The 72,089-nt window shown below is 37.1% G+C and overlaps 1 protein-coding gene across 1 annotated transcript; it reads left to right on the plus strand.

Moving 5' to 3' along the window:
* The first annotated feature begins 8,166 nt into the window (after positions 1 to 8,166).
* Positions 8,167 to 59,515, plus strand: LOC135073234 (LIM domain only protein 3-like). The gene is made up of 7 exons (XM_063967340.1): positions 8,167 to 8,470; positions 45,396 to 45,485; positions 55,048 to 55,285; positions 55,565 to 55,690; positions 55,835 to 55,976; positions 57,184 to 57,366; positions 58,118 to 59,515. Exons 2-6 carry the CDS (start codon positions 45,440 to 45,442, stop codon positions 57,334 to 57,336), a joined length of 705 nt encoding a protein of 234 aa, XP_063823410.1. The 5' UTR covers positions 8,167 to 8,470; positions 45,396 to 45,439; the 3' UTR covers positions 57,337 to 57,366; positions 58,118 to 59,515.
* The last annotated feature ends 12,574 nt before the right edge of the window (positions 59,516 to 72,089 follow it).

Genomic DNA, 72,089 nt, shown 5'->3' on the forward strand with positions numbered 1-72,089 from the left:
AAAAGTAGGTGAAGTCGCCGGCGGGGACAGCGCCGCTAATTGCGCCGCCTTTATTGCTTAAATAAAGTTTTAGTAGGGGAACACAAGTTTTAATTAAAAATGTGAGAATAGTTTTTAATAAAGGACGAGCTCGGTGCGCGTATATTGCGAAACTTTGAGCGATACGCTTTAGCTTACAGGAAGTCCGGTGATATTGCGCCTTGCGCCGAGCACAGCGCCGCCCCGTCGCAGTGGTCACCTGCATTCTGTCTCGGCGTGACCAGCAATACCTTTTGTTTGGTGAACCAATATGGGTGCTTCAATCTTCAATTTCGACGCTAGCCGGCCGTTTGATATTCGAACTGTACGTAACTTACATCAATAATATCTAGGGATGGGCAATTAATTTCAATTAGCTAACTATAATTGTGTTCCACAAAATGAAAATCTGATTTTATTTATAACATTAACTTCTTAAACGCGCCGTTTTTCGATTTTAATTAATTTCATTTCGTTCACCAAAACCGAGCAAAAGCAATTATCACCGCAATACTTTCTAGGTGTCAGTTTCTGCATCAATACAAAGTGACAAATGGCACGAGTAACAAGAGAAACTAATAATGCTCGTGATTTACGCCCGCCCTTGTTATTACGACTCATGTGAAATGTAATTTCGGCATACTGCGTGTAGTCGGCACGCACACAGCGAGCGGAGTGTGTGCAATACGTTTAATAAAGGAGGGACGCGGAGTAAATCCTTCAATTTTGCCGGCACACAACGGCGTATTCTCGTTAACCGTGGCAATAAGTTAAACGGGCGCGGGCGGGCCGGCCCGCGGGCCGCTGCCTTGCCCGCTCCATCCGATGCAGGAAATTAAAAAACCTCTTCAGCCATTACCGAGAACCGCGAACTTTCACCTGTTATCTGCGGAGATAACTCGCGACGTAATTATAATCGCATTACAGCGAGACACAATCGAAGTAACATAGCAAACCAGCCTCTGCGCTGGAACGCAGCGCCCACGTCCCACCGACCATCATTGAAATTGATCAAACGTTACTCGTTTTTAGATGGATTTTATTATATTAATATGTTATTTTTTATCTCTTTAAACAATTAGAAAGAATATTACTAAGGTAATTACCTACCTTTTATCCATAATTACATCGGCTATAATAGGGACTCTACATAATACTCCTGAGGATTCTGTAACAGTAGACTACTTTTTCATTGTTTAAAAGTTTTTCAATTTAAGCGCAATTTAAATGATACTTTATTACAATGCTCAGTTTTAATTTAACGTGATATTAAGAGCCATTTTACATTTTCGTGCGAATTTCTAAGATTTTGGAAGCATGAATTACTATCTTAAGCAACACCCAGAGATTATTTAATAACTGCGAAAGATAGGTCAATCCTTGGTGTTGACCATTAATGAAACGGATTTACTAAAACTCTTTTGCTTAATTCACAGTGCCCCATGTCCCACAACCATTTTACGGAAAAATTGCCGCAGACTCATTTTCAAAGTCCTGTATCTATTATTTATGCTAATATAATAAGCTTAAAAATATATAGTAATCATCGGACATATATTCTTGTAGTCCATTAATGAAATAGATTCTTGAATTTCATTACCATTATTGAGTAAAATCTAAAAATAATTTGGTAAATTTGAAGATTAACGTCACATTTTGATCGTGGTTTTTGGTTTAAAAACACAGCAATAACTGCAATAAAAGTATCCCAAAATAAAGAATATTCATTGTAGAATTGATTTCTACAGTTATTGTTTAAATATTAGTAACCACTTTGTCTAAATATTGATGTGAATATCAGTATAAATTACAATGCGCAAGCCGACATCGATTAGTATGGCGCGAGCGCCCGTCAAGGCAGGACCTGTGTCATTTTTCCCGCCGTGACGTTTACGTGCGTTCGTGTCGTAAAGCGGTGATTTGTACGGCGACCAAATACATTTGATACTATGCCGAGAGGCTGTTTAGAGTCGGCCGGCCGAGCAGAAATTGAAATGATGAATTTTAATTTCTTTGACGGATCTGGGTGTAACTATGTATAATATGTAGGTACCATGTATTTAATTTAATAAATAAATTATAAAAAAGTATATCCATTATGCTAGCACCCTTAACACAAGCATATTGGTGGCCTACTTTTGGACTAGATGGCGCTGTGAAATTGTTCAAAGATTTGTTTATTTAATATCCGCTTTGAGTTTTGTTTCGTGAAGAAGAAAAAGAAGCGTTTTGTTTCGAGAGGGAAGCTTTGTTGTTAAATCTATACTAATGAAAGAGGAAAGATTTAATTGTTTGTTTGTTTGGAGGCAATAGGTTCCGAAAAAAAATTCTCTCACGATTTAGAATCCTAATTTTTTTCTATGTAGGCTATAAAATTTTTTCAAAAACTTTAGTACAAAATCTTTGATAAAATTCGACGTTTAATAAATAAATTAGATAACATATTAATACTTTTTTTTCAGTACGATTTTAGTACTTGTTTTTCAGAAATTCTACGATTTAACTAAACTTCTAGTGTTTATATTTTATGCATAATTTATTAACTTCTAAAATATACATATATCCTACTGATAGATGACGTGCTTCGTATTTTATTAAAATTATTACCTGACTATGTTAAAAAGGTGTGGAATGTTATTTTGGAGATAACTTGGTTCCATAGAAATATAGAGAGATGCTAAGTAATGCGCTGAGTTCGAAACTCAGTGTCGTATTAGAAATTCACACACACAAAGAAATCAAATTATGTGCTCATTATCCACTGCGGTATCAGTATTCAACGTTCGAATAATCTTTAGTACTATGCAAGCAATATAAACTGTTTACATAATGACGTCGCTACTGTCATCATTGCTTTCACAAGCAATATGTTCCAATTTGTCCCTTGTCACATTTCCCTTTAGTTTCTGTGATCTGTGCTTGTTTCTAAGTTGATATCAATGAAATATTCCTTAGTACTTTTGAATTAAATTATTTTTTTTATTTTGACACGTGTTTGGAAAATCAAAGTCAGAGTACAATAAAATAACAAGTGAAAACGTAACATTGCATTGCAACTCGCAATTTCGCAATATTGATGAGGAGATTCCATTGGAAAGTCTGTATTCATTCCTAGGATTCCCCTAACACCATCAAATTAAAGAGAATTCAAGAGAGTACAGTTTCCCATCTCATGCTTAGGGACCACGGTTTAAAATAGTGTGGTTGCATAGAGCCTGCAACGGGCAACCGCGTGCGCAGCTGCTCATACAAATTTTCGATAAAAAGCAAGTGTTGGCGCCCTCACGAGTTTTAGCGGAGTTCCATATGGTAGCGGGAGTAGACTTAATGGAAATCTATGCTTCTCCGACGACCAGTTGTATGTGGAATACTCCAGAGTATGCGCACACAATAGCCTGGTGATTTTAGCACCTGAAGGAAAAACAAAAAAACATTGTTTACAAAGAAATCTGCGGCAGGTGTAGTGTTTTAATTTTGTTTTAGAAAGATCTCATAATTTTTTAAGTATTCAAATATTTAAACATAATAATTTGTAGATTTTTATATCAAAAATCATAATAATTTATTTTAACAAAATTAATTTTCTTAGAATATTTTAATTCTATTAGAACCATTTTCCACTTCATCGCAGAAGAAGTCGCGGGCAAAAAGCTAGTATGAAATATGTAGTATTGCCCGCGGCTTCACCCGCTTGAAATTTAGTTTGTCACAGATCGTCATAAATTATAGCCTATACATTGTTATTCTGGTCGACGCCAGGGATGGATGAGCGTCGCTGTCGCTGGCGACAAGTTCTTCTGGTTCAGGGTTCATGGCGTAGATCTCAGGCAAAATGAAATCCACTCGTAGAAATTAATAAACTCAGTGTATTCACGAAAATAATTACACACAGCACTAGAGTCATATCGGAACTGAGTGAACCAAAGGTCTTGCGATAGGAACTTCCGACCCGAGTGATAGTTGAACACAGACTGCCTAGTACTGCTGTACTGTACTGTAAAGTTTCATCAAAATCTGTTCAGTAGTTTTTGCGTGAAAGTGTAACAAACATCCAGACATCCACACAAACTTTCGTATTTATAATATTAGTAAGACTAGTAAGAAGTAAGATAGTATGATGAATTATTTTAGTTATTTGTTTACTTATAATAATATTTATTTATTTATTTCTTAGCTCTGTCTGATAATGGATCTGGAGGAGATGCAATGGCCACCTCCGTAACAAAACAATAGAACCCTATGGAGTTTGGGCTTGTGTGATTCGCCTTGACGAATATTTCGTATCCAGGGTCCGATGATGGAGCTGTAAGGGGGCAGATTTTTTTTTCACTATGTGACTGTCTTTATTTTGTACTTAATATATATTTTACAAATTATACCTTTTCGTGTTTCATTATGAATCGAAATATAAAAGACTTATTAAACTCTATTAAAAATTTAAATTAATTTATCAAGTTTGAATACCTCATTCTATCTTAAAATTAATAACTTAAATTAAGTCTTAATACAGTCACGGCTCAAGATTTTTTTGTCCATTTCAGCGTTCTTTTTACTCTTTTGACGTTGCGTTGACAGCTTTTACCTAAATTCGCGCGGAATATTTTTGTGAAATGGCTCTTAAAGCGTATACTAAAGCGGTGCAAGCGGTCGATTTTAATCAAAGTTTGTTCATTTCGAACTTAGCTACGGAGCAGCGTCGCGGTGTAATATAGGCCGAGTGTAATATCTCTCGAACAAAGAATACACACGTTCCCACCCGGCCCGACTGCACTCCTAATTAGATGTTCGATGAAAGTGTAATCAGACGATGGCCGGATCCGGGGCGTAATTAAACGGCGCAGGCGAAGAGTGATTTATTAATAGAAAAGCTGGAGCCGTAATGAAATACTGGGCGGACAATGGCGGCGAGGGCGGGCGGCCCGTGGAAATTAAATTCTCAGCGACGGTGCACGGACACACACTTGCCGTTTCTTTGCGGTCGCCGGTTGCTTAATAATTTACGCAGCGACGCACAGTAGTTTGATTTTAAAAATAGGTGGACATACGATCGAAAGTCATAATTTCACCGAAACAAAAATTGTTTTCGATAGCATTTTGAATGCTGATCAACATTTGTCATTATGAATTTTTCGATAAAACGAGCCTTTCATGCTTAAAAAAAATATGACAAGAAAATATGTATGGAGAAAAATCTTTTTTATTTTTTTTCTGGCTACTGTTGCAAACTGTAGCGGTCAAACCTTATGTAGTCGTAAGTACCTATGGTGCCTAACATTACTACATAAATACTTTTTGCGGGCACGCGCGGCCAAGCGAGTAATGGACATGCAAAATTTTAAATATTTTTATTTATTCATTATTGATTTTAATGCACTTAAAGTAATTATTAATAGATAAATATACTTAGTCTAACTTACTACAGCCCCCTATTACCTCATTTCACGCTCAAACCTTTCAAACAAGAACCTAAGTTTGTAGGTACTAGGTAGCCTAAGTCGATTATTGTCATTATAATATTCACTACTGGTCTACTGGTTGTCGTGTAAGATAGATTAGGTAGATATCAACCCTTTACCGAGGTATATACCTACTTCTTGGCACTTATAATACCGACATACATGATTAAAAAAAGTTTTCAAGCAAGAACCCTTGACTTCAATGGTTATGAAAGATTTTTTAACTTTCTAGAGTAGCCCTGAATAAATCCTTAAATCATTTTGACTGTCATAATTGATTACAGTAGGTAGTGGGATAGTTTCAATTTTGATAGAACTGTAATTTCCAGTTCTTCTGTTGAATAGTCTTATACTTTCGCAAAAATATTCTTTTTTTTGGCTCCTTTAAAGAGGTGTAAGTTTCTTTCCCTTCGTCTAAAAAGATAACTTACATAACACCTTTATAAGTAGCCTCAAACATAAAGCATAAAGCATACCTTTACCCAATCATCGAACTGAGAAAAATCTGAAATCCGTCATTTATCACCTTCTTCCATTCATGTCTTCAATTAATATTATCTTCGTTCGAAAAACAATCAAAAAAAGATATTTTAGCCTATTCACTTATCTTGATCAGAGTGTTCAAAATAATCAAAGTCACTCACATACATACTTACTTTTTCCGAAAGAATCCAATAGGCAGGTTTGCAGTACACCAAAATGTTATCACATTATCTGCACCATGTATCAGCCGTTTTTGTGTACGTTAGCTGGCATATAAAACTATAGGTAGAGGTGTACATAATGGATCTGCAATAATGTGTGGCATTACGGCTCGGAAACGTGGCCTCTCAATATAGGCCTTATAAATAAGCTCAAAATTGCACAACGTGCTATGGAGAGGGCTATGCTCGGTGTTTCTTTACAAGATCGATTCAGAAATGAGGAGGAGATCCGTAAACGAACCAAAGTCGTTGACATAGCCCAACGGATTAGCAAGCTAAAGTGACAATGGGCAGGGCACATAGTACGCAGAACTAATGGTCGATGGGGCAGCAAGGTTCTGGAGTGGAGGCCACGTACCGGAAAGCGCAGCATAGGACGTCCACCCACAAGGTGGACCGACGACCGAAAGGTAGCAGGAAGGCGGTGGATGCAGGGCACCACCAAGCGGCCATTGTGGAAATCATTGGGGGAGGCCTATGTTCAGCAGTGGACGTTCTATGGTTGAAATGATGATGGATGATGAATAATGTGTAGAAGAGGGTTACGGATATTTCCATTTATGATGGAATTATTTGACTAACTGAATGGAGAGCCATAAAAATGTATTGTTTACCATATGGGTTGAAACCCTTACTGAACCCACTACCTACTGTAATCGATTATGACAGTCAAAATGATTTAAGGATCTATTCAGGACTACTCTAGAAAGTTAAAAAATCTTTCATAACCATTGAAGTCAAGGGTTCTTGCTTGAAGACTTTTTTTAATCATGTATGTCGGTATTATACTAAGTGCCAAGAAGTAGGTATATACCTCGGTAAAGGGTTGATATCTACCTAATCTATCTTACACGACAACCAGTAGCCCAGTAGTGAATATTATAATGACAATAATCGACTTAGGCTACCTAGTACCTACAAACTTAGGTTCTAGTTTGGAAGGTTTTAGCGTGAAATGAGGTAATAGGGGGCTGTAGTAAGTTAGACTAAGTATATTTATCTATTAATAATTACTTTAAGTGCATTAAAATCAATAATGAATAAATAAAAATATTTAAAATTTTGCATGTCCATTACTCGCTTGGCCGCGCGTGCCCGCAAAAAGTATTTATGTAGTAATGTTAGGCACCATAGGTACTTACGACTACATAAGGTTTGACCGCTACAGTTTGCAACAGTAGCCAGAAAAAAAATAAAAAAGATTTTTCTCCATACAAATTTTCTTGTCATATTTTTTTTAAGCACGAAAGGCTCGTTTTATCGAAAAATTCATAATGACAAATGTTGATCAGCATTCAAAATGCTATCCAAAACAATTTTTGTTTCGGTGAAATTATGACTTTCGATCGTATGTCCACCTTTTTTTAAAATCAAACTACTGTGCGACGGCGACCGGCGACCGAACGGCGACCAGCTCCGACCGCGCTCACGGCCGGTTCCTATTAGGAAGGACGTATGGAGGAGTATAAATTTGTCGGCGAGGGAATGTAAAGAAGATTGGTTTCCTACCGGGCGCGGGGGAAAGGGGTGGAATTGAATTTAGGCCGGAATCCACTATCGAGGTAGTATTTGTGATATTTCTTACCTATGTAGCGCGGTGGGACGTGACGATCCTGCCGATTAGTTTTATCGACTGCAACCTGTATTTTTATTACAAATCTGCCAATATATTTTACCGAAATAAAATATTGATCTCAAACAAATCGTACTGTGATAGTAATACATAGTAACCAGACTCTACAATTTCAATAAGATATTGTTTACATTTCATAATTGTAAATGTATTATCAAAGCAATTTTATCAGTTCACGTGAAGACGTAGCCTTAATTACACTTAAAAGCTGTTGTCAGAGTATACTTTTTCAATTAGAGTATTAAAGTGTTCCGACCCCGTCATTATATTAGAGTGTTGATCCATCCACCCCAAGGCGCCCGCCCCGGCTCGCCCGCCGCCGCCGGCCGCCGGCACAGCACACTTCGCCGCGAGTGCTCCGCCGGGTTGCACGCGCCGACCCGCCGTCTCCGACTCGCAAACTTTACTCGAGCTCCGACTCGGCCGGTCAGCGGTCCGCGCCAACCGGAACATTTCTACCCGCGAACACCAAAACAATTACATCGCGTCCCCATAACGTCAAAAACTCTACACGCAAGTGACAATTGGAGTGGACGAAATCCAAAGTGATCCATTGTCGTGACTGTGGTATTGTTTCTGTGGATTGAAAGGACTAGCTTGGAAAAACTGGCTCTATCTTTATTGTGTTTACAATTGCGAAGAGGAGATTGATTTAACCGGTAAGTCCTTTGTTTAGTTTTTTACACATGTGTATCAGACACACTTTTTACTACAAAATACTTTTTGTATGTAAAATTACTGAACTTCTTTTATTTACTGTAACAAAAACTTCGTTAAATACTTAATTATAAATAAACGCCATTTCATGCGGCACCTGGAGTGAAAATTGTTTGTTTACTGAATACAATTATATTAAACAAACTAACGCGATTACCAGTTGCTTTCCACTATTATTTTCCTCATTTGTTGCAAAGAAAATAAATGTTTACTAACAAAAAACACGGCATTGTCTTGTGTGCGCCCCACAAAGATTAGCCTGTTGATTGCCGGCCGACTTCCTCCTGCTAACTGAATTATCGCAGTGGGTCAATAATTGTGTTTACTTTCACTGTTAATTAGTTCGGACGTAAACAACATTTAACGGCTCATTGGACAATATCAAATATGGCAACTTTATTGCAGCCAGGAAGTCGTAGTTAACTTCGAGCGAGAATAATCAATTACAGTTTGATAGCAATTAAGTCATCCGCTGTTAACTCTATCACGGTGACTGATTGGAATATGATCCATGGGGTTATCGGCGTTATCTTATGGGATTGGGGTGACCAAAAATACTTAATTGTTTTTAATACAAATCATTTAAAAGTCAGAAACAAGTATGTAATCAAAATTAATTTTCTTAATTACAAGGCACGTTTAATTAAATTATTATTAATTAGTAAAATATTGCAAGAAATCAAGTAAACGTTATTGGATTGTGTGAAAAAAATTGACGTAGAGTTTCAATCAGCGTTCACTTTTACGGCCCTCTACGTACGTTACGGTTCCGTAGCAATTGATTTGTGGTTCAATACGTCCGGTTGTAAGCGTGTTAGCAGTCAATTAAGTGATGGTTTGGCCATTCAGCTGCGTCTGCTTAATCGCGGTTCATTTGGCTGCGCCCGCGCCGGTACCGGGAATATCGGTTACATCGCACATACAAACATTCACTTACGGTAAACAAAGGAAGTTCATTTTAAAGGTCATGATAATAAATCTCCGTAATCTCCTAAAAAATAATAAGAGAAAGAGACAAATAATGTTATTTTGTGTGAAGATTTTTAATTTTATTCTGAATTTGCAACGTTTAAATAATTTTATGTACTGGAAAGTTATCTGCAAATGTAATTTGTACCAACTTTTCAATACTAAATACACAGTTTAATTTCATTATTAATCTTTAAATAACCATTCAGAATCTGACATTAAGATTCTGGTAAGAAGAAGCACTCTTTCTGAGAAATTCAAAGATTCAACCCTCGACGCAAGTGGTTTGTCAATCCGCGCTTACCAGGAAGTTCCCGCCAAAGAGATTACAGCTTTTATGAAGCCCACTTTAAGGGAGAGTCACTTACATTACATTATTATTTGTGACATACAAAAAGACCCGCTATGTGCGTGTATTTAAAGAAAAAATAAAACTTATTAAGATGCGTTACTTATTTCTTTGCAGTTTTAAAATAGTTAATCAATGGTAGAATTGAACACCAGATAAGTACCTACCTAAGTCTTTAATAAAAAAAAATATCAACTTGAAAATATTATTGAATTCACGCAAGAGAACATTAATTTGTGCTAACCAAATAATAAATAAATATGTAGGTAGGCACTTACTCTTAATGGAGCAAGGAAGTTGTATATTAACTGAACTCTATAAAAGATAAGGCATAAAATTTTCAAAAGAGATCTTTGATGATCGATTACTTCTGCGGTTACTATTAAAAAAACGCTTAGGCGGGAAGCGGAACCCCTGAAACTTCCCTAATGGACTGGTGGTTTCCTTATCTACCACTACGCAAGCTGCGATTGTGGGTTCTTAACCAGCTGGGAATAAAATTAGTACTTCATGTAAAAAGTGCAACAAACAGTTCCCCAGTACTTCCTACATTTCTTGGCTCTAAATTTAAATCTGTATAACTACGAACTGTAAAATAATTAATTAAAAATAAATACTACACTGATGTGGCATAGCAGCAGTGGTTGCGAGTACGCAATTATAAAAAAAAAAACAAATTGACAGATCTCTTTGCGCGCCAAACTAGGCAGTATGGTTTTCCCCCTTAGCTTTACGGAACGAATATAAAAAAAACTTAAGGAATGTTATGTTGTTTTGTAGAGCCGAGTGTTAGGACATGGCTGGGTATAATGCGCCGACGGATTAGTGACGTGTCGTATGCAACCCCACGACCTCGCATACTGATGCGCCCGCCAGCTGCTTGTTATTTTAATTATTGTGTCTTAATTAAAGTTGGCTCGGGTCTCTTAGACCTCGCCTGTCTAACACAACTATGGAACCAGCTCATTTATGAAATACAATGGTGTTGCTTTGTTTTATGACTAAAGTAATATAATAACTTTATTTTTAATAACTTTATAGTCGTGCACTCTTATAGCACTAATTAATGCTTGATAAGCACTAGAAGACAGGCAAAAAGCGATTGAGATGTAAGGTAGCTTAGATAAAACAAGATTATACAAAATTGCGTACATGTTTAGTATTTTTATAAGGACTTAGAGACTCATTAAAATGTCATCGTTTTAAGATAAGCGACTCTACATTGTCTATTTACATATTTAGTAGGTACATATTTATTTATTAATAAAAAATAAAAACTAATGCCCGTTACTGGTGTGCTTAGTTTTCCATCAAGCAGAAAGTTGGAATAAGTCTCAGCTTTCAACGTTCGTTAAAAAGCGGCAGTGTCAGTAATGATTAGGAGTATTAGGCACCAAAGTTGCTCATTAGAGGGCTCCGTAATGATCAGCCGAGCACCTAATGGTGAACTCTAATGAACGGAGGTAGGGTTACCACCCGTACGAATTAGTCAGGATTTATCTGGTATTCCGGCTACTTTATTATCCTTTAACCGTCTTTAAACATCAGAACTTCTAAGTTATATGAAAAGGATACCGAACCCTAGCTATATCCGGTGCGCGTGAGACCGCTTACTTCATCCCGTGCATTGTTCAGGCTTTTTTGAAATTTCCCGGAATATTTGAAAGGTTTTTCCATCAACTGGTAACCCTAAACGTGTCCGCTGAACACCCCGCCGAATGTTTTCAGCCGCACATACTAGTTAAACACCAGCGCCACGACGAGAATACAAATAATTAACCCATTGTTGATCATTATTGGCATTCAAATAGGCTTATTGTGTCCCAATTATAATTGATTTCATTAACAAAGCTACGCCCATAATTGAAAGTAGACAGTTTCAGCAAAAGGGAGGGTAAGGTAATTACAAGATCCAATTTAGAATTGCCAAGTCTACACTTTGCTGTTAGTTTCAAACAAAAGCTTAATTAATTAAGTCGAGAACAATTAAGTTCACTGCCGTAATATTCTCAGCAATTACGAGGTATTCGACGTATTTTGTAGTCGTTCGTAATTGCCGACGAGTCTCGAATCAGATTGTATCCAACGCTAATTCTGCACACATCCATTATTATGTTCCCAGAACTAATTGGAAAATCTATTAATTAAATTATTAATACGATGCAAAATATGAGATTAGTTACGGAGCTATTGAATTTCCTCGGATCTAATTTAAATTTTAGCACCTAACAGAACTCTACACAGTCTGAAAGCCACATGATCGTTTGGAATAATTAGAGAAACATTCATTTCGCTTAATTAGTTCGTAGCTATTTATACCTACCAGAATATTATGTTAATGTGGCCGTTTAATTTGAATACGTCGTACGCGATAAAATTGTGTTAATTGGATTGAGTTATTTAAATATGTGAGCTTTAATATAAAAACTGGGGCTTGTTTTGGTCAAGTAAGCGCGTACATACCATGAGTGCCAATCAGGAACGGAGCGAGCGTTTTCGTGACATAAACCAAGCATTAGGTTTCGGTTGTCAATTTGGTGGTGTGGTGTAATAAATCAGGGTTGTCGTTAGGTGCAAGCGACTATCGGCAGCAGGTAGGCTGGCGGCAGCGGGCGGCGCGTGTAACGAGACACATTGCGAGCGTATCCTCCCAATTAGCGCCAGGCGAGCGAGCGAGCGAGCGCGGGCCGCCCGCTGGTCACCGCCCGCCCGCGCTCGTTACGCTCCCGCCTCGTTAGGGGAATTGTTTGTTCGAGTATGTAAAAATGTGTTTATTTGCACGTACGCTCCCGGGTAAAAAATATATGAAAAGACCCTTTTAAGACTTTTAATGATTTCCCGGCAAAGGGAAATTGGGTTAGTTATTTTCCCCGGGGTTGCCCCTCGTTAAGTTTTAATGGGGTAGCTAGCTACGACGTAATCAAACGTACTTATTTAAGTTAACGACGTTTACCAGGTCTGTGTACTTTGTTGTCAATAGAAGTTGTTCGATGGAGCGATTCCTCCTCTATTTTGTTGGAGATGAAATAGCAAAGGCGTCCAAACTCATTAACTGTGATTAGAAGTCGATTTTCAGTATTTATAATTGCACGTTCTGAGAAACGCATGGAGTTTGGCGTAACGAGTTAGAAAAGGAGAGTTTCCGGCGAGTCCAGGACTACTCAGATCCCGGTATAGGTAGAACACCTAATTAATTTCCAGTAAAATGTCGACATCGCTTGTTTTTGCCAGGAACTCGGCTCATTAGAGCGACGAGGCATGTTGATTACATTTTGCAGCGCTTATTAGCGCAAACTCTCATTAGGGGCCACTATTGTTGTAATTAAACAAGAAACAACATCAGTGCCGACCGCCGAGCTCGGACCGTGCTGAAATCGCTTTTACGTTGCGGCGATAGAGTCTATGACGCGGGGATTTGCGAGCGGTGGTAATTTTGTGCGAATTTAATTAACAACTCAATAGTTACATAGAAGAGGCACAGAACGTAAGGGAGTTCTTGTGGTGTCTGACATGAATCTATTGTTAGTGGGCCGTGCAAAAAAGCCGAGGTTTGTTTAGAAGTGGTTTACGCAATTACGGAGCTGGTAGTGTGTCGGCGCCCGGCGTCGCCGGCACATCGGGGAGTTTAATTGGACAACCGAGAGGCGGGGGCTCCTCCGCCGCCTAACACTTCTAATTGGCTCGCCAACACTAACAGGAGCTTTCTTCTAAATTGTACAGTCATCGTCATTACTTATAATGGCTGCGACTCTCTAACAACACCTGCCGCTATTCCAATTTCTTTACATAAATAGCAGCGAAATATCGGCGTTGTTAGGAAGGCTCACGTGAATGCGACACTTTTTCCGAAAGCTTATTTAAGAGGTCTAAAGGCCCCGGCTTCAAAGCTCGGTAAAATATGAGATAAAAGCTCACTAAATTGGCTTGAACATTCAAAACAATGATTTTCCACTTTGAATTATCTTTATTGGTTTTATAACAGTCTGATATCATCTTTATAATGAATGATGTAGCGTTTTGTCGGACAAGTAATATTCATATTCTAATTATCCATAGCATCGTCCATTAATGATAACATTGCCCATAAAGATAGCATCCGTATAATCTTCATAATTAATACTGAGTGGATATTATGTAAAAATATTAATAAATAAAAACTCAAGCGGACGTATAATTATGGAAAATATCGCGACGATTTCGTTGCATTATACTCGTACATAAATAAATTAATAAGTAAAAAGTATTAATTATTTAGTAACCGCAGATAACCTTAATTGACGTTAGGTAATAGGGTGTCATCAGATCATCTCATTTGCAGGATCATTTCGGGTTAACGAACGTCACCGCGTTATCATTGTTTATGTATTATGCTTGACTCATTAGACTGTAATTGGGAGCAGCATTAATTAGTCCAATTAAGAAAAAAAATATCGTATTTGCGTCGGTGTTTGATTTGAATTGATTGCTATAATGCGTCCGATTGGCATCTCACGCTCGCGGCGCGTGCGTCAGCGCTACGCCAATATGCACGTCCGTAAGCCGAAGTTGTCTAACCGCTTATTAAGATAACAATCCCTAATTAAAATTGCTGATTGCTGTTATTTCTTACTTAGAACAACACATGTCACATAAAGTGGACAAGATTGTTTATTTTATTTACGTTAGTAATAACGACTTGAGTTTTTTTGTTTTATATCAATCGTATTAAATTGTAATAATGAATCATTGGTTAAAAACAACCGAGGTTAGCCACAGGCCAGTGAGTGGAGTAAATGCATACCAGTTAGGGGTACCTATTGTTTCGATACAACAAGCGACTAAATAGCTACACAGCTAAGAGCTTTTTAAGCTTTTACATTAAGCACCTTGATGACGGAATATAAAATCAAACACCGTGGCATCTTAAGTAAAGTTGTAATGGGTGCAATTTCAGCAACAGAAACGATCCTGAAATCAACTTTTACCTACATAGTACCTACTATCGTGTATCGTGTAAGCGCTCCTAGGCACTTTGCACCCGCGATCATGCGCGCGAAAGCGACGCAGACGTCACCCACCCTTCACCGGCCGGATATGAGCGGCTATTTAATTTCCGCGTTTTCAATGATCGTTTCATATTCACTATAAACTAACTCATCAGCTTCTGCACTGGAAATCTCCCGTCTGAAATACGTGCAGCAATTATTGCGCTGGTTTTCACTTGAAAAGAAATCTTTTGATTCCTATACCATTTATCCTTTCAGAATTTCAGTATTTAGGTAATCTGTGAAAAATTTTAACTTTATTTACAATTTAAAGATTTTTACAAATAATTTACTAACTTAATATAATAACAAAATAGCATTATTTCATACAAACGAAATCTTGCTTACTTAAGCAACTTAATCATTATTATTTAAATAAGTTTGGGATCTAGACATCATAATACATAGTACTAATAATAATAATAATATGCAAAATGGATTGTTAAAAGATAATGATGTTGTCATTCTTATGGAAATATCATGACATTTAAACTATGTTTTATAGATGTTTCAAAATGTTGTTAAGATTAATCAAACTCAACACAGATTATTAAAGTGCAAGATGCAGTATTAGTTCGTACCTAGTCAGTCGTTAGCGGCGTGGACCCTAATCCATCTTTGTGATAGCAATCAGAGCTCAGCCCACTAATAGAAGCCTCTGTTTACTATTAATTCGGGACTGAGACAGTGCCGTAATCATTCCCGCTCCAGCCAAATAGCTATGGAATGGCTTATTTAGTGAGCTTCGGTAACTAAGTCTAAATACCTAGTTTATCTTGTGTATTTAAGACCTTTACGCACTCTATTGCTCCTCTAAAAAGGCTTAGTGACTTTCTTATCTTTGGCATCGACTTTTTGTTAGTTTTATCCCGGCACAATGTTTACAAATTAAAAACAAACAACAATCCATATTCGTAAAAAGCAAATATTAGTAAACAGGGGTGCTTTATCTATAGCTGCGGTGTGTCTCTGAAATTATGGCGCTATCAGTGCAGAGATGCCACCGCATGGGGGAACCGCACACGTCGTGGTTGTGTGCACGGGTTTATTGATATGCCCCGTTGGGATTAATTTGGAATATAGGTACTTAATCAGAGTGCTTGAAATATCATTTTTTTGACCAAGAGGAACAGCATCAAATATCCTTTTCTAAGTTGTGTGATGGATGTTTAACCGTTATCACTGAAATGCAACTTCTGCCCAGTTTCTAGTTAGTTTAGCAATGAATACTGCTTGATATACGATATCACATCAAGCTAGACACTTAAATTGGTGCTATTTTACGATAAACATTTAATTTTATTTTTATGTGATGTAGAGCTTTCGTAGTCCAAAGTATTAACTGAGAAATCATTGTACTTATCTCTAAAAAATAAGTTTTGTAAATCTTTCTTAATAAACTATAAAAGCTAAATACACACGTAAGATTGCATCTGCTATAAAAAAAAACTAATCTGTCGAATGCAAGAGACTCAACTCCCCACAACATTCACTCACTCGCAACAACTTTGTGATGCCCCAAGTAGGGAGCGGCATTATGATAAATCTGTGCTAATATTTAACTAAATAAGGCGGGTATAGGGTTGTGCATCGAAAGCTCGGGTAATTGATATTTATTTTTCCCATGAATTCATAATTATTTGCATATTAATCAAGTTTACGGAGAGACTGACATGTGTTTTCATGAGATTCGTTTTTTATAACTTAACTTATTTTATAAACCATCATAATTTACATATTTATTACAAAAACTATGCTTTTTGCATATAAGTAGGTACAAAATCAACAAAATAAAAAAGCGTAGTACTATAATTTTTAGTATTAAAATCATGAATGAGTCTCACAATTCGGTAATCCGTAGCCCTGCGACGCTATCAGAGCTTTAGCCAATAACATAATAAAAATCGTAATAAATAGTGAGCTTTGATAGCTTTTTTATTAAAAGAACGACTTGAGAAAAGTTTATAGCGGAAGGTAACTTGAAAGACCATTGGAATAACCTTGTTGCGTTTACGATACAATACTTTCTTATTAAACTTAAGGCAGCCTTATGTTTTGAGTGACAAATCCAATTTTATTCTCGACTGCCCCTCTCGGCCCGCGCCCCGCGGACCGATCAGACCTTATCCAAATTGGATCTTGAATAATAAAGAATCGGGGCGATTGGATTTTATTCCTTAAATTCAATTAGCACACGAGGGTCGTGTGTGACTGCAGACTAAAGATAGAGCCACATTATCGTATTAAAAGGGATCCAAAGGGTGTCTTTGGTCGGGAAGAAATGCTTACGTCATAGGGTTAACCCTCGCAAACTTCGATCAGAGTAATCTTTTAATATTAAATGCGACATTCAGCGTATCGCCCTAGAATCTGTTTAGAAAATATAAAAGAGCCCAATATATTTCTATGCCTTGTTTAAATTAAAAGTGAACGATAAATCGGTTTAACCTGAATGACTAAGAAGTCAAAGTTTTAAAACTATGGTGACAAACATTTATGCTAACTCGGCACTCAGGCGACTATATAAATAACGAAGAGATCGGCTGGGGAGAAAACTTTGCAATTCAAGGCCGGGTAGCAGAGAAAATGGCGAAAATGAGGTTTTCATTTTTCATTTTTGAGGTACTAAACAGTAAAATTAAAGGCTAAGATTTTTATTGGGCATAGTTGAGGATATTTTCGAGGGCTATTAACGGATGGAAACACGATTTGATGAAGTTGACTCGATAGAATAAATTCCCAAAGTTACCTCTATTCGTTTTCTATTTATGGTTTTATTTTTAAAATAAGCGATTTGAGATTCTAAATCTTTTACTAAACTAAAGTTCAGAAATAACTTGAGGGCTTTTAACGGATGAAATTTTTATATTGCGTCTTATTTAGTTACAATGTTAAAAAATGTGGAAAAAATCGTCCATGACGGCTTGAACAATCTCAATCAGTCGCGCGGTGGCGCTTACGGAGGACGGACGCGTGTCAGTTTTTTGGCCGTGACAGTTCGCGATTTGTCAATATTTTTGACAATGATGACTTTGATGAGTCACAGTATAATAATATCAGTGTTTTTTTTTTTTTTTTTAATTTGTTTTTTAACATACAGTCATGTACAATCAATAGTACTATAGTAAAGATGAATATGATTAAAGACCAAATTAGTGCCTATTTATAGCTATTACAATATTGGTTACAAATGAGCCACTCTTAGGACTAAATTTTTTAACAACAAGCCAAAACCTAGTGCACAGACAACGGCATATCGAGCCAACCACTATGGAATCTTATGTAGTTGTAATGTAATAGTTACTTTTTGCAACTGAAATATATGTAGATATAGGTCCGACATGCCGTCAGTCGGAAACAAAATAAAATAAAACAGAAAAATGAATGAGGAACACAAAGATAGTGACAGATTGGAAAGCTATTCACTAGCCAAACTATTAAAAAGGACGGATTTGAGCTTTGATAATGTTACATTAAACAAATCAATTTCTGTGAAGTTTTTATTGTAAACGTTAGTGGAACGATACACGAATGAGTTACGAGTATAATTTTTACGATATCGCGGGGTAACGAAAAGTGGTTTACTACGTGAGGAGCGTTACTGTGTGCTTAAATTTAAGCTTTCTCCAGTGTTACTGGAGAAAGCTTAATTTGATAATTAAGAATTATCAATTTTGTCTACCTATTGAAATTTAAATCGTTCGCATCCTTTTAAACGAAGACTCTACTCATGATACATAGTACTCAAATATGAGACAAAACCAATGAGATAAAATTTCGTTTTAATAGTACCTACATACAATCGTCTTACACTCTTTAGAAGAGCACACTGACACAAATAAATAATAAAAAATACTGTCTAAGGTCTGTAGCTAAAGGTCTAAGCTGTAAGATAGAAGAATCTTCTAGCCAAAAAGATGCCAGATGCAGCAGATGTCAACGGATTTAAAACTGGAGTTCATATGACTCCTTGCAGACTTGAGTCTCTAGAGCGTCCCTTCCTCCACCATGCGTAAGAATGTTTCAAAAATACTGTCTAAGGTCTGTAGCTAAAGGTCTAAGCTGCGAGATAGAAGAATCTTCTAGCCAAAAATATGGCAGATGCAGCAGATGTCAACGGATTTAAAACTGGAGTTCATGTGACTCCTTGTAGACTTGAGTGTCTAGAGCGTCCCTTCCTCCACCATGCGTAAGAATTTTCACAAAAATACTGTCTAAGGTCTGTAGCTAAAGGTCTACGCTGCAAGATGGAAGAATCTTCTAACCAAAAAGATGGCAGATGCAGCAGATGTCAACGGATTTAAAACTGGAGTTGATGTGACTCCTTGTAGACTTGAGTGTCTAGAGCGTCCCTTCCTCCACCATCCGTAAGAATTTTCACAAAAATACTGTCTAAGGTCTGTAGCTAAAGGTCTACGCTGCAAGATGGAAGAATCTTCTAACCAAAAAGATGGCAGATGCAGCAGATGTCAACGGATTTAAAACTGGAGTTGATGTGACTCCTTGTAGACTTGAGTGTCTAGAGCGTCCCTTCCTCCACCATCCGTAAGAATTTTCACAAAAATACTGTCTAAGGTCTGTAGCTAAAGGTCTACGCTGCAAGATGGAAGAATATTCTAACCAAAAAGATGGCAGATGTAGCAGATGTCAACGGATTTAAAACTGGAGTTGATGTATGGAACGTTCGCTTTTTGTAACCTTTATAATTTGGTCGGCTTATAGAAGAATTCCTGATATTTTTTTGCAGTTCGATAACTTTCTTATAAGTCGTATGCTTATAAGTAATAAGCTGAAATTAACAGGATAGCTTATTCAAGGAACATTTTAATTTGTCCATTGTATGCCATGTTCCCTTGTTATAAGGGAATCGCGTATTCGGCCACGAAAGTAAGACTGTTAAAATAAATTAGATTTCTTGAAATCTCTCTTTTGCGCAAAGCCACATCAATTATATTTACTGTGGTTATAAAGGTGTACCAAGGGTACATGCTACACCTTTTTATTCGATTGTAAGAGTACTGGTTTACTCACAAATCCGTTTTATCTGAATTTCGAAATCTTTTAATTACACTGGTGTTTATCATTCAAATCAATGACTAATGTTTGAACTAATTTGGACATATCAAGGTCTATCATTGGTATTTTTTTCAAACTTCTGCGTTGAGTCATTTACGAGATCTGGGACATCACAAAACATTACCCCAGCAAAATTCTAAATAACTTGAGAACCGGAACACGAACAAATTTTGCTATTCGTGGACAAATTACTACGCAACAAGAGCTATCTATCCATGTATTTGGTTCTGCGATAGAACGACTTTAAAAAAAAAAATTCCAGGGTAATGTTTGAAACGTTACCCTAGCAAAATCTGTTTTTTCCTAATAACTTTAAAACTATAATTTGAACGAATTTTGCTATTAGTGGACAAAAGACAATGCCGGAAATTGGCGTCTTTTTTTTTCGCGCGGCCATCGACCAAACTTTGTCGATGTTGCATGTTGCAATTTCTTACAAAACTTGCGCACAAAAAGCAAATCTAGTATGAAAATCATCAAACTTCTAATGCTCGTAACTCAGTTCAGACTGAGTTTAGAGGTATACATGCCATAGTAAGTTTGGTTTATTACACTATTTTGTAATCAAAAAACAAAGTTTGATCGATGGCCGCGCGAAAAAAAAAAAGACGCCACTCTCCATACAAAATCTGGCATTGCCATTTCTGCTCACGGTGGACTAATTATCTGCTATGCTCTCGACTCTATAAAGCACAACATTTATAAAAAAATTGCTGCGGTAATGCACTCCAGGTAACCGTGTGTGATGCTCATTGCTCATAGTGATTTTCGATACAGAGCCCCGTACATACGTTATACATAAATTATGGAAAGAAAACACCCACACCAATACAAACAAATATGTATGCAATTTTGGTATGATATTTTTTTTTATTAATAAACAAAAAGAAGCAGAATTTAGCCGGCGCGGAACTCCCGGAAGGTCGGGTGACGCCACGCCTCTTTGAACCGTGTTTACTTTGGCAGTTATATTCTAAATTTATTCGATTCTAAAATATATTCCCAAAAATTTTGAAAGTTGTTTTAATTTGTATCACTTGGATATGATTTGTATTAGAAAGTGCTATGAGTGTGACGCTTGAACGGAAGGAAGTCAACCTAACCTAACCAACTGCGTATTTCTAAACTGCGTATTTCTATACTGTGTAGCCGCGAGAGCTCTTTGGCGCGCTGTCTTCGGCGAAGTATTGCGCGCGCAGATTTTGACAGCGCGAAATACCTACTTTAGCAGAAATACCAAGCCTTAAACGTAAACAGTACGTGGCGCTATCAATTTTAAAATAAAAGAAGTGTAGGGGGACATGCATAATATATAATTCTTTGAAATGATTGTAAATTTTCACTTCGTCGTAATGTTTGATTTCACTCACTAACTCTTGCTTGGAACATCAGTGTTATACTAATGATGTAAATATTTAACACAATTTACGTACCTAAGTATTACAATTTATATATCACCAAAACAACATCTAATATGTAGGTATGGAGGATGCCTAATGATGCTGTTCTCTCATAAAACAGTGTGATAGGAGCGATTTTCCGTCAAAAAAATATAGTCTGAATTTATTTGGCAGGTATCTACAACAAAGTTTATTTCTTATTTTTTATGAGGATTTCTATTTCAAAATAATAAGTATAATGATTAGATTTAATTTCTTTTCACATGTTTTTCTGCGCTTCATATTTATGTACAAAAATTATGATGTCAGCTCTCACACCAAAATGATTTGATGTCGCGTTGATTGTAATTAAAAAGTGTCATTTATCTATCACATCAGCGATCGATATTTTTGATTAAATTGTAATTTAGTGTCGAACACTGCAAAATATGTACGAAGATAGAGACATTTAACCAATGATTAGTTAATAAAAAGCTACAGCCGGTGTCGCTAATTACCTACACGAAGTTCATTGATGACATGCGAACATAAAGTATTTATTTCAGTGTACTTATACCTAATAATTTGTATACAAACTTCTAATTGCAACGCAAGCTCATACATCTTCAACAATATTGACACGTATTCAATTAAAATAAAGAGCAATATCGAATGATAGCGTTGGGTGTGAAACGCCCGAGATGTTGAAAAGCGACGCATTGACTTAATTTCGAATAAATTGCGGCATTAATATAAACGAAGTATTAATTCGATACGCACTGGTATAATCTTGATTACATTATTAACTTGAACTCTTTAATATTTAATTTTTTCATCTGTAACGGACGGTTATTTAATTTACAAAGTTATTATGAAAAGGCATATTTATTGAGTAAATCCGATTTTATAACGCGAAACTATTTTCGAATCACGATAAATTTTCTGTACTTCAATAAAAACTTTAATTTAAATGAGGCCAGTGTGAGACATTAGCTGTCGATTAACAGTATTAAATAACGTTGTTTATTTATTAATCTTCCGCAGTCTCTAATCCATTTATCACGTGACGAAAAAACTTGTTATTAACATAAAGTTTACACAATGACCTTTTCTGTGATGCCATACGATTCTTTTCTCATTATACTAATTTGTTTTTAACTTTGTTTTCTATTATGTAAAATTAACAACTTAAGGCGCACCTACATTTTCTTTAATAGGAAACTGCCTACGTTTTCAATCGATTCCAAGTAATAAGTAAACGTTTAATAATGTAGCCTTACTTAAACAGTGATTAAAATACACTTGTTTGGTAATAAAAACGGTTGCATTCACACGCATGATAGCTCGCCGTCTAATAGTGGTTATTAATAGTAACGTGTGGCGTCGCCTCCGCCCATTACGGTGGATGTATTAATAAAATAAATCGCGATATTATCGCCGCCGCGGTTGACATAAACATCGAAATCTACTTAAAGTAATGGAAACGATTTCATGCAGCGGAATCGGGCCGCGATAACACGAGTTTCGTAGTCGGAGCGCTCTTAAGAGGACTATCGCTACAGTACATATTAAAAATAACTCCAAAATTCATGACTGAGATAACCCTTTTAGTGATAGTTCACACATGTACCTACTTAACGTTATCACGTGTTCTCTCGAAGCTTTTAATTTTTTGTTATCTGTGTAAAAGCTTTAATGATTGAAAACAAACCTACTGCATCCAATAACAAAACATATAGGCTGTCTAATGTTTTTAAAACATTTTTTTTATGATCTGACGTCTCCAAGCGCCTTTCTTGTTTATAAAATCTCACTTCAAACCATTTTCAGGGAAAAAATGGCCGTACAAAGATAAACAGACAGACCAAAAAACACGGAAACGTCAAGGATTTAACGGATTAAATAAGTATTATTGTCTGTCCTCCCCTTAAGCAGATAATGTATTTATTTATCATCAGTCATCCATAATCCACTTGCCTACACGTTGCGGTGCAATCTTTATTCATTTAAGATTTATTCCTCAGTCACGAATTCATGATAATGCGAATCGAATACACATTACAAAATGGCTTATCGAAACAACGCGATTAATTAACAGAAATAATAATAGGAGGTCGTTTATTTGATCTTCTTTAATTGGTTTTTTTAATTATGTTTTGTTTTTCTTATAAGAGATATTAATACCTATGTACATATTTATATTTCCTACTAGCATTATCATAATATGTTCATCTTTTTGGAATAAATTTATGGCTTAAGAATATTTTGATGATGCTAGTAAAAAGTTTTATCAAAATCAATCATCAAAAATGTCTATTGCATTCTGATGAGATTTTGCGATTGTTGATTGCTATCCTTTCTCTGATGTTTGATGATACAAAAATAAGAAACGAGATATAATTTTAAATTTTCCAAAATAACGGCTAATTACTTATTCCAAAATACGTGCGCGGGCGCAGTTATTTAGCTGATAAGCTATACCAACCTAATGGTTTCGAAACAATATTTATAATAACGCACACTATGATTAATAAAACGTCGACACAATTTTACATTCTATTTCTTGTAACCTAATTACCGCAAAGTTAACAGGATTGTCTATTGTTGTCTGCTTGACTCAGTTAATTGCTAAATGATTATTTAACGATGTGAAATAATCAGTTTCATTTGTACTGAATCGTCGTAAAAAATGATCATCATTATTAACTGTGTTGTTTCACAGCCGTTCTAACCCGAGCCGCATGTCTCACGACTATATTAACCGACAAAAAGGTTTTAACAGTCAGTTTAAACCTTTTTGTCTATTAATATCACATGGTGATCATTAAGAACTACAATAAAAACATAACGAACACGAAACATGCATTACACATTTATTTTTATGCGAAAAACATGACACAGACGGTTGCCCCATATGATATTTTATGTTATAGGAATATTTAAAGAAACTAAAAGTACTCGATGTATAAGTGTAATTACGAGAGAAGTACCTATAAGTATAATCAGTACCTATAATTGAAAAAGTACAGTGGTAAGGTGAACTGATGTGGGAATTGTAGAGCTTCTCTATGGCCATTTTATATCAATGGTAATACGAGTATTCGCAGAGATGTATGCGATGATTAATTAATACTTATTCATGGACCTATAAAAAAAGGCGGACGGAACTCGCGCTACAACAAAACTGTGACGCAAAATTTTGGCGTTTGTCTATTGTGTGAGTGAATTTAGGGATGCCATGTTAGCCAATACATTTTACCCATTTATTTTAAGAAAAACATAGATCGGCAGATGTTACTTGGAAATGTAGACAGAATTATTCCGTGCCATTTTAAAAGGATGAAAGGTGAATGCGTTGAGGTAGGCGCGAAATTTTCAATGTTCAAATTTTCTTACATTGTTTGCAAGTCAGTGTGTCAGGGTATGTACATAATGTTGATCAAAAATGATTCACGCAGTTACAAATTACGAATCTTGTGTACATTATAATCATAATCTTATGCATCATCAATATATTATTATTATCTCTGATAGATTTTTTAACATACAACCTGACACTGACTTGCAATCAATGTAAGAAAATTTGAATTTTGCAGTTCCTCATTTTTGGGAAGGATCAAATTTGCCTATGAAAATATATCCCATTAAAACACAATTATTATGATAAATTATTTTATTTCCATAGTATGCGTAATAAATAACTAAAAAGTCCTAAAATTATTATTAATTTCCCATATTTCGGGTAATTTTCCCACGTAAATAACTGAGAACACTGGTCTTTGACGTATTATTTTTTCGAGTGAATGACGTTTGATTTCAATTAATTTCAATATTTTAATGTCGGGAAATAAGTGATTGGATTATTATTTTGCCTGTGAAATGTGATTCCTTAATTTTTGTTTGTTCGAACAGAACGGTTTTTACACAATTTCATCACACAAGACATGTCGTATTCGTGTTGTTTTTTCGCTGCTTAAATGTGTCAACTGTGTGAAGTTTGCACTTGAAGTGGTGTATCAGGGTGTGAATGTGTGCGTGCCGGCCTGTACATACAGGCAAGCTGGTGTATCCTAATGTCACAGTATTTTGTTGATGAGAATCCGTCCGACTTTTTTTATAGGTCCATGTACTTATTAATATATTTTTGAAACAAGAATATTGCAATTGCAAAAAATAAATTTTCAGGTTTTTCACAATTTAAAGCTCTACAAGCATATTTGGCACATATTTTTTACATGGCACATATTTTTTTGTTAACTCTGTATTCAAAGCTGTTTGTATTTATGAATTCCCGTTAATTTATTGTTTTTAATAAAACTCACATAGTATAGGTTTTAAATAAACTATACGCAGACGAAGTCGCGGGTGTCCACTAGTGTGATATTTACCTATGTATGAATACGTAGGTGTGGTATCCCGCTTCGCCCGTTATTCGCGTGCAAATTAAAGTGCACGCGTTACTGGTTCGGCATCTCTCTTAAATTGACTGTCCATCAAATCTGACTCCCCTGTAGTCGAGGGGCTAATGTTCAATTTTTGTGATCAATGGACGCGGATAGAATAAGTTTGGGACTTACGAAAACTCAATTATGGTTTGGCTGAAATATAACAGTTTATTATACTTACTTAAATGTAAGTTAAAAGCTTTCATAAGTTAAGCTTAATTGCTATAAATTAATGGAGTTCAGTGCTTTGGACTGATTGTTCTGGATAACTGCAACTTGTAATAATTACGATAAATATAATTTAAGAAAAAGTAAATTTAATATAAAAGCTCGCTCCTAAACTATACATGGATCACGCCCGCGCCCACTGTCCGCTTTTGCTGACCACTGTGCAATGCACCTCACTCGCGTGATGTTCCTTAATTAAATTTTAGCTTAAGGGAAAATTTAATTTCCGGGCCACCACCAAGGGATCGTGTTACTCATATTTTTATTGGCACAGCACCGCTTTCTTGATGCAACTCTTGTATTACCTACTTCTTTATTTGCGTTTAAAACGAAATGAAGATTTTTTCATAACTTGGCATTCATTGCGGAAATATTCTCATTTCAATGCAAAAGCGAGCGAATTTAGATTTCTAACGATTTATGCCAGAAGTCTAGGGTCGTAACATAAAAAAGTATTATTTTGAATACATTTGATACTGTACTCGTATAGGCTACCATAACATCACTCGTATTATCTTTTCTGCCAAGTGGTTATTATGGGCTTAAAAATAAAACTGTTAAAAAAGTTGGTAAAGTAAACTTTTGTGTCTCAAAGAAAAAAGAAAAAGTACAATATAAAAGGGGTTAAAATATTCAGCGGTGGTGTGAAAGAAGATGCGTATCTGCGGGAACTTATAGCGCGAGCGAGGCGCGAGGCGAGTAGCGTAGCGTGCGGCGGATAATGGCTCGCATTGTGAGCGGTGGCGTGCGGCGCAACCTTAAAAGCAATATCCGGCGCCGCGCGCGCCGCCCGGAAATGAACCGGAAACAGCGGTGTATTAAGCCGCAGGTACCAGCCCTTCAATTTATAAACGCTCGCGGGCGCACTCCAGCCTTTGCGCGACTATTTCGCTGCTCCGGCATCCGGCGCGGTTAATTTGTAACTTACGCTTATTACGTTCCGCTGAAGCCACTCTCATCGAGACGCCTGCTCGCCTACTTACCCCCACTTCATTCCTCGTGCATTTAATAATACCTATCTTGATACCGAATGAAAACACGACAGAGATTTATTCAAAACATAGCCGGGAGGACAATATCTAAAATTACATTTTCTCGGCCTGAACTAACAGTGAAATGAAATAAAGTCCGCAAACAAAAGTTTGCAAATCCAATATGATTTGGCGCGTCGGTAAACATCGGCAGCATCCCGGTGATATCGCGAACGAATAACATTAAACTTTGTATGGATTGAATGTAGAAAACCAATTTCGGTGCTCGGCGAGTGCGAGCCGATGGGATGAGGGTGTCAGAACGCTTTGACAGCTCTCTGATTGAAAAATACGGAAGGCTGTTTATGGAGCAAGTGAGCCTGAGTCGAGCCGCCTGCATAGCGCGGAACTCGTTGAATGTCGCAGCTACTTTGCATCTTTTGCATTAATTTCAGTCGCGATAATCATCAGCTTTTCTGATTTTACTTTTTATTAATATAATCCTTAATGTATTTCATATCAACAACTTCAAACTGATTTTAAATGCATCCATTACGCGGCCTTGCCCTGCACCCACAGTAGGGGGAACTCCCTAGTGCACTTCTATCGCTCAACAATCGGATAGGGATAATACGTCAGAAAAGCTGGTATCAGCAAATTAATCGATAAGTTTTGTCGATGTAGGTCCTATGATGAATGGCCAGGGAATTATGCGCGTTATGAAATATCTCATAAACAGCGGCGAAACGGTCAGCTCGATATATCATGAATTTGGACATCAGCACCCGCTATTGGAATTCTGCGGATGACTTTTCTTCGGAATTTATAAGAGAACCAATCGGAGCAAGTATCCGGGATATGAGGCCAGAGGTGATTCATTTAAAACGACGAAATTAAACGTCTGCGAGATTACAGCTGGCGCGGTTGTGGATTACACGAGATAACTGATACGTTTATGAAACTAGAGAAACTTTATTTGAACTCGTGTTATTAGAAACTATGGGTAGGTAGTTAGTTGATGAAAAATTCTATATTGCGTTTATTTTATTTATTGTCATAAAACATACGACGAATTTTTATGAGTAACTTTGCTTTGATTGTCTATTATTTATGGGCTTCACTAATTATTTCCGACACATTTTATAATTGAAGAAGTAGTTTTACGAGTATACAAAGGTGGTAGCAATCAAGCACAGTCATTGTGCTTAATAACTTACTCAAATCTCAACATTCTAAAATTTTATGATTCAATTTTGAATTGTAAGCGGAGAGGTACCTCGTTGTGGATGTACACTGTTAAGCAATAGCAGTTCATATAATAAAGTTGTTTATAATGAATTATGGTATTGTTGGCAGCGGCGTGCCTGGTAATGTGCATGCATTTAAATTACGCTCAAATGTGGCATATGCGGCTCCGCGGCAGGGCCGGATTAGCTGCAGGGAAAGCGGCTCGGCTACACTTATTCGCAGTTCACTCAATCTTTCGAACTCGTTACCAGCGTAGGTATGTACTACACACGACGACAAGCAAGCTGGCATCTTATCCAGTTGGAACAGGTGCGATTTAGGAATAAAAATGTAGAGTCTGATGTGCCGCTGCCTGTACGTCTACTCTGCGCGTGAGTGGTTTTATATTTTAACGCGCAGTTAAATTGCTGAGTTCAAAACGTGATGTCTTATTTATAGAAATACGTAATTATACTCAAATGTTAATGCCACTAAATGAAATGTTCGTAACGTTTTAACAAATTTGAAGAATGGTATCTCGGCCATAAACACGAATGTTAAGTATTTTTAGCAACTCAACGTTCGTAATAAACGCGACTGTGAGACTAATTAAAGTGCTTTAACGTAAATTCTTCTGTAGATTCTGTAATTTAGCTCTCAATTCAGCGTACACAATTGTTGTGCACAAGCGCATTCAAAAAATTTAATTATCGCGTATCTCAGTCCGATCTCCGCCTCGCTGAGTATTGAAAACGTTAAAGCTGTCTCCGATTTCTTTCGAAAGCGCCTCACGAAACTCCATTGTGTTCAATTGAATCGCGTCTTAATTACAAAACGGGTGAATATTTAATTAAAAACTTTCCGCACGCGAGTAATTCCTTATTCCATGTATACGAGATTGAGTCAGCGTCGATTCCGCTTTTCTGCGAAGTCGTCGACATTCGACAAGGGCTTTTAATTGAATGCTGGCCCATTGTGCTCGTTAAAGCGATTCACTGTTAATCACCGAGTTTTTCGTTCGACGTAATGGAAGAAAGTAATTATCAATTAACTGGTCGATAATGGATTGCGGCCGCTTATCCGCCGGCTTATCTCCGCATGTAACGACTCACTCCGCCCGTTTTATCTTTTTAATAATGGATTTAAAATTGTCATCGATCATTTCCAGGCTTGTGTCAACAGCGTATATTAAGTTGTTCAATAATAGGCGAATCATATGAAATACATTGTTATCTAAACAATAGTCTATTCAAAGCTTTTTGTTAGAGCTTGTACGAGTACTTAATTGGATATTACCTACCACTAATATTTGATAGATTTTTTTATCACAAAGTATAGTTTTCTTGAAGTTCAGGCTATCTAATGCTGTTTTAACTGTGAAATTAAGTCAGTTACCATAATAAGAACGTAGCCGCAACAAAAGAGCCGTTAGATATTTGGGCATGTGTTGATCGCGGCGTGATTGCGCGGCCGCTGACGCGATATTGTGCGAGCATTAGCATTGTAAATGCAATCACAGGTGTCAACCCGCCACTCGCTCGTCGAATTTATGCGCCTTCCGCTCCAACCACTATGAATATAACAATTTATTGTCTATAAATAACGATTAGCATCCCACTCCTCGTGTCTAATGAAGCTATTAAATTACGTAAGGACCAGAGGATACGCATCGGAAATAATCCGCTGGTATTTATAAACGATTTGAGCGTGAGAACAAACGACGTCTTTTTCTAACCTTTTTATTGTAAGTAAAAGCGTTCTGAATTTCCTAACTAGTTAACGTGAGATAGTCATTCAAAACATCGCCCAAACTTGCATCACAAACGAATGTATATCCGTTAATATCTATATGGGCAATCTACATATAAATTGCCGTTTTAATCCCACGACACTAAATCGACTTAATGAGAGGAATGTTCAGTGACAAGTTTATAAAGTTTCACATCAATCAGAGTTATCGATGTCGGGACCGGATTTCATATTGTGTGTTGCGCTTGACAAAAACAACCATTAAGCGGATTAAACATGTACGGAACCAATTAAGGTCTTAAATGCCGACAATGTAACTTGTGGGGCGGGCTTGAGCGGTCCGTGGCAGACAGGCCGAGGCTATTAAATCTCATTAAAATACCTAGCCGACGACTATCATGAACATTTCCGTACCGCGCGGGAATAACTTGACATGTCATTTTTGCGTACTTTTCAGGGGAGCGATTTTAAAGTTTAGAGTTCTCTGGTAAATCGGAATTAATGATAATTGATATTTTTATGATTGAAATAAGCTAATTTAATGCGTATCTTTCGATTGGCGTAAGAATTTGATTAAATTATCTTCTTAATCTATTAAAAAAAAGACTTGTCAAGTTGTGTACCGACGACTTGTCAAGTTATTCACCAAAGAAAAACAAACATTTCAGGTGTAAAAATTGGATTTAAGTTAATTATTTTGAATGAAGTTTAAGTAAAAAAACAAAACATAAAAATAGAACATATTTTTATCACTTTTGCAATGAAATAGTAACAAATTTATTAGAAAAATCAAATATAATCGCAGATTATGATTGCTTTTGATCAGATAATTGTACGTTTACTTAAAATTAAAAAAAAAGACAAATAAAAGAACAAAAGCCATGCTTCATAACAAGCACAATTAATTTTAATTATTTTAGGCTTACTATTAGGCTTAAAATAATTAAAATTAACTGGATATATTTTTGCGTAAGGTCGACACGCCCTTTCGCGTCCAGTTCACGTCCAAATGATGGATCACTCTAGAACGTAAGCTATTGCTATGATTCCCTGAATGTATGACAGGTAAACCCACATTAAAAAAATCTTATAGCATGCTACCGTTTTTGCCAAAAATAAATCCCACGTGCGCAGGTGCGCGTTTCAAGGTAAGTTTTTAATACATTTAGGTCTAGTTTGGAATTTACCGCAGTCTCTAAGCCTTAACCATGAACCATACAATACGGATAATGATATCGGTGATTGTACTTTATTAAATGACACTTAAAAATAAGGTGGATGCGAATTTACTTCAATGAAATTTCCACTTTGCGTCAGAAGTGATCGCGGTCTGGTCTAACTGGGTCTAAGATATTAAAATATACAAAACAATGCATGTTGTATATTATTTAAAACGTTATTTACATGACTTATCGAACACAAAGATTTTTTTCAGTACTTAGGCCTTTTCCTGGATGCTAATACACGCTCCAAATGTAGCTTACCCTTTGTGATAGCCAATTTGCGTCCACATTGTCACGAATTTTTTTTAAATACAGACGTTGTAAATAATATTAAAAAGCAAACTGTGCCTAGAGAGGAGACCATAATTATTGCAAATTGAGCCATACTATTGAAATTTTAAAAAATGAAATAAACTAAAATATAAATGTATGTTTATAATTATTAAGTGTGATACCTAAATATTTTGAATACCAATTAGTAAGATTTTATCTATATTTTTTTATTTCCATGCTGTTATTAATTATTAGTGATTTTGAATGCATTTTTTCTATATTAAATTATATTAATATTACAAAGATATTAAAACTTCTAATGGTTTAGAGCAAGTTTAATACTATACAAAGACTAAAGGGAGCATAATGACAACAATTTTTCGTTCAAAATGATTACGGAAAATTGTATATTATTTTTATTCCTCAAATCTACCAACTCACTAAATGGACGAGATCTGGCGTATCGACCCTACTTACCTCATCATTATTCCTAATTAATGTCATTGATGTCAATAGACTATAAAAAATATCCGGAACTTAAAGTTGACCTAAAAGTTTATTATTAGATTTTTTACTTATATTCGGTTGTCAAACGAAATCTTAGTCTGTTATAAAAAAAACATTAGTAGATAGTACCTACTTATTGACTAAACTTATCCTTCTACTTTCAACTTGCTATTTAAACGTTAATTTAGTTTTAAACTATTGAAAATAGTAATAAAAGTAATAATTAACGCTTAAATATATTAAAAATATATTTTCAGGGGTTGCTAAGTAAAAAATATTTAAAGACACTCGAAATCCTGACAATGTTATATTTTAAAAACTGCTAATGACACATATAAAAATATGATTATACGAATGTAATAGCTGGATAACTCCAAATATCCAAACTCTTGACAGTGTGCATAACTAGACAACTGCACATATCATGGATATGTTTAGTACTCAGAGGGGATCATAACTTGATAACTGTTTTTGTCAAATTAAAAACGAAAATCCATAAATGTATAAGTCGAGATATTAACAAATACATGTTCTGACATACATTGATATATCGAAATATAAATGTTTGTACGAATAATATTAATTGGATATATCGTTATGTCAAATATTTATTGCCTAAATTAGAGATATTTACTTATGAACAAGAGCTGTATTTCAAGTATTTTTGGGTATTTCGAGTTGAGTTTTTTATACCAGAAGGGTATAAGGTAGAGGAAACGTTTAAGCTAATAAAAAAAAAAAAGTGCAGGTCGAGATGTCAAGTTATTCCCGCGCGGTACGGATTTATTTACAGCTTCGGAGCTAAGTTATTGCGAGGCGAGTCCGCGAACAACGCAGTAATCAGCAGTGCGTCTTATCTGTAGTGTTGTAGGGACTCTAATTTTAGGGATGGTAGAGTTTTCTTTGTACTCTTTGGTAAAGATTCCTCATCTGGATTGTAGTGTAGGAATTACGCAAAGACTTTAGTGTTTATCATCGTTGTAATTATATTTTTAGAAGCTATGGTAAAGCTACTAAGTAATGTCTTAAATTAGAGACTTTACCTCTGTTTATTATACGAAGTATTTAATTTATCGTCCTATTAATATCAATGTAAAAAGTTTGACATAAGAATGAAATTAACCCTTATGGTACCTGGTACTCTTAGAATTAGTATCTACTTAGTACTCGAGTACGCTAGAGCTCGGTACGTTACTAGCTGATCATTAATTAAGCAACATTATCGCGGGATCTACGTGGGACAAGTATGACAATTACGGCCAGCATGCTTTAAATGGTGTCTGTCGCCAATTCTTGTGAAAGCTTACAAGAACCCAATTAACGTTTGTTGTTTTAAAATTCGTTGGAATTCCGTTTTCTATGTATTTTTCACACTTTTTTATCTGATCAGATATGAAAGATTAAGCATTAAATTGATAAATACCTAGCTGTTTTTAATTCATGTAATAAAAGAAAGGAAATTGCATAACTAAGTTGTTGTTAAGACACAAAAATAGGCGTCTAATAAATAACTACTCTTCAGCATTAAAAAGTGTATTTTAAAAATTGATTTGCTAATAAAACATCATAATATGATAATGTTTGAAAAGAAAATAGAAGCTTGTATTGTCAGCAAAAAATATGAAAGTCAGATCTAACAGCTTTTCTTTGGCATTGAATGTAGAAGCGTATTGATATAACAATACAGACAATGTGTTGTGAGTAGGAATATGGGAGTGCTTTTACATACATTGATTTATTCGTGAATCATTATGGCGGCCATTAGTGGGTATGTTATGTGATTAATTACGTTGCAGAGATCGTGTTCACCCACTTCACCTAGTTGTAATTACGGCTGACTGAGTAATGCTGACATTTTGTTAGATCTATTGGTTGAAACGCGTAACAATATATTACGCGGACCGTAGGGGGTCACGATAAACTATTAGGCCTGTACGGGCTAGTTCAGCAATTAAATAGCGATTTAAATCTACAACTGCTTTTTTGTACATTTTTTGCTTTTTATTACACAGCAATATGAATGAGCAAGTGTTAATTTAGCATGAGATCATATGGTTCGGCTACATAAGCAAAACACTCAATAATATTACGTAAACGAGAAAAATGGCTTTACATCAAGAAGGCGCAGGTGGCAGACTCTGCTGCAATAATTAGTCTCCAAACACTCAACGTTCTCCAAATATAGCAATGTAATTATCATAAATTAACTCCGTTAACGTATTGTGGAAAATTTGATGGCATTAGCGATGGAAATACGGATCGTATCTCCTTACTTTATAATGCAGATATTTAAATAACGCGATATGGGAGGAGCGGATTGTAAAGCAATCTTTGGTTGCAGGTAATTCGTGGCGAGCCATACACTATTATGTCCAATCAATTATGAACGCGGCTTTACACGGCGGCGGGTTTTGTGCAGTAAATTGCGCTTATTGTCGGGTTAATTTGTGCGCAATTTGCAGCTTACTTGAGGCGTAAAATGTCGCGCGGGTGAAGTAGGTGGCACGACGCACATTTCGCATTCGAAAGATTTAAAACCTTGGTATAATGCATTCCAAATTTATTTATGAAATTACTCAATGTAATTACCGGGGGGTTATTTGCGGCGATCACGGCCTGCGGACAGGTTTGCTCGGCGCGGGCGGCAGTGGGCGACCCTACGACCCCACTTTCTGCACATTCTACTACTCGTGACTGCAATTACGTACTTGCATATATCAATGCCAATTTCCTATTACAATTATAAGCGCACTTAATACCCAGCAGCTTAGTTACACGCGTACAATGAATGGCTATTTAATGTTTTGAACGAGCAATATAAATAAAACAACTAATGCGTGATCTACATTACAATGTTTAACAAAAAACTGAATCATGAACCTTATCGCTTTTTTATAAGATGGATTTTCCACTAATATATTCTTGATTGCATTAAAATACACATTGCATTGCAAAATAATGTAAATTTGTTAAGCTAACCGTGTATTATGTAAATAGTTGAGCAATAAAAACTAAATCAAGCAACTTTTTAAAACGTTTATGTACGCCGCGCGACATTTTAATATGATTGCCGATGAATCAAACGGTTCGTATACGCAAAGGTTGCTCAACGTAAGTCTTTGTTATCGGGTTCATGAATAACGAATTAGAGTAGGTACAAGTCAGATTACATTCGGAGACATTGAATAATACGCAAATAATCGTAGATACGATCAAACCGGGCACGCAAGTCGCGAAGCAATAAAGGTAATGTAGGCAAGGTATTTGCCAATATCCTCGTGGAGTGGCCCTCCCAAATATCTTGAGATTGTATTCCCCCTACATAAAAATTGTTCCGGAATAGAGATACTACCCGGATAAATATTCAATTTCACTACGGACGAAAAAGATTTGATACCTTTGGTACCTACCAGGTTTATTGGATGATAACCTTTAGAATGGTGTGGATAATCATATTCATAGTTTTTCGACAAAATATAGATGAGTTTTTAGATTAACTTTGTTTTTGTACAGGATATGAGGGATCGGGATTTGATCAAATTTATATTTGGGGGTCAGTTTGCTTTAACAAATTGCATTGTTTATTTTATGTATTTATAGAATGGTATATTAGTTTACTCGTCAAAATGTGCGCACTATTTTGTGAAAGGTCTAAAAGAATAAGCTTTTGTATATGTACATTAAGTACAAACTTAGATAAAATTAATATTAAAATTAGATTAATCGCAAGAGTGTGGCATATCCACTAGTTGCGACCCTCTCGAGAGGTAAGGAGAGAACGACATGTAGATGAAAAGGGCAGCTGAATCTAATACAATCGGGGAAAGCGATACTCGCTTCTTTGTTAGGGTTGTCACTGATCACATTTTGACTACGGGATGAATCAGATCACAAAGGGTGAAGTGTATTGTGTTGTGATCTCTTTTGTTTTATAAGAAGGCTCTAGGTAAATGTCCTTCTGCCGGACGTGTGTTATTCACTCAAGATAAAACCTAAATAGGATATTATTCATCCCACACTGTCTTTCTTTCGCGATCCATTGTACTTGGATTGATAACAAAAGAACTGTCTATTCTTTGTTTTCTTTTGTTACATATAACTCACCAATGATACGGTACCTACTATAGCTGGGCATTAACTCGTTAATCCGTTAATCGTTAATTAACGAAGTTAACATTTCTATTAACGGATTAACTTTTAAGTTAACTTTAAAAAATGTTAACGGACTCGTTAACTTCCGTTAAATTATCCTATGTCCGTTAATCGTTAATCCAGTACCTACTATTTACCAAAAAGATACAGCAGGCACGCTGAAAAACACTATAAAAACGCGTTCTGACAAGAACGTTCGGGCTTCCAGAACTTCCAGAACCCAAAACAACAGTTTTTGTAACCAGAACGAAACGATATAAAAAATGCTATTTTTTATTTATTTACAAGCTTATAATCACAGCTTATATTGACTTCACTTGTTAGTATGTATAGGACAAATCTTGCAACTGAATTTAAGACCAGTTCTCCTCAACCGATTGAGCTGCAATTTGGTATATGTACAGTCACGGAATGAAAAGGTTCGTCAGTTTTCAAATTGATTCCTTCAACGAATCGCGAGCACATATTACCTTTTGAAACTATGTTACAGAATAATCTCGAGTTAGAGAAAATAATCTTTAACTGTTCGTCACTAAAGTTCAAAATTATTCAGATCAAAGTTGTTTGACGATTTATCTTGTCAAGAAGATTATTATGATTGATAAACTAAAACCTTCTTGTTGGTTCAACCTGCCATTATTATTTCTTTTAAATAAAAAAAAACTATTGTCAATTGGTCAATGTCATCATTGCATTGCACTGATGGGATAGAAAAATAAACAATCAAAACCTTATTCGTTAGCAAACGTCATATTTATTTAAATGTTAGCAGCACTGTTTCTTGCACTGTTATGTTGGCAGGTTTGACTTACAGTACCTAGTGCAAGCGAAAACCGACACTAAGGTGACGAACCTTTTCATTCCGCGACTGTACTTATACCTTGATTTTTTAGAATCCAGCAGAGATGTAAACAAACACTTTCATACACAATTACACCATAATCACTTACGTGTTCATAATATCATACACATTATTTAACAAGCCCATGAAACCAACTTTATTTTCACGTTTATACAAGTTTGAAATCAATCTTTGAAACAAATTATTTTAGCAAAATACGTGGGCGATGAAAATTTGTGAGACTTGTCAAATTGACTTGACGTTTAAAATCATGTGTTATCTCCATATTGTCTATGACTTGTCTCTGACACATCAGTGCTGTAACCTGTGAGTCATAGACAATAATCTGTAAATTTAATCGATATTATTTTAAGTATTCACTTATTCCGATTACTGATTAATTTTAAATAAAAAATATACGATGCTTTGTTTAGTTTTCCAGCGATAACTTCGACAATTTGTTTAGTTTTCCAGCGATAACTTCGACAATGATTTTTTTACTTTTAGTGTATACTTTTTCGGAGTCAGTTTAATTTTTAGTCGGTTTTATTTAAACGAAATTATTTTACTTTTTTATGCAATTATGCTTACGTATTGTTCCATTGCTTATTTTCCTATACATATAAGTAAATAAAATATAAGAAAATAAAAATCTTCTTTCAATGAGGGTTTTCGCGATTGAAAAATGCGCCAGATGGCAATACGTAGACGCGAGGTCCAAATGCTGCGTGATTGGTGGATTTTGACATATCTGTCAATGTCATGTCAAAAATAACCAATCATGCAGAATTTGGACCTCGCGTCTACGTATTGCCATCTGGCGGATTTTTCAATCGCGAAAACCCTCATTGATAGCATCTTAAATTACCTCCCTAGCGGAATAGAGCAACAAAGAACTGAGCGAGCGAGATGTCACTAGTAGCAACACTGTCAAACAGAACTTTTTGCAACTATTTGAAGTTTAATAACTTTACGGATATCATTGATTGTTTTACTGTCCAGTGTGTTTTTTGATTACATCTTTGCATTCAGTTTGTTTCCTGTTCTCGAAAATTTCATAATCAGTTCACATTCAATGTTGCGACTTTGTTGCATATTTTTAGTATTTTGACGATCACCCGGCGATGATACGCAAGTACTACAATAATTTCACTTCGGGATTAACGAGAGGTTTTGTCGCATCACTAGTTCACAGACTAAAAATATTTTTATGTCAGTTGGCCATTTTTGATGACATTTCTGCTGATTTCTAAAAAATTAGACTGTATGTAAGTACGATGAAAATGCAATGTTGTGGTACCATTGAGCTGGTCTAATGATGGAGTCAAGAGGCGGCCATAGGAACTCCTAAATGAAACGGCGGAATTTCATCAAATTTGGGTTCGTTGGATTTGTCTTTTCGAGCACCTTTGTACTAGATGATGTCCAGGGTCCTGATGATGGAGTCAGGAGGTGGTCATAGGAATTCCTAAACGCAACGGTGGAAACTTATCGAGTTTGGGTTTGTTGGATTTGTCTTTTCAAATTCAAATTCAAAATCTTTATTGCATTCTATGTTGTACATAAGGTCTTAAACAATATATTGTATAGTCTCAAACATAGACATTTTCGAGCACATTGGTGCTAAATTGTATTGTAATTGAACCAAGGCTCTAAGATTGAGATACTATAGACTAAGAGCTGGTGAACGCCAGACCAACGTCATTTTATAAAAGCTGAAAGTTTGTCAGCGTATGCTCCCAATATAGGTTAGAATGTTGGTGGATTATGAAGTTTGGGTCATCGTGGCTTTGGCAGCTATGATCAGCTATCCTAAAAAAAACTGTCTGGTAAGGAGTTGGAACTGTCAAAACTGTCTGGCTAAAAAGAGGAATAAATTCCATGCGCGATACAAGCTTTCGAAATTATTTGAACCTTGCATACAATTATTTTTTTCGTTTTATTATAATGTGTTAACGGATTAACGATTAACGTTAACTTGCGTTAAATCTTGCTAAATGTAACGTTTTAACGTTTAACGAAGTTAATTTTTTTATTAACGGTTTAACGATTAACGAAGTTAACTATTTGATTAACGGTGCCCAGCTATGGTACCTACATTAATAAATCATGATCATAAAATACAAATAGTACAAGCTACAATTATAGCTAAAGTAATAAAACGTGATACATTTTACAATTGCGCAATAATGACGTTTTAACAAAGCACTTTTCACTGGAAACTCGATTGCAAACGCGGCACTTCAGGTGAAATAACAAACAATTCAATATTTATGCCCCATTTCGTATCACGCTGATAACTGCTGGAAAGTAGTTAAAGAGGAATGTAAAGTTTTATTGCGTTCCGTGATACGCGCGCACAAAGTATCGCATTGTTAGCGGAGGCAGCCCTGGCGGGGGTGGCGGGCGCTGGTATTGAATGAGATTGCTTCTTACTTCGGCAAATGGATCACGTAGTGGATGAGATGTCACAGTGTTTTAAGATCCCAATTCGACCGATCCCCACGTCTTAGACGACGTTAGACAGTTATTATCGTATACTAGATTGCTTAATAGCAATTTTTATTATTCTGTCAAAATGTTATTACCCTACTTACGAAAATTGGGGCTTATTTTCGTCGTTTGTTTTTAACGTAATGGCTTACAAATGAGAAACGTGTTTTTGAGCTGTATCTATATTATTTAAAAAAACAAATTTAATCACAGTTATTAAACTTTAGGTAGTCAGGTAAGCCATCATAATTTAGGTGCTTATTATATTCTTGATAGACGTTTCTAATTGATGTGGATAATTAAAAATTAACGATAGGGCAATTATAAATCAAAATGAATGATAATAACGACGAAAAATAATTACAGAATTTCAATAAACACAAATTAAAGTATGCATTACATGTAAGTGGATACATTCATAGTCAGTAATTGGGAAATTCCCGAGCCGGGCCGCGCGCCGGAGCCGCGTCGTCGGTGGGTGGCGCTGAAAAACAATTTCACGCCAAATCTTAGCTTGTGTTTTCCTATTTCCTTTTTATTTATCTTTTAGTCTTTTCTTTTGTCGAGAATCAATTTCACGGATGAGTGTCGCGATGATCTCAAGTTAAAAAGCGTGAGGGTTCGAGCGTTAAGCGGTGCACGTGTGCAGTTCGGACGGGCCCGTCCGGCGTCCGGGCCGTCCGAGCGCCCGGGCCGCTCCTCATTACCCGGGTGACGCAAGAACGCGTCCCGATAATAAGCTTTCTGCTCGGTGCTCCTTGTGATTGGATGGGCGATGCGTGTGTTATCTGCGTATGCGGCTCGCGATATATCTGACCCAATTTTCTTTTGCATGGCTCCGTAAACGAGTTCGCCATGTCAATTTGGAACCCATTCGTTTATTTTTAGGCACCAAAACATCGATTTTAAATGCAATCACGAAGCGAAACAATCTAATGTACTTACTGCATCGCGGGGTTAAGTAGTGAATAACAGTGATTGTTTTGGCGCTCACCCAGATGGCAATGCACGTTTTGCTGACATGCAATAGAGGACTGGGCCGTTCCCATGTAGATACATTGCACTGTTTATTTCTGCGTAGTTTTATATTGGATTGTGTATCTGGTTAAAAAAGCGCGGAGATCAAAATGTTGTGTTGACGTGGGACGGTTTTTAAACACAGCGTCCGGCGATCGGATGCGGCCGCACGGTTCAAAATTGTCGAGCCCAGGAGCCAGCTCCCTCGGAATTGTCAATTTTACGGGCGGTTTATTTCCGGACACCGAACTTCCTTGGTCAGGGCCGCCCGCCACCCACAACCCCTTCGGTGACCGCTGCTCGTCCGCACAAATATTCCCTCCTCGAAACAAACACCAGCCGACAAAAGTCATTCTTCAAAACATTACGATTGCGGATTTACTGGATAGTGCTATGGAGCAAGGAACCGTAGCATTTGTTCCATTAATGATGCCATGAAACACTTTCAAGGTGATGGCACATAAAATTTACATTGTATGTAAGTGTCTTAAGCGAAAGCTTCCCACTTAAAAGCTCTACAAATGCACTGAAAGCTCTTTCGCGCACTAATCCCAAACCTTTTAGCTGCAATCAAAAGCCCCGAGTGCTCGGCGCTGCGGGCCGACGTGATGCTTGTGGAAGCGCCTAGGAATTTAATTTACATTTTTAATTAAGTTAAATTTTGTTCGGAAAGCTTTCACGGAATAGGAGTTTTCTTGATTAGAGTTCAGCTCTGCCTGAAGTTTGAGATTGATTAGTGGAGCTTTAATTGCTCTCTGCCGGTGAATAATGAATTCGATCAGTGTGGAGTCAGAAGGGAGTCACTAACAGATTACATTAATGGATCAAATTGTTGCGCTTTACTAAATTGGTTTTACAGTCATCATTCACATCATAAATCTTGTCAAAAGCAGAAATGTAGAAATTCACTGAAATATTTTCTACGCGGGGCATGTCCACAAGTCTCTACCTTACTTAGTCCATCAGAAGCTCGTAATTCATTATTGGGGTGAATTTTAACGTAATACCGCTTAATTGATCGCTGCGATAACACAGACATAATGGAGATAGGTACTGATAGTCGCCACTCGACACTACCCGCCCCACCTCAATAATGCCCAAATGGCTTTCCGCCGCATACCCCAAATTACTGGAAATGACTTTAATGGCTTTCTCTTCTCGCGAGTTAGTTTTAATGCGTTCGGATTGGTAAACTCTGTACTATGTACGCGTATTTGTGGACATGGTAACCTGATTATTAGAAATTTAATTACGCGAGGTTAGCGCAGGTTCGATGCGTCCATTTGTCTACTGCCTGCGGCGGGCTTAATGACTGAACAACATTAATTCTGGTGCAAACTTTCTCATGTTATAAAGCATCGTAATAGGCGCCTGTAAATCGAAAAGGGCACAAAGGAGCGTGTTATGGTTGACGTAAAGCCGAATAAATAAGAGACTTCCGTGAAGCACTCTCGGCGAGAAAGTCGAGAGCCAGTGACGTACGATTTGACATAGAATATTTTATCCGATCCTGAGACGCTGCCATCCATTCCACTTATCCCGGGCACTCTGTTGAATTTTTGACACGTCCAAGAAAAGAAGGAGCTGTCCTTTTCTGTGGCTGGTTTAGTGGTAGTAGAGCCCTTTAAATTGTTGTTACACGAGGGGAGCTGACACAAGACGACATAGGTACCTTCACATTTGAAAAATAGTCTCGGGGGATTCCAGTCTGAAGTGATTTTTCGTGTGAGATATTTTATAACACACCTAATAATTTTATTGTAAACAAACTTATTATTGAATTGATCCAATTGTTGGTAATCTAAACACCATTATTTAAATAACTATTTTATAGTTACTTTTTACACTTACCTAAGCTGGTCAAATGTAAAAAGCATGATCTCAATCTTACCCAGGACAGTGTAATAGATACACATCCAAGAGAGATGTAATCTGAGACGGATTAAACTTACCAGACGATACCTAGTGACTTTTGTTTTTGCGGAATATTTTTTATTGCGCGATTGAACCCTTTTTCGTCATAATTTGACTGATAATGTAAAATTTTTATTTAGATAAGAGATCGGCGGATGGCCGCGGGCCGCGGGCCGCAGCTGGGCGCCCGCCCCCTATCGGACCGAATCCCGCGCAATCCATATTAGATTTGCCCGCTCTCTCATATCCATTCTGAGATGTTCATATTTTATTGGGGCCAATAAAACGGATTCATGAATATGAGAAATGCATAACGAATACCGTATTTATGGATGGAGGCGCGCTCGCTCCGCCGCGGATGTGTCGCGGGTAATTTGATAGCTGCCTTTGTAACAGGTGCTGATGGGAATTTCGATGCGGTTATAAAAATTTTTTCATTCCGCTTGAATTTGATGGCATATTTCGCTTTTATTTTATATGTATTTTTATTTCCACCGAATAACATCCCAGCTAAATGTTTTATGAATCGATGTCACCTTCCATATTTTAATGTATCAGTCAGGCTATAATGCTTTTGCCTTTATAGTCCATTGTATTAAACTGGCATCAGGCGGAAAACTTCAAGAATCATTTAAAAGTTATTTATCACCTGTTCATTTCTATTCTTTGTCATTATAATTCAATGAATGATTAAATGAACATTATCTAAATGGTCATTAGAAAACGTGACATGCCACCAACATAACCCATTTACATGTCTCGTTAACCTTTTAATATCATTTGCATATCCTATTGCTGTTTTTATATTTAGCCAAAGTAGATAGTTATGTCTTTCCCATGGCCTCAATTTCGAGCGGGTGTACTGCAGAGCGGATCATTAGTGGCTGGTGTAATATATAGGATGTTCCAGAAAATAGAGCTCAATATTACGCCATCAGACACCAGCAACCAAGTAACTCTACTCGTACTTTGTGAGCTATATCAAAAGTATCAGTAGAGATAATTTAATTGGTATGAATACCAGAATTGGTTTACTAATGAAGTATATAGTAGCAAAAGTCGTTGAAGATCTTAACTTCGTTTCCTTGTACAGCCTGTATGTAAACCGGGAGATACAGAAGCTGCGCTGGCGCCGCTGGCCGGACGATAAATCGCGCCAAATAACCCAGAGATGGATTGTTATACGCGACTAGGCCCGGATAATAAATAGACCGCTTCCGACCTTTGATAGTTCGTTTACTTTATTTATGAGTTTACACTCCTTCGGTGGTCGTTTCGCGCTAACGAAGTGCATTCGAGTTACATTAAATTATGTTGAACTCTAAACTTTGTTGTGCGGTGTTGATTTGTTTGTTTGCGCTCTTTCGGTGCTTACACTTTTATGAGTTTCGCAGTGAATGATAGATGCCCGAGATTTTAGGGTTGTCACTTATAAATCACACAGTTTACGTTTAGATGTTTGTCCATTTCAGTAGATGCATTGGATATTATTGCAATCTGCATTATTTTGTAAAGTCAGTATTTCAAGTAGGAGATTTTTTTTATGCAGCAGTAAAAAAAATTTCACAAACAAATAATACTTTGCAACCAACACCAAATTAAACTACGAGTTACAGCTACAGTTTTTGCTAGACATTTACCGTCGTTGGCCTTTACAATACACGAGTAAGAAAAAATCAAATAACCTCATTATCAAGTATTATATTATCTGTGTCATTATACAGTAGACATTGAAACACTCGAAAACAGTATACAAATGGTTCCATTACGTCGTTAACACAGGGGTGTGAAAGTCTTGACTCGTCGCTAATAGGCGCAGAGTGTCAGGCTGCACGAGCGATCGAGCCATGTAAGGACCTGCCTATTAGAGATTCTGTGGCTCACTGCGTGTTCCAATTTATTTTAATAGTTGTCGCGAGCACGGCTATATTTCGAAGACTTTATTTCATGGACACCTAAATAAAACACGCTGACTAAATTGGCGGAGTATCGTCAAAATACGACACGTCCGGGTAGGTACATGTCTAGCATGTTGCATTTATGTGTAGACTTCAAAGTCTAAGGCTGAGTTGCACCACATAACTTTGACCGTAACTATAACGTTAACGGGTGTTTTTTGTATGAAGTTCGACAGGTTTTCGACGTTTGTCAAAGTTAATGTAAGATGGTGCAACCCAGCCTAAGTTAAGGAAATTGGTATATTGTTGCTTGGGATTTTGGAACTATTTTCTATATTACCTACTTTTTACATTTTGAAGTTTGAATGATGTGAAGCATAAAAAGGAAAAAGCTTATTGGACTTGGATTTGGACACTTTTTCAATTTATTATTAGGTATGTTCTTACTCAAACTAAACAAAAGATTCACGAAAAAGCCGATGCAAAACAATGGAAATAAAGTGTAGGTAGACATTTTAATTGACGTCAATTTAATACACATGTGAAACCTACTCCTAAAGAGTTATTAATACCTCCCTCAAGTTTCAATTTACAGCTTTGCATGGACGTCTCAACCTTCAAGGGATGCCGTCTGATAGCGAGTTTGTTATCCTTTTGCTTTCTGAAAGTAGACTTTGATATTGTGTAGTAGGGTTGAATGTTGGAGGGTCTTGTGTGGAAGTGATGTAGAGGTTGGGAAAAGAGCTTTATTGTATTTGTAGGAAGGGTTGTTTGAGCTTGTATCGGCGGCGGGGCCCGCCGTTTGACGGCAGTTTGTCGGAGTAATAAGGTCTCGCGCGGAGTGGACGTAAGGAGAGGATATCGTTTATTCTAATGAGGTTTCGCTACGAGACGCGTACGGCGCTGCTCATGTCCGCTCTCCCTCTATTGCTTCCAGCTAGGATTCTTTAACAATGGAAATTGCTGAAAATGCAAAAACTAGTACAGGGCAGCGTTTTATGTTTGTTTAGGAAGTGGACTAAATATAATGAGCGACGTCATAAAAACTTTGTTAGGATTGTTATTTTAAAATGTCTTAATTTTTGCGTAGCTTTCAAGTAACACCATTAATTGTTTTTATTGTTTGTTCCAGATAATACAGCTGTGTGATGCGCGAGCGCGAGTGACGACACCACCATGATCCGAGATCCACCGGCCATGCATAAGCCCGACAACGCCAGCAGTAAGTAACCGCTTAATCTCTTTATCAGCGCACTCTCGCTGAAGGGTATTGTTTCGTTACGTCACATCATGCCACAGTGAGCATGCCACCAGACCGTTGATATGAGATAATGTCAGTAACTGGTCAGTAAAGGAATTACCAGATAAGTTTGAAGCATCTGCTTCCAATTCTGACTCCTTGTAATGTTAGGATAATAATATTTTAATGCGCTTTTATATTTAGGGGTAATTTGATAGCGCGGCAGCGGCGTTTTTATAATGTGAAGGTATAGGCATCCTCTGCTGTCGTGCTGCTGTGGCGCTTCTGACGCCCTATGTGAAAGCAGCCTTAAAGCTCTTACGCAGGATTTTTAGGAACGATAGGAGCTTTGCGATCATTTTGATGTAACTTAGCTGCGTATATTTCTGCACAGTGGGACAATTTGCAGAATCATAACGACTCTACATAACCTTCTCATTTTAACAATTGACAAATTGTGTCACAAGGTCTTATATCTGACAGTTTAGCGAGTTCAATAAGCGACAACATGTTTCCAGAAACTGTACATTTTACGCAAGTCGGTGGAACAATGCAATTACATAAAAAAGAGAATATGTAAGCAAGGCAACGTTTTCGTTTTGCTGACGTCAATTTTTCATAATATTAGGACAAACAGGTCGCGAATAAAACGCGGCAAGGGTTGTGCCATAAACCGCCCGGCAGCGTCCGTCGCGATATTAAAAAGGGGACGAACGATATTGCAATATCACATTTATGCGAAATGTCCGACACCCAGATCGTATTGATAAAAATAAGCGATTTTTTATTGTGCCTCACAATATTGTCCTAGCGTACATTTTTTACTATGTTGTTCTCCAGTTGTAATCTTGTAACGTAACGGGGTCATATTTTACGACCTCCAATATTTATTTTTGCGGTTGAGGAATACGAATAGTTAGTGACACCGTCTTACATATCCGCTGAGATTTATTACTGAACAAAACATTCTACGGATAGTGTTTTACTTGTGTTAAATCTAAATTCACGATCTAAAAGCCAGACGACGGAAAATCAAGTTTATTGCTGTAAGTAGAGATACGTGTACCGCACCGCACTTCGTCTACGCGACACTTCATAAGCCTTTATCGTAATCAAAATCGTATTTTACGTTGTTACAGCTATTAGGCTATGCGACGTGATGGAAAATCGAATGTCCTTCGGCGTGCGGCACTGACTTAACAGTGCGAATTAACAATGGCGGGATAAAATATCTACTACGTTCAATAAATGTAGAGCTTGAATTTTAATGTTTATTATAAATCCCACTGTTTTAATATCGATGTTCATAATAAATTTATTTAAATTACTTAACTATATTTAAAAAAAAACTGATTTTAATGATACTTAAACTTGTTTACAAATACACTAACACTAAACAACAAGAATCTTGTTTTAGGCCAATTTGAAGCGCGGTCTAATGAACGTTTAATAATTACAGTTACGATTCAAATTAACCACAAACTGAATAAATATTCATTAGCTTTTGATCGCGATGAATTACTAGAAGAATATTTAGTGTTTGCGTTCTAAGAAAACTGGTCGATCCGACAGCTTATTTTGAGTCGATATTGCCGTTTCATGATGCTTGCATTCCACGAGAAAGATTTCAATTTCACCAGAAATAACACAACAAATTCGCATGAGCATCGAATGCAGCGGCGGAAAATTGCGGAGCAGTGCGGGTGCGGTGCGACGCGGCTGCGGTGCGGCGCGACGCGAAGCGCCGTAGCGTGGCGAGGCGGCGCCCGCGGCGGCTCTGGGCCGCCCTGATAAAATTTATGGCCACTTCCCCTTTAAAACAATATTGAGGGCTCAGTTGGGATTTATGTCTCGCCGCTGCTGCAGCGACTCAATTTATTCTTCAATTTTTCATACAATAACTCACACACGTATTACGAGTGATGGATGAAAAGGACTAACTTTCGGGCTTTAATAAGAGCCTCCAGATGCGAATCTACAAATTGGCTGAAGTTTATTGCCCACTTATGTCAGGCTTAAGTTTCGCCCCGAGCTTTTCTCTCAGAAAATAATTTATGACGTAGATTGTCTCGACTTTGTACACGTTTGATTGTCGTTTGGGGATACGATGTATTATTACGGGCCGGCGATAAAATGAGAGACTCAATTATTCTTGATAACTTTTTCAATAAAACATTTCATTTAACAAACAAGCTATTGCTTTTAACTAAACAAATACTCTATACTTTTTTTGATTCTCTGTCTTTCAAAAAAGCTCTACTTAATAAGAATTTATTTCAATCTTGACAACTTGATAGTTTCTGGAAAACTGTTAAAAATACATGTTACCTATCTGTTTACATTTCATTCAATGAACTTTCTCCGCTTAAACGTTTAAATGTATAATAGTATTTTTATTCCGTGATAAAGCTGTACTGAATAGTAAAGAAAACATTAAGCCGTTTTCTCACAATGTGGAAACGCTATCGATAAGAATTTATCGCGAGAAGAACAGCACTAGTCGAGTCGCGATCGTAAATGGGTATTGGACGGCGGGCCGAGCGCCGAATACAAACAAGCAATACTCTGATTAAAATATAAGAAACACACACCAATCTCCCATAAGGCTGAGTGAACACTCGACGTTTTGCCAAATAATTTCGAACACTAACTTGAATGTAATAGTGGTACACTTTATGATATGTAAGTACGAATTGCTTAAAATACAGAAGGATGTTTGATTTATAACTAAAAATTATATCTTTTAACTAATATTCTATGTCCGGTTATTCTTAAAGATTGATGGTTTTTTCTGATTTTTATCAGAATAGCACGCAAACGCTAATTGGTTAATTACTTTTAATAATTAAATAAATAATTAGTCCTAAGTAAAACGTATCTAATTCTGTGGCTTGGTGGCTGATGTTCGCGCACACCAATATTGCAGGTTTGAATCCCACTAGGGGAATCGCAATGCATGTGTGCATGAGAATTCGTACTTACCTACACGGAATCAAAAACGTTTAGTAAATAAATATTAAATACGAAAATATTAATATTCGTATTAGTTAAGTGCTATGTAATTAGTTGATTAATTGGTATAATTTATTATTTATTTATTACCTTTTAAAGCAATGTATTTTTATGTCGGATGATATTAAAATCCATTCGCTCTATTTGCGTGATTAGCTAACCAGCTTTCCTAATTATACATGAAATATTACTAAAATAACAAACATACCTAATGTCGTTAGTTCAATTAATATCTTTATAACTTGATAATTTTGTTGATAAATCGTTAATTGAACAAACAACGCTGGTTCACATCGAAAGCAATTAATACGGGGTTTTAGCATCAAATAATTGAAATTTTGATTGCTGAAAACTCTTTCCTTAGAAATCGTTTACCAGTGCCATTAGGCATAATTCAAAAATTAATTTAAACTTTCACAAGGTTGAGTTGGGAGGCGGGCAAAGGCAATATCAATTTCATAATTTTAATTAAAAAAAACTAACTTCTCTGATGACTAAGTCTCGTACTTTTTTAATAACGGGCCGTTAACGATGGTGGTTTAGGTGGGCCTGTGTCTGGGGCCCACTGCCATCGGTCAGACGGAATTTTAATCAGCCACTCGCAAATTACAGGCTACCGATTTTTAATTATCAAGTGTTACTGATCTATACATTTTAATGAATAAATTTAAGTGTCTGTTTGTAATGTTAAAATAGTATTTTGAACAGAAAGTGCATAAGTACGGCACTAATAACAAAAATGATTTGATAATTTTCAGCCTGTATGTTTATGGCGAATAATCTCCGAAACGACTGAAACTATTTTGACGAAACTTTCACTGGTATTTTATTTTAATTATGTATGTTATAAAGGGTAACTAAGTAAGGCGTCTTTTGTTTTAGAAAAATAACTATATTTCTGTACAATTTAAAAAAAAATGATGTGACATAAGTTCTCTTCCATTTCTGAAATAACAAACGTCATCTTTCCAATGTCACAATATTTTGATACATTTTGTCACAACTCATGTCGACGCAGCGCACCGTGCAACCGCACTACCTACCTAAATCCGTGACTGGTGTTTCGTTGCACAGAATGTGTATAATTATGGTGATGTTTTCGTTTCGTAAACAAGCTATGTAGGTTATTCAGGGCGAACATCCTGCTCGTTAAGTTTTTACATTCGCTATTAATGCGAAGCCCGCATTTGGTTAAATCTAATTACTGCCCGTATAATGGATATCGCAACAACGCAATCAACTCCATTGTTTAATGAGTGGCCGACTACTAAAACTAAATAAATTGTATGAGCATTTAGAACGGCTGCAACCGCAATCATTATATAAATCCATTAGTAGGTATAGCACTTTAGATTATGCCGTATGATATTTTATTTTCGTAACAAATTTGTAAATAGTTTGCCTCACATAACTAACTTATACCTCGAGGAAAACATTTAAATTACCTAATTAAAACAACGCTCGCATGTTATTCTAGACATCTAAATAACGTAGCCGCGTGACAAAAATAATTCAAATAAGTTAACATTTTCGTCAGCATAATTAATAAAACACTAATGATATTTTCTCTCAATCTATTAAAACAAAAATATGTTCAACTCAAAATAATACATCTCAAAATTATTTTATTTGTTTTATAACGTGGTTAAATGAGCTCATTAAAACTTGTAAAGAAAAGCAATTATGTCGATCGCGTTCAGGCGCGTTGTTAATTTTATTAATAAAGGCGGTTATCTATTCATTTATTAATAAAACCGATATAGTCATGCAAATAGTAAGCCGAATGATGAATAGTCAATGCAGACACGTTGTGTTAGCATATGTGGAGGGCGAGTTAATTGCGAAATGCAATGAACGTTTGTAAATTGCACGGAACGATCGCGGGCGGCCGCATGCGGGCTCATTACAATAACCTAGCATTTAATTGAATCACAGGAATGTAACCTGCGTACGCACACCGCACACATACATCTCTGTTTGACGGCACTATTAAGTATTCTGGGGTTTGACGTCAATCCTCATTGGTGTTTACATACTCGGCGCAGTCAGAGCAAAGCAGATAATAGGCAAATATTGATTATTGTTTCACAAAATACATTTTTTTTACTTGGTTCAGGTCAGGTCTGCGATGGTGAGCGACCTCCTCGTGGTGCACCCTGGGCAACGTCCGCGTGGTCTGTTCACGCGGGCGGCTAACTTCTCACCTGCGCGGCAGGTCTCGTCAACTCGGCGGGCCTGTCGGGCAACCCGTAACCCACAATTGAGTGGGCCGGGGGCCGTCGAGGCATTTGCCCGGGCCACGATGCAGGGGACATCTTTAAAAACCCCCACAGGTGGGGGCTGGCGGGGCGTTTGCCCGGGCCCATTCTTTGGAGGGCCGCTCTCGGTACTTCTCTGATCAGCAGAGCTGACCGAGCAGCGGCATAGAGCAGACCGTAACCCGCTACGGCGGGCCGGGGGTCCTGTTATACCAGGGCCGCGAGGAGAAAACCTCTATAAAAAACAACTGGAGGAGGGGACTGGGGGTTCCCTCGAAGCCAGAGAGGCTTGCTCGTGAGCGAGCCTCTAGCCTGAGGCGGAGCTGCGGACGAATGTCCAAACAGGACAATAACTCGCGGCTCCGTTTCTTTGGGCTCTGGTGGAAACCGTCGGGTTTTAGTGGGTAGGCCCCGCCTTTAGTGGGTTGGTGGGGAGAGTCCCACATAACCCACTGGCCGTCCCCATAGACCAGTGGGTATGCGCAAAGCATTTCCCGACGAAAAAAAAAAAAAAAAAAAAGGGGTTAAGCTTAAAGTTTGTACGAGTAATAGGCATTGACGTCTAATGCTGAACCAAAAAAAAATGCTCTACCTACCTACCTATCTTTGTCATTCAATCAATTCCTCCTTTGAATAATGTTTTGACGTAACGACGTAAACCAAAATCATATGTTATCATATCATTAACAACAAGAGATTAATTAAATCTTATCCAATTGATTAAAAAAGACAAAACTAAAAATCTACACGATGCGTACACGCAGCAGTAAAAGGACGAACATAATAATCTTATTATGGAAACAGCGTTCGTTAGAAAGTCATTATTAATTACAACTTCATATCGTGTGAGTGAAGTTGGGTTAATCAACGGCGAACTAAAGTACCCGTGTTAATAATAAATCGTAAGCGCTGGCGAGTCTAAGTTACGTGTACAGCAGGCTAGCGGCTCTCCACACGGCACCCGCAACTCGGAAATGAGTTTGCGCGCTAAGAAAGGATTTTCGGAACAAAAGGCCATTACAGATTCCAATTAGATCCCAGTGTTTAGGAGTAATTTTGCGGTGAAATTAGAAAATTAATTTTAACTTAGTGTGGTGCAAGTGACGAGCTACGAAGCGTTAACGCTTGGTGTTTCGCGTTTGCCGCAGTACTAACGTGCACCCAGTCAGTCTTACGACAAAATAAATTACTTTTCATCCGTTTCCCGGTTTCTTTTCATTTCGGCGCCTTAATACGTTGGCGGCAGCCGACCGGCTGTGTCGGCGAAATTATACTGCCGGGTCAGTTCGGTAGCCAAGTCTCTATCAAATTCTCGGCTCGACTGTAATAAAACGAAAATAATACGAAGCGCCTTCACCCGGATATTTATGTACAGTCCCACGTTATTAACTCCCCTTTTATTGTTTTAGCTTTCAGGTACGTATAGATGAAGCAGTAGCATACGGTTCGTTTTTGTTTTTATGGCCGTAAAAGCGTTAATGTTCGTCTCTTGTAAAATTGCGAGAAACCATAAACGCGGAGAGTCGCAGGCGCTGCCGCGGCGCAGCAGCTCTGTGAATCGATATAATCGATCCGGCCATTAGAAAGACGCGCGCCCGCTCCATAATTATAGCATTAACAACATGCACGTCCTGAAATGGACAAAACACGCCAGTAACCGCACGCCTCAGCGTCGCCTTCATGCGGCATTCCGCGGAAAAACACGGAGATTCTTGGATTGTTGCGGGTAGACCGCCGGCATTTTTTATCCCGAAGAAACTTACCGCACCTATGCATACGTTCCAAGAATATTAAGGAAAACCGCAGTGAATTGATTAACTTTCAAAGTTTCGCGTTAACGTATCGGACTTCGAGTTAACAGTTATTATTCAATTACCATTTTTATCGCTCCACCCGAAGTGGGTAGGAGTCGAGCGGGGTTAATTCGTTCTATAAAATAGGTAGTAAATTAGTCAATACGTGCCGTGAAAGGAGATACATTAATGATAGTAATCGTTTAGTGCAATTTATTGTGGGTCCACGCGGTAATTCGGCTCTAGGGGTCGCGCGTGGGCGGCCTTGTTAGAGCCCTGCAGCGCACTAATTGCGACGCCCGGACGCCATACGTCATCTTTATTATTTTATTATTAACGAGCCGTCATTAATATAGTCCAATTAAGTTTATTGTCGCGACGTCGGCTCCAATAAACGAGATGTATCGGCGTCGGCGACTGGCCGATGCGCAAGTGATCGATTGCGCTCGGTGTGTCCACCTAGTTACCCCTTCAATTGGTTCCTTGATTGGTTTGACGTACGCACTATTATTATATGGGCCGTGTGCCAATAAATTGGACCTGATTGTTTTCTAAAGAGCGGTCTATTTGCTTATACGAACGTGTACTAGCCGCTCCAAATTGAAGTTCCTTTGTAAGCGATGATCACACAGTGTAGTTTGTATTTACTTTGTATATTTGCATAATATTGTACGAGTTCTTAATGTTCCGTGACTAGGTATATTATAGAAACTATTGAAAAATAAAACATGGCGTAATATGCCTATTATGTACAGAGGTGATGTATAATATAATGTATACACACGGCAGTAATATTATAAGACAGGATGCATTGCGTTCGCTGTTTAATAATTCATGAAAAAACAGACGTGTATTAAAAAACTAAATTACATATGATTAGCGTATGTAGAAAAATTTACAATCTTCATTAGACGTACTAGCAGCAGCTTATGCGTTGTATAATTTTATCGTCCCATTAACGCATGTATTCGAACAAAGTTGCGCTTTTTCTTGTGTGAGAAAAATGCGTTTGCGCATCTTAATGACGTCAGCGAGCGGTGACTGCGTGTCACGCGGCGTGGCTCTGCTCGAATTAATTGACGCAATTATGCAGTAGAAAACAATCAAGTCTAACTTAATTCCATAATGAGTCGCGTATTACGAACAATTACCCATTTGTATGTAGCGTAACAGAATTCATTACTACGTCCATGCTTTAAATTAACCACCTTCGTCAGTTCAAATTACTTACTCCTTGCGTTATTATGTCCTAGAGACAAAATACAGCTTTGTGATTATACGCTGGTGTTAATTATGTTATAGTAAAGGTAGTTCATATTAATTATGCTTGTGGTAAACTTGCTAATAATAGGGTTCGGAAAGAACGTGTCTTAACATATTCATTACGGTTATTACCCGCATTACTGGCATTACCTACTTACATAATGCCGCGGGCAGCACTCCGCCGCGGTCTCCTAATTACCGTGCTGATATTATTGGTACCGTTCGTACTGGGCGCGGGAAATTCTTCTGATTGGAGTTACTGCACAACTCGCTTTCAACGAAAACGAAATTAACGAGATATTTCGACGAACAAAATTATGACTTTATTACTTGAACGATTTGACAGTTTATAATAATCGTTCTGAGAAACTGAAATTTACATTTTCTGTGAACGACAAGTCGTTACCATTTTGCGTTTACATACATAATTACTAGTACTGATGAAATAAAATTTTACAACGGCAGCTTGATATTATCGATCATTTTACGCACCAGATGGAGATGTAGATAAACAAGTTAACTTTTATTCGTTCAAGGTTCATTTTCATAACGACTCCTAATAGACGTCTCCGAATTTGGCAAGCAGTAAAACGAGGAAAGTATTTCCTTTCAAAGCAGATGGTGAAATCGAATTTTCAAGTTTTGAATTGTATTTTACTTGATTTAGAAAAGTGGCAATCCTGTGAATGATATTTATATCATTCACAGGATTGCCGTGCTTATAAGCACCGTGAAAAACATTGGGACAAAAACATCCCCTAACAATTTTCTTTAAGTAATTAACATCACTGACCTGTAAAGCGTGGGTTTTGCCTCTGGTAAATTAGAAATTTCGTCCTCCTGCAGAGAAGACGAAGTGACCTGATGATCTTCATCAGGTCGCTTAGGTCAGATGATGATGACCTGCAAATAGAGGCATAGAATCACGCAGATAGCTCTAATATGTATATTAGCCCATGGCTCTACCTACTATAAAACGGGACTTTTCCCACCACTCGTTCCCAAAGCTGCTGTCTACTGTGATATTCGCCTACTAACCCATATTTTGAAGCCACGATAGCCGAACGGTGCAGGGGTCGGACTGGCCGACTCGTGATCCGGGAAATGCGGGTTCGGTCCCCGCCGCCGCTCGACTATTGTGGTGAGCTCACTCGTGACACAAGCATATTTAACGAGGGGTTAACGGGAGTATTAGTAATTTGTTATATCTCCCACCAGGTCAGCAAGATGAGAACAAATACAGCCTCAGCAGTAGCGTGGTGGGCAACACGGGCGGCGCCAGGCTCTGCGCCCAGTGCGGCAAGGTCATCACCGAGCGGTTCCTGCTCAAGGCCATGGAGCGCTTCTGGCACGAAGACTGCCTCAAGTGCGGCTGCTGCGACTGCCGCCTCGGCGAGGTCGGCTCCAAGCTCTACTACAAGGCTGACCTTATGCTCTGCAAAAGGGATTACCTTAGGTAAACACCTTTATGTTTTGCTATTTTTTTGTTTTACAATAAAACCTTTACTCGGTTATTATCTCACATTTGATTTTCGTAGTCTTCAATCATATCCGTTATAATGTTTTTTCTCTTTTTCAACACGTAATAATGTAGAGCAGCCTTTTTCAATTTCACATGTTGTTCAAACCATAATTTTTTAGCTGCTCGAATCACTTAAAGTAATAACGCGCGTTATAAGGGACCTCGTTATTTATAAGATGTATTTTACATTAAGAGCCTGTTATTTTTCATCAGGTTATTCGGTGCCACAGGCAACTGTGTGGCGTGCAACAAAGTCATTCCCGCCTTCGAAATGGTTATGCGAGCCAAGAGTTTCGTTTACCACTTAGAATGCTTCGCCTGTCAACAATGCAACCACAGGTAATTTCGAATTTTCGACTCGCTTTTTAATGCTTAATGAATATTTTTCTCGTTAGTAGATATTTATGGTGGAGTTGTTTTTGCAGTGGAACACGTAACCTGGTGCGCCGGGGTCGTAAATATTAATAGCCGTTGTTGGTGCAGGTTCTGCGTGGGCGACAGATTCTACCTGTGCGACAACAAGATACTGTGCGAGTACGACTACGAGGAGCGGCTCGTGTTCGCCAGCATGGCGGCCAATCCCAGCGGCTTAGCGCACATCCGGCGGCAGGTCAGCGGACTACAGGTGAATATTTCTGAATAGCATCTTCAATGCCTGTCTAGACTGCCCTGATTACATATGAATAGAGTCTCTGAATAGCAACAATTTGACCTATTGATTGACCCCTTTTATCCATGCCATGGCATGTTAAAGTGGGCGTCGCTGCAGATGTTATTTCTGACGTGCCTTCATATTCCGTCGCGTCTTTAAATATATCGAGGCTTTGTAATTGTCATTCTTTGTAATTTGCTACACGTGACAGCGTCTCCACATGCGTGTGAACCTCTGACGTGGCGTATCGTGTTCGGCGGAAAAAGCCATAAAAGCTTGTTCAGTTCGGCCGCTCGCCGTCATTTATAATTTACTTAATAACCGTTAACCGACAATGAAACGACAATACCACTACTTATTGAAATAATATGTTATTAGTAACTTGTAAGGAAATTGATTTGGGTTGTATGTAATTATTTTGTTTACCAGCACATATTTTTTGAAGAAAATGGTGCACGTCGTTTTTATATTCTTTTAGGGGATAGACTTTTTTCTGAAGATCCCCATCTCAAATAAAGGGCACGTGAAAAAGTCGGTTCGGCGGAGTAAATAACTCCCACAAGGACACTGTTAGTGGGAGATTCTATCTTCACTTTATTATGTTTCTTTTGTGATCATTAATCTTTCTCGTACGAACGCTTGTCGGAATGCGAATGTGGGGGAATCTATTTCATTTTATGAGTCGCGCGAGTGGAGGAAACCCATTCAGCCGCACGACATTTCTAATCGACTTTTTGATTGCGCTCTCCGTGTACTGTTGGTAACTTGTCAAGAAGATACGACAGATTTTAGTCACGGAGTAGTGGATAGCCTTGCAGCTTCAAGTAAATAGTTGCAACTGAATGAGATGAATCTTATATTTATGAGAGGATTTGGTTGGTGACTATATTGTTTTGCCTTTTGCAAAGTGTACTAGAAAAGTACATTCGCATAGTCAAACTTTACTTGTCGGCGTCCATGTTGTAGATATTTGATATGTAGGAGTTTCATGAAAATATTCCCGTTTGTGATTTAAATGATCGTCCAGATGTGCACTTGGCCTAGTCTAAACTAAGCAACGACGCAATGCTCGTTCATACTTCAATCATAGTCGCGTTGTCTTTGGAGTCCTGAAAAAAGAATAGATACGAATCAGTGTTTGTCTGTTATTTCAATTACACGTTCTATGTTTGTTGCCCAGTCACCAAGCGGCGGCTACGTAGCGGGCGGCTGCGGGGCGGGGGCGCCGGCCGCGGCCCTCGACAAAGATGGCGGCAACTGCGCGGGCGCCGACGACGCGTCCAGCGGCTACGGCAGCCCGCCCGATCCCGACGTGTGCGATGCTGCGCGATGACCGACGATGCCGCGCCGACTTCTCGCCTCGGTTAGTTTTAGTTACCTTTATGTCACTAAGCGGAGGCTACGTAGCTGCGTAGTAGCGAGAGCTACGGGGGCGGGGCTAGACAAAGACGGCGGCAACTGCGTGGGCGCCAACGATGCGTCCAGCGGCTACGGCAGCCCGCCCGACCCCGACGTGTGCGATGCTGCGCGATGACCGACGATGCCTCGCCGACTTCTCGCCTCGGTTAGTACCTTATATGTAGTAATCAAGCAGCGGTTACGTAGCATGAAAGCAGCTACGAAGGCGCGGGTATAAGGACTGAGGCTACGTAGCGTGTAGCTACGTGGGCGGGGTTAGACAAAGACGGCGGCAACTGCGGGCGCCGACGATGCGTCCAGCGGCTACGGCAGCCCGCCCGACCCCGACGTGTGCGATGCTGCGCCGACTTCTCGCCTCGGTTAGTTACCTTCTCTCCATGCGGGGGCTACAGTTTAGTATTGTGCGAATCTATGCTTTGATATTTTAGTCCGGTATGCACAGCACTAAGCCAGGCGGTTACGAGGATGACGTCGTTTGTCTAGTGTACTCACTATGCACTACTGTGCATACTATGTAGTTCACCTCACAAGTGTGCTTAATTTTCAGGACTACAAAGCTGAATATGACGCTTATTAATGGTCATCATCAATATCTATCCATTTAATTCCTAATTACAGGTTATTTGCACCATGTAATTTATGTGGTCAAGGAGGATATACGTTCATTGGAGTAATAATCGTCTGTTTTGCCTCAGGTGAAACCCCACTGAGTATCGGAGTCACTAAGGCCGCGCGCAGACTGTTCCGCAGCGGGACGCACTTCTGACAACCGACGATCGTCTCTACGCGCAGTAGTCCGGCGTCCCATCTTCAAAAACTAGCCATCACCGACAACAATCATCTATAAATAGTTATAATAAGGCTTTATTTTTTATCGTTTCACAACTCACTTCAAAGTTGGAAAATATAATCGATGTTAATAATAACACAGTATTTAGTGCAAAACCGGCTAAGTGCAAAACATCGAAGCGTCTCGCTCGCTGAACATATTTTATAAGCGTCGCACGAGAGTACATTAGGCTAGAAGGCGGGCCATGGATATGTGGCCACTTTACAAAGTGTCCGGGATGAGTCGCGATAACGTTGTCAGAACACGATATTTCCATTATGTATACGATTTGAGCTCTTGTTTACATGTTAAGATAGCGCGCGTGGGTAGAGGACGCGCTCTCGCCACATCTTGCGCTTAGCCACATTAGCCACGCCCCGTATTCTTCAGTAATAATCTTTAAACCAATATTCGCTCATGCATTTTCCAAGTGTGTTCATTAATTTCCATTTTCATACCCATACTCTTAAGAGTTTTCTTCGACCAGACGCGTACGCGTCTCTACAATCGAAACTTTTCCGAGTAATGATTACATAGGTAACGAATTCTCATCATACAACGATTCAGGTCCAGACACTAAAATAATAATGATAATAAAATCGATCTCATTGTTATGGAATTGTGTGTACATTTAGAAAACTAATATTGTTATCATACAAGGTATGAAGTTTTTGAGGATGATTTTCTTTCTTATTATTTCTTTATTGATTGGTTAAGTACCTATATTAATGTTATTTTTTACCAAAGATAAGTTTCCGTTAAAAGGATTTTTTATGATTAATAAAATGCAAATGAGCTACGATTTACGTAGGTTTTAGTGATATAATCTGGTATTCAGAGTGTTGCGATGGTTAGTTAGTGCTACCTCTGTGTAAAGTTAAAAACTGTTTAAGACATTTTGTATGATTGTTTTTGCCGCAGCTTCAGTGAATGTTGATCGCGTGATAATATCTGTAAATTAAATATTTTTGAATTCGCTATAATATGTTATGTTGATTCTTTGAGCAAGTGACCCTGTAGGTAAACGCTAAAGTTTTTAAGATAAAATAAATAATGTAAAATAAAGATTTCTACGATAAAAGATGTATTTATGTAAAAAATTGAACTGTCGTTTGTTAGAAATATCAGCTAGAATAATTATGTCATCGTCTAAATACATGCAGTTAAGATGTCAAATAAAATAATTCGGATTTTCATGAACATCGACAAAATAATATTTCATTTCGCGTTACTATGTAAATAAATATATTTATTTAAATGATTATATTATTGTGTTTTATTGACGGAGAGTTGGTGAGGTGATTAATAATGAAGTAATTTAGAAAGTTTAGCCATCTTTCTTCAATTTTTCTTCATTTCCCTTTTTAGGGTTCTGTAGTCTTGACAAGGAACCCTTATACTATAACGGTTAAAATTCATCAGTTAGTTTAAGAGTAATAGTCATTTAACTCATGTATTATAAAATTTCTTAACTCGTAAAAATTCCTAAGAAGAAAATATTAAGTGACTTTAGATAAAGCAATTGCTTGCTTCTGAAATGTATTGTGTTAACGACGGACAACTACGGAACTCTACACTGCGCGTGCCACGACACGCACTTAGCCAATTTTTTCAGTTTACAAATACCGGCTTAACTGAATCTTAAAAAATAATACTCATTCTATCTTGTTATACCAAAAAGCGGATGTTTACTCGTATTGGCAATAAAATAATTTATTCAAAATGCCTAACTTGTTTTAACTTAACAAGTGCCTACATATACTTATTTAATAATACAATATTACAATTTCAAGAAGGCATGCACGGCTTACCTTATCTTAATACATGCCTTACTTAATTGCCGATCAAATAAACAGATCCATTTGCAAAATGGAGATATTTGGGGTTTTTGAAAACAAACAAGCACAGAAATGCATATGTGTAACTCTACCATACATTTAAGGCGCAATACACATTGAGCCCGCCGGGCCGTCGACATATGTCGGCAACTTTTTGTCGGCGGTCTAGTTGGCGGCTTCACTTATTACAAGTCGGAAAATTTCTCGGCGGCATGTCGGCGGCTTGAGATGAGAAATTTATTTGGCAGTCAGCATAGGTACAAGCACGTCACTACAGGTCGAGGGTCGCCGGGCAACTGAGCGCAGGCGTACCCAAGCCGCCAACATATCGGCGGGTAACACGCGCGGGCGCATATTGCCGACATGATTCTTTTCTACAGGCCGCCGGGTTGTGTCGCCGGGCTTTGTCGGCGGCCCGGCGGGCTCAGTGTGTATTGCGCTTAAGAATGAAATTGAGAGGACTTTGTTAGCCAATTTACAGACGTCAGCACATCAAGCTAAATACTCTGACATCTTATGAGATTGTAACAGATACTGTTTTACAACAAAAACAATCAGACCTGCTGTTGACTGTATCTATAATTATATTGGAGTTCCTTATAACGCTAATTGGTGCGCGAACGCCTCGAGACACGACGACGCGTCTTTTTAAAACGTTTAAAAATACATTACTTATTGTTGGATTATATTCCAGGTCACAAGTTAAACACTGTAGACTTTCAACAGGATATTTATTTTCCACCGTGCACAGTAAATACAGTACTTCACAGTTTCAAAGTTCTGCCGAAAAGAGACCGAGTCAGCCTAGAGCACTCACTTTTATCATTTCGCTCCCTACCCGATTTTCTGCTCAGACCACGCCATCTGGCGGAAACATCTTTTGACTCAAGTAGTCAAATAGACAACTAATAAAATCTTTAATGTTATAAAATCGACTATTAACAATTGAAATTGCTTTATAAAATATTAAAAATAATAATTATAATATTAAATTGAACAAATTTATATATGAACCTAACACTCGTCCATCCTGATAGCATGTATGCCCTCATACATGCATCATGTGATAACCTAACACTAGGCTGGCTGGGTCTTTCACAGTTTAGTACTTTATTTAATTAGGTACATTTGTTAAACGTAATGTGTATTTGATTGTATTATTCCACAATAAAAATAAAGTGTCTTACTCTACTATTTGCTTAATTTTATTATAATGCCTATCATACATTATTTTTCCCAAATGGGATCAGATTAGTTCGTATTAAAAAAAAAACACTAATAATGTGCAAGTACTATGAGCAAAACTATTCTCGAAAATGTTTACATACAATAGGCGAGCTAACCTGTTCTCGCTAAAATATAAATAATAGTGAGCAAATCTGATCTCACATAAATCATAAATTAATCAAATTGTGAGCTAAACTGTTCTCACAAAACTTTATATACAATAGGCGAGCTAATCTGTTCTCGCTAAACTATAGATTAATAACAGTGAGCAAATCTGATCTCACACAAATCTCAAAATAATTACATTGTGAGCTAAAATGTTCTCACAAGTGTTTGTTACAATAGGCGAGCTAATCTGTTCTCGCTGTACTACAATAAACAAAACAGTGAGCAAATCTGATCTCACACAAATCCTTATAATATAATTTTGTACATCAATAAATACTTAAACAGATAAGTACATTAATTTATCTGTTAGGTAAGAATAGAGTGTATATTAAAAATGTATATTAAAGTAAAAATGTATATTAAAGTAAAAATGTATATTAAATTATATTCCTTGTAATTATTAATTTATATTTAATTTGACAATGAGATGTAAAAGTATGATGCATTGATGAAATAAATGTTTACCTAATATGAGTATAATATATAAAATATAAGAGTTGATAAAATTCATTAGCAATCGACTGTATCATCATCAGTATCAGTGTCATTATTAATTTCTAGAGCTGCGATATGTACCCAGGGCTTCATACGGTCTGCGGCTACAACAGTACCTCGCTTATGTTTTATGTTACTGAACCCTGGCACCGACTTTATTTTGTAACGGTCATTTCCCAAAACTCTTATGACTCTGAATGGTCCTACGTAAGATGGAAGTAATTTCTTACTTTTGCCATCATTATTATAAGAAGTTTGAGTAATTTTTACTAGTTCACCTTCTTTATACATGTGTGCAGGGCGCCTATCTTTATCGTAATAAGCCTTCTGTTTAACTTGTTCACTATCAATTTTATCTTTTACTTCTTTCCTAATAGTATCTAAATCTGTGGTTTCTCGAGTCTCTGACGAGATTTCCTCAAGTGACGAATTTATGTCCCCATTAATGGCAGTTCCGAACATAACTTCTGCTGGTGTCCTACCAATAGTTTTATGTTTGGTATTGTTCATACCCCATTGGACTTTTCCTACCTGAAGGTCCCAGTCTTTTTCGGCATTATTTAAATTTTGAGCTGTCAAGGAATCCAAAATTGTGCGATTGTATCGCTCTACTTGGCCATTTGATTTAGGGCTCGACACAGCATTTAAAATGTGTTTAATTCCTTTGTCAAGACAAAATTTCCTAAAAGAATGTGAAGTGAAGCAACTTCCTCGGTCAGTTATTAATCGCACAGGGGTTCTGAATGTATAAAATATATCATTTAATATTTTTATCACATTAACTGTTTTTGTGTTTCTTACGGGTTTTATGAAGACAAACTTTGTAAAAGCGTCTACTACGACAAGTAAATAAGAATTTCCCCTATTAGATTTAACAAAAGGCCCAAGGTGGTCGGCATGCAGAGTATGAAACGGTATTTCTATTTTAGTTATAGGGTGTAATAATCCTTCACGGTTATCTTTATTATGTTTAGCAAAAGCGCATTCAACACAGGCTGCTACATATTTTTTTACAAAACGGGTCATTTTCGGAAACCAATATTGTTTTTTTACTCTATCTAGCGTCTTTTCAATTCCAAAATGGCCAATATCATCATGATTCATCCTGCATACCTGCCACCTTGCCCCCCTTGGTACAACCCAACGTAAGTTGTTTTTATCGCCGTCAACGCATCTAAACAGTTTATTGTCTTTGATTACATAATTATCCTTGATATATTGAAGGTCTTTTGGATTCATGTCACTAACGAGAATATTGCGGGTCCTGGCTAATTCGGAGTCACCAAGTTGTAGACTTAGTAACCAATCTTCACTATTTATGGTCATTACTGAAGGAAAACACTCATTTTGTAAGTCTACATCTGCAACCGGATTACGAGATAGAGCGTCGACGTGTTGCATTTTAACACCAGGTTTGTATTCAACACTACAATTAAATTCTTGTAACATTAACCACCAGCGGGCTATGCGAGGCACGAGGTCACGTTTTGAGAAAGTTGAGCGAAGGGCATTGCAATCGGTAACTATCTTGAACTCTTTTCCTATCAAATAAATCCGAAATTTTTTTAAAGAGCACACAACTGCGAGTGTCTCCAGCTCATATGAATGAAAGTTCTTTTCTTCGGGCGAGGTTTGCCGACTGTAGTAAGCGATAGGCCTAAAGTCTTTAGAGTCATGAGCTTTTTGTAAGAGAATACCACCAACACCGTGCTTACTTGCATCGGTGTGGAGCTCTAATTCTGCAGTATGATCAAATATAGCCAAAACAGGTCTGTTTACCAATTTACTTTTGAGTGTTTCGAACGCTTCTACCTGAGTGCTAGTCCATTCCCATACAGCATCCTTTTTGAGCAACTTTGTCAGTGGAAATGCAATATGGGCAAAATTTTGTATAAACTTCCGGAAAAATCCCACCAAGCCTAAAAATTGTCTAACTTTATGTACGTCGGTAGGTGTTGGAAAATTTTGAACGCACTGTATTTTCTTTTCGCCTGGCTTCACCCCTTCAGCGCTAATCTCGTACCCCAGATAATCAATTTTATTTTGAAGAAAATTACATTTTGATAATTTTAAAGTCAAATTGGATTTATCAATTAATTGCAGGACCTCCTCTAACCTATCTAAGCATTCTAGAGGGTTAGCGCCAAAAATAAGCAAGTCATCAATGTAAACCATAGCTTTTGTAAATCGCGATGAACCCAGAATCTTGTTCATCATTCTTTGAAAAACAGCTGGTGCATTCGCCAACCCAAATGGCATTCTGTTAAATTCAAACTGTCCATCTGGGGTGACGAACGCAGTCAGCTGTTTACTGTGCTCCCCGATAGGCACCTGATAGTAACCAGATGCTAGGTCCAAAGTGATGAAACAAGCTTGTCCGGATAAGCGCGCTATCTCGTCTTTAATAATAGGCATCGGATATCTTTCTTTAACGGTTACTGAATTTAATTTCCTATAATCTATGCACATTCTGAGGCTACCATCAGGTTTCCGCACTAAAATGATGGGACTAGCATATTCTGAAACCGATTCTCGGATTATGCCTGCATCTAACATCTCATCAATCATACTACGGACTTGTTCTCTTTCATGGTGTGAAAGCCTATAAGGTCTGCAAACAATTGGGCGTTGATCATTAAGCTCTATGTTCATTTCCGTGACGTTAGTACATCCTAATTCCCCTAGACTAGAGGCAAAGCAATGTTTATACTTATTTAAAAGCTCAATAAGCCTATCTTTGTGCTCTTTTGATACCGATTCGCCTATATTGAGATCCGAATCCAATATCTCTCCAAAATCTCTCGATTCGAGAACAGTTGGAGAGTGTCTGGAGATTCTATTTACAGTGTCTATCCTTTCAGCTCTACACAATGCAAAATTATCCATTATCAAACAAGGACTGCAACTAGGGGCTACAGTAATATAGACAACCCCGTTTGTAACTTTATGTAAACCACCGTAGATGACAAACTGTTGACCGGGTTTCCCTACTAGCCTTTCTTTTATAATAATAGTTCCACTAAAACCATCGTATGTAAAAGCTTTAAAGGAAGCAGGTCCATATAGCTCTATGTCGTATTGAGCCAAAACTTTAACGAATGAATCATTACTAGATTCAGTCTGCGGTAGTTCATTCCCTATATCATAGAAGCGTAGTTGAGACAAATCTTTATAAACCACAATATGGGGTAGCTCTGTAAAAGTCTGACCTACTAAAATTTTCGTATCTAAAAGATTATCTCTCACAATTTTACAGGGCACCTCCGCTTTCACATTATCTATTTCCAATGTAATATTCACATTCCCCAAAGATTTTACAATATTATTACCGAAACCCTTCATCATAGATTCTTTAGAATCATTTGTCAAACCCAAACTCAATGCAAACGATTCTTTAATTAATGTTACCTCGCTACCAAAATCAATGAATACTTCTGTTTCGACCCCATTTACGTTTGCCGGTTTTAAAAATTTTGAATTTTGACTTGAGCTAGTTATGCACATTGTTTTACGAGTTTCATCATGTTGGTTGTTTTGCATTTTATCTGATTTGAAACTAAAGCAATTTTCAGTTTTATGACCCACTCTATTGCATCGACTACATTTAATCAAGGGCTTCGAACACTGTGTAAAATGGTGTCCCTTTTCCCTACAATTGAAACAATATGGACCCTGAGGCTGTTTACTATTAAACCTTGAGCTTTCCTTAGTATTATCTGACCAAGTTTTTTGCCTTGCATGAAAGTTAGACTGCAATCTATCAGAAAAGCTACCAGCGTCCTTGTTACTTAACAAAAATTCTAGTAATTGATCCGGGTTAGAGCAACGCAAAGCCAGGGCACTAGATTTCATAGTTTTGTCACTAATACCGTGGATGATACAGTCAACTGCCCGTTTACCACTAATATCACATTGATTTAAAAGACTTAATTTCTCATAATAGTACACTTCAATAGGTTCACCGAACCTACTCCTACGTTTCAACATTTCTTCCAAGATTTGACCATAATTCAGTTCCGAAGGGAAAGCTTTGATCAATTTCTCTTGCCACTCTTGCCACGAAAACAAAATTGTGTCCAAGCTCTCGTACCAAATTTTGGCCAAACCTTGTAATTTTTGCATTGCAAAGTGAACGGTAGTTTTATCGTCCCAGCCATACACTGATGCACACTCGTTAACTTTCTTTAGCCATATATTAATACGTTGATTCTTTGTAGCTGGGTCAAAACTAGGAATAATATTTTGATGATCTAAATTTTTGTTAGTTGATGATGTGATTTGGTTTGGCTGAGATGGTAAAATACCGTTCTTAATTGATTTTACAATTTCTGTGATATCTCTACTCGTGAAATTAGGGCTACGGGATCTACAACGAGGCCTATCACTATCCTCTTCCTGCCTACGACGGTGATAACGTTCTTTGGAAGTTGTGTCTCGACGCCTATTTCGATAACACTGACGTGAAGAACATGGTGAATTTACTCTCCTCTCTCTAGTACGTGACCGGGTTATATTATCACGATCTTTTTGCAATTCGCGTTCTAATATTTGAAGTCTTGTACGTACGTTTTCTAACTCCTCCTGACGCTCCCGAAGACGACTGCTCCTCGCACTCCTCTCGCGGGAACGGCTACGGCTTCGACGATCCAAGTTGTGACTGCGGTCTTCGTTTGGGATGTCATCTTGTTGTCGGGGCTGGCTAGGGTCCGGTGTTTCCAGTCGCCGACGCTTGCGTCCTGGTTCTGAACTTGAGCCGTCCATCGTTTGCCACTCGAAAGAGAAGAAAATATATTAGTCATATACCCGAAAATAAACCTAAAGCCAAAGGAGCCTAGCTTTCTAGGTTTTTTTTTTTTTTTTTTTTTTTTTGTGGGTATTTAAAAAAAATATATATCCCTTAGAGATAAACGTACGATACTAAAATTATTGCCTAAATACAACACTAACCAAATTTTATAGAATCTACACTAATCTTCACTCCTTATCAAAGTATAAAAATTAAAAAAAATTATACTAATAAAAACGCAAAAACTCATTTTCAAATCCAAATATTCTAATATTACGTTGTTAAAATAAAATAAATGATAGTACAACTACCCCGTCAAAAATAAAAATATTCACTTATAATTCACTATTAAAAATAATTTGTAGGTACCTACTCTTATTTATTAAACTAATTGAAAAAAAATGTTTTCAAAAATCTTAATAAAACTCTGCCACTATTAGCAATAGGAAAAATAGGAATAAAAGAAATTACCATACCATGCTTCAAAGTCACCGTTAGGAGAGACCCCAGGTGCCAGTAGCTAAATAACCGGTTTCTTATTTCAACTTTGACTCAAAATTATTTCTAGCTAATTTGATTTCTTTGTAGTTTATCAGGTACTTGTATACTTCACGAATTAAAAATAATTAAAACAAAATTAACCGGTATAATATTTTATATTGCTTTACGGAACCAAGGGATAGTAGCAAAATTTAAAGTATTCCTTTTTAACTATACACTTCACACACTTAAAAGATTACATTATGGGCGTGTACTTACGTTTTAAAACGCTGTTTCTCCCGCGTCTGACTTGTTGGATTATATTCCAGGTCACAAGTTAAACACTGTAGACTTTCAACAGGATATTTATTTTCCACCGTGCACAGTAAATACAGTACTTCACAGTTTCAAAGTTCTGCCGAAAAGAGACCGAGTCAGCCTAGAGCACTCACTTTTATCATTTCGCTCCCTACCCGATTTTCTGCTCAGACCACGCCATCTGGCGGAAACATCTTTTGACTCAAGTAGTCAAATAGACAACTAATAAAATCTTTAATGTTATAAAATCGACTATTAACAATTGAAATTGCTTTATAAAATATTAAAAATAATAATTATAATATTAAATTGAACAAATTTATATCTGAACCTAACATTATGAAGACAAACAAAAAGCGAACCGACGATGATCATTGTAAAATGTGGGTACGCCATTTTCCTTTCACATTATTATTTTAATGGTAAAAGACTTTTTAACTAGTTTTTTGTAACTTGTAAAAGCAGCTTGTTCAGATACTAAGTACCTAATAGGTACATTAATTTAAGGCAAGTGTTGTAAGTAGTATTTTCTCAGTAAATTCGTGCATATGGTCACGTTTGACATCAAAACAATTTACACATAAATGAGTCCTTAATTATAAAACTACGCACTTGTCATAAAATGGTTACATATTTCCAACACATGTTCAGAGAACACATCCACAATGTGTTCTAGTCCATTTATTAAGCGCATAATAAATAAAAAAGCACTTTATTTGTCGGCTAAGTAGCCAGTTTTTATTTCTTGTCTTCGTTTTAGTGTGCAAAGGATGAGAATGTCCATAAAATTCTCGCCGCCGAGACGCATTAACGATCGTCGTTTAGTTGTTTGCTGTTTAAATAAGAGTTGTAATGTAATTTTAATGAGCTCACAAAAATGTGTGCTCGTTTTTGAGTACACGTACCCTGCAGTGACTAACACGCCACGTGACGTGTTCGCCTTTTTGCTCAAATTGTTATAAGTAACGAAGTTTTTACATGTTATTCAAATTAAGTTTGGAAAACTAATTATGATTTCGTTGCACGTTTGCTCTACGGAAATCCATTAGGTATAATAATCGAGACTAATTGCATATTGCATGCCTCTACATGGGGATTATGAATAGTTACTCAATTAAAGTTTAAACATAAATATTAAGGAAATTCATGTAATAAATCGAAATTTTATGCAACAAATATTCCGAAGAAGGATCAGGTAGAGTACATATTAATTGAAATGTACCTGACTAATGAACGAAGAAGAGCAAATTTGTTATGAAGGACATGAAAATCTTAGAAGCATAGGAATCTCAAAAATAATCAGGTTCAACTTGGAATACAAGTTTGGAAGTCTCAGTCACTGAAAAACAGTGAGGCACGTTTACGTTGCATTGCCATAATATAAAAGAAAACTAAAGCAGATTCGAGCGCTTGCAGCCTGTCTGAAATGAAACGCACAGTGTGACTGTAGCCTTACGGCGTAATAATTAAGAAAGTTTAAGGCATTATATAATTAGATGTGTAGTTACAAACAAAGTGGTTGGATTAAAAGTGGTTAATTACAGCCCGTAAGCGTACCCGAAGAATTCGGCTACAGAAATAATAGAATTTGGCTGAGTTATTGAGGGCCACAAGGCACGCTCGCCCGTGAAAACTCACTTAAACTTTTTTAATTAATTTTGCGATTTTTCTCCTCACCGTAGGAATCTCATCGGAGGCTTTATTCAGTTGTATTAATTAGTGCGAGCACTGGCGACTAATGACCACGGTAATCGACTTTCACGGTGTGTGCACGCCGCCCAACTTGGCCAGGATTACTTTTAAACTGTGATGAATGTGATATCCATCAAAAGATTTTTTTTTATTTATTTAAAACTTATATGCACATAGAACGGTGTACATAAGATTTGATGTGTTATCATATTTTAAGTGCAAGTTTATCTTAAGTTGCGTTTTTGGTCAGCTCTACATTTTGTTCTTACATCAAAACTGTAGGTAGGTACCTGAAAAGCTTCACTTAATAAAAAGTTCTGCCTATACTGTGTTTGGTAGGTAAGCATTTCTATTATTCAGAACTTTAAAATGTTCAGTTCAATCAAATCTTTAATCTTCAAATCGTTGTTAACCATTTACAAAATGGTTTAAAAACGCGCACATACGCAGACATAATAAAATTATGATTATTCAAAGAAAGAGTTCTTAATTAAAGTCAAATAAAATAAGTACCAAGAGCTAAAAGGCCGCTCACAGCAGGAACTACAGTAATCCATCGGGCGACTTAATAACCGCCATCTCGCGGCGTTTTCGTAATTAAACGCAAACAAAGACGCCGCCGTTATGATCAAACACATTAGCGGGGATTTGCCGCTGCCTGCTGCGGCCACTTGCATTTGTACGACTTTTATAATGGCCGGCTTCACAAACAACTTTGGGTAAGTGAAGTCACCGGAAGGAAATTTTTTTTTTTGGATACACCACAAGACTAAATACTAACTCGTAGATGTCAAATTACTGTCTTACATATCTGCTTGACCCATGGTTGCATGGCAGAGAATACCTTTTGTCATTTACCAACTACTACTATACTATACTACTACTAAATAAAATGCCAATGCGTGTCGGACCACTTGCTATACATAAAGATGTGGTAGAGTGCTGATGCCTGCCACAGTGGTACTGAAAAAATAGAAAATTTAAGTATCTACTTGGAAAAGAAGATAGGTAATAGGTAACGACATATTCGAAGTAGTGAGTTTTAAAGTAAAAATTAAACTGGTAGAGACTAGCTATTTACTATTCTATTTTATATGTTTTTAGTTAGAGAGACAGTCAATCTCTTTACTCTTTCCAGTCCCGTAGGAGGACTTAATTTCAATACAAGAAAGTAACCGAGATTAACTATTTTAGTTGCCAAATGCATTTAAATTGAGCAATAATACCAACCGCATACACAATCTGCTGCAGAGTTGGAAGGGGGATAAGCAAAGATGAATGTTTATTAGGTACTAGTGACAAGTCATGGTTGTAAATTCGTCGCTTGCCTCTCTAACGTATCTGACATTTTTTTCGAAACTGAGTTATCTACACCATCTTAATCAATTTCGCAAGACGAATCGATCTATCTAATCGCCTGAAAATTTAGCAAAATGTCAGTTACGTCAGTTAGAGAGGCAAGCGACGAATTATAAGATTACTTACAAAGTAAAGAATTTACAATTATCATTAGTTAGTTTATGATTGGCAGAAGAATGAAAATTAAATTATTAACTGAAATGACTTATCTAACGCGATAAATATACTCTACCATGTAAGGTAAGTGCCCCCTACTTCGGTATATTAAGGCTCTTACGACTTTAACATTTTATTTAAAAATAACCAAGCATGATATCATTATGAAAGCTTTTGTATGCTAAACTTTGGTCTTTTGACAGTAAGTTAATACATAATTTATAGTTATATAGTTTGAACTTTTTTTTATATTAATTGTTCTGCGGACCCCTTGTTTGGATCCTGTTTCGTGACAAAATTTTGCTCTGTTTCTAAGTTCGTGAACTCATGTCCCCTATTTCGGGATAAGGTTTATGCATACAGTTAGGATATTTTAATAATGATTAAGGGTTTAATAAATTTCAAAACGATAATAAAAATTTAGAATAATATAATTATGTGAAATTGACGATATTACTTACCTGAAATATTCATAAGAAATAATGTGAGTCTAGTATAATATTTTGATTTGTTAATTCTAACAATATGTGAAAATATTTATATTATTATAACCATTAGAAATGTAGGGGGGGGGGGGGGGGGGAACTTACACCCCCCCCCCCCCCCCCCCTCGTACCCATAAAATTTAGATTTGTTATTTCTAGCGATATGTGAAAATATTTATATTAACCATTAGAAATGTGGTGGAGACTTACCCCTCCCCCCCCTCCGTACCCATACAATTTTGATTTGTACCCCCCCCCCCCCTCCTTTCTCCCCATAATCCCACCCCTGGAGCTGTTTCAAGTGGGGGTAGCCCCCCCCCCCTGAAAATAACCCCAGATACGCCAATGACTCATAATAAAAAGTAAGTAATTAATTAATTCCTTAGGTAGGTAAGTATTAAAAACTAAAAAATATGTCGATTTCTTTGATGGTGTGTGTCATAAAAGTACCTAACACCATACATTTATATATCACGAACTTGGAAAAAAGTAACAATAATACGGTTCCTTGTTTCGTGATACTGATTATTCCAAATTCCCCACGTAAAATTCAAGGATTTTTGTCAAAATGTGTCAATTAACTATTATCTATCCCATATACAATACAAATAAACAAAGATAAATAAAACAAATCGAAATAAAACCAAAATTATGCTGGTACTACTTATGCTAATTTATCTTAAAATTGGTCATATATGTGAACTTCAAACTCGTGTCATATAAATTCTAGTGAACGAAACATATACCGAATTTAGGTCATGAGAAACTAAAATAAATGCATTATTTGTTTCATAACTTACCTACATTTAAATTATTATAAATAATTATTTAAAA

The sequence above is a fragment of the Ostrinia nubilalis genome, chromosome 7, assembly GCF_963855985.1.
Source record: "Ostrinia nubilalis chromosome 7, ilOstNubi1.1, whole genome shotgun sequence".
In the NCBI taxonomy this organism is placed as follows: domain Eukaryota; kingdom Metazoa; phylum Arthropoda; class Insecta; order Lepidoptera; family Crambidae; genus Ostrinia; species Ostrinia nubilalis.

Bases quoted from the DNA above. Each gene is read 5' to 3' on its own strand.
- LOC135073234 (XM_063967340.1), top strand. From the start codon at position 45,440: ATGATCCGAGATCCACCGGCCATGCATAAGCCCGACAACGCCAGCA. The intron at 45,486-55,047 runs GTAAGTAACCGC...ATCTCCCACCAG, and splicing joins TAAGCCCGACAACGCCAGCA to GTCAGCAAGATGAGAACAAA. The intron at 55,691-55,834 runs GTAATTTCGAAT...TTGTTGGTGCAG, and splicing joins TGTCAACAATGCAACCACAG to GTTCTGCGTGGGCGACAGAT.